The sequence below is a fragment of the Lissotriton vulgaris genome, chromosome 11 (genome assembly GCF_964263255.1).
Source record: "Lissotriton vulgaris chromosome 11, aLisVul1.2, whole genome shotgun sequence".
NCBI lineage: Eukaryota > Metazoa > Chordata > Amphibia > Caudata > Salamandridae > Lissotriton > Lissotriton vulgaris.
The window spans coordinates 649,116,474-649,188,562 of NC_141699.1; the positions used below are offsets into that span (position 1 = coordinate 649,116,474).

The 72,089-nt window shown below is 46.7% G+C and overlaps 1 protein-coding gene across 1 annotated transcript; it reads right to left on the reverse strand.

Moving 5' to 3' along the window:
* Nucleotides 1-40,702: 40,702 nt before the first annotated feature.
* On the reverse strand, nt 40,703-59,647 carry LOC147683283 (uncharacterized). Its single transcript, XM_086942512.1, has 2 exons — nt 59,155-59,647; nt 40,703-41,545 (listed from the first exon to the last, which is right to left on the reverse strand). The coding sequence occupies exons 1-2, from the start codon at nt 59,645-59,647 to the stop codon at nt 40,770-40,772; spliced, it is 1,269 nt and encodes a 422-aa protein (XP_086798638.1). The 3' UTR covers nt 40,703-40,769.
* Between the last annotated feature and the right edge of the window lie 12,442 nt (nt 59,648-72,089).

A 72,089-nucleotide genomic window follows, 5' to 3' on the forward strand; every position in this document is an offset into this window, starting at 1 on the left:
CAAGTACTGCTACACTATTCTCAAAATCTTTTTAGGGAAACCTATTGATATGAAATAATAAGTACCATGGATTTCTTTTTCAATCTAAAATCAATATATTTCTTTTATCTAATTTTTCATATAAAAATGTGTTTTTTCATTTTCATATATTTAACACATAAAAGACATTTGCACCTTAATATACCTAGAAAACAAAATAAGTAAGTTGCATTCACTCTCTCTCTTTCTCACTTTCTGTTACATCCATCCATCCATACAATCAAGAACCTGTCTCAAGAAAAAAACTGATAATTGTACAAAAATACTTTATACATTTGACATCTATTATTTATAACAACAAACAACAAAGCCATGGACAATTTTTTTGCAAGTCGATATAGATTATAACATTGTGAGCGCGTTCCTATGGCTAAAAGAAAAACTGGTCTAGCGTTTCGAACTCCCTCAGTTGAGGGGAGTTCTCTTAGGGACCACGTAGCTGAAAGAAAAATGACAAAGGATGTCAACTAGGGGAGGCCCTGTACCTCTCGTTGCTATATTATGAGGCGGAATTTTAAAGTTTCTTACCTTGCTGTTCTCACTAATGAGACTGTAATAGAAAACAAAGGGCAAACTAAACTTAGCCAAACTAATCCAAAAACCAATGTTTGTCACCACAAAATTTTATCATTCCCGTAGCAAGACCGAGTTTGTACTCACATAGAGGTGTCTTCTAGGTCTGCTATTTCTTTTTCTCTTCTTTTCCTTTTGGATTCGGATGGTAAAACCTAACGTTAAAACGACATGTGTGTAAGTATTTAACATTACTTGTCCAGACTGTGGAACTGATCTCGCTGTGTGCCACTTACTTGATAGTTTTTCAAGGTCCTGTCGTGGTAATTCTATTGTTTATATTTAAATCTTAGGCGCGGCCGCTTTTCAGCTAAAAGAAAAGGAGGCGGAGCCGGTGTTAGGAGCGGGGTTTTTATTTCATTATTCCGGACTGGAGATTTACTAAACAAGACGATTTTTTACCTGCCGGTTCCGTTGTGTCTGTTCCTAACAGTCTATTTCCTCATTTGCAATTCAATTGCGTGTGGTTTCCTGATCAGCTAGATATCGCGAGATTTTGGCGCAACCCTTTCTGGGGATTGTAGTTAGACCAGGTCGGTCCTTATGAGTCGCGTTGATTATAGAGTCCAGACTGATGTATTAATGCGTGATGGTGATTCTGGTTTTATATGATAAATCACCCAATCTTACCAAATTAAGATAAACAAACACATGTGCAGTTCCGTGTATTTCACGAGGTGGAAACTGGTCAGGTCTTGATACATTGGCAATAGAATGGACACCTCGTATAAATTGAAGGATTATTCAAAAGGAATTAAGAATGTAGGCCCTGAATTGGTGTGATACATATCGTGGGAGCATTATATGGACCCTTCTGGTGGTTGTTGACCGTGAATTGGGTTCCTTGATGTTTTTGATCTTGATGGTACCAATACTAAGTGTAATCTAAAAATGGGATTCAGTAGGCTAGAGGCAAAGAGTACGCAGTTCACTGCAGTCTATATATTTCAGATAATTCATTAAGTCCTTCCTCTGTTGTCTTGAATTTTACAATAAGCATTGCTTCTCTTCTTGCAAGTTTATCTTCAATATCGCCTCCTCGTTGATGACATTCGACTTTGGAGATGACTTTCCATCTTACGTGTTTTTCCGTGTGATTATTGCTTTTCCAATGATTGAACAGAGGGGCTGTCTGGATATTTCTTTTTATCCTTGATTTATGCTGGATGATCCTAGATCATATTTCTTGGTTAGTTTTCCCAATGTAAACATATTGCAAGGGCATTTTATACCATAGATGACATACCGGGTTTTGCAATTTGTAAAAGACTCATGTTTCCAAAATATTTGATTGTGTTGGAACACTGTGCCCTTTTCTGTGCTTGCGCAACATATACAAGTGCCGCATTTTCGGTGGCCTAATATTGGAGGCAGTCCAAGCAATGATCTAACCGTGTTTTTTTTTGTGTTTTTTTTTGTTCGGCATCGCTGCCCGCATTAATTTCATTATGCCCCACTTATCTCTATCATGCCCCACTTAGTTCAGTAAAGGATTACTACAATATCTATTCACATAATTAAGTGATAGATAATGTAATATAGAATTAATTTCTCCTTTATCTCTAATATTAGTGTACCTATGTAACTATTAGAATATTAACTAACCAGTACAAGTTGATTATATGTTTTTAGAGTGGTTTCGATGTTTTCCACTCATTACGTGTGACAGTCTGTAGTCTGTTTTCTTGTTCTATCATTCTGACGTAGTTGAGAGACGAGGAGTCCTTCCTTTATTCTTCCCTGATATTTCATGTAATAGTTAACTTTTGATCTTGAAAAATAAGGTTAAGTGTTGCCTCACCTCAGAGGACAATATATTAAGTTTTCTCTATTCATTGCCTTTAAAAATTTGTGGTCTGTCTTCGCTTTTTATCATCCGACGTATTTTAGAAACGAGAAGTCCTTCCTTTGTATTTCCTTAGTATCGGACACAATTGTCCCTCTTTGATCTCCACAAACAGAGTCAAGTATTGTCGCATCGTGAATGATGACTTACCATCCACAGCTGAGGCCGATGTCTTTTGGAAATATCTTTATAAAAGCTTTTCTTGCCCATTACACGAGATATATCGGTTGTTTGGTGTCGTTTCCAGAACCCCGCTTCTCTCCGTCGGACTTTATGAGTTCCTTACAATATCAAAATTAGGTAAGAGCTATGCGACTTTATACGTTCCATCAAGTGATTTAGCTGATATCTAGCTACGTGTTGGCTTTGTCCAACGGTAAGAACTAATCTAATATATTGTACCTTTGTTATAAACTATTAGGAATTCGAAAAAGAAGGAATTTGCCCATATCAGGAGGACTTTCCGATATAGACGGAATCAGCACGGTCTTGTAGGTAATTTGACTTTTCACACCCCTTGAATCACTTTTACTATTATGGTGCTCATTTGAAAAATTAATCGTTTATATCCCATTTATTCTCTGTCTTCAGCCCACGAAACATTAAGTAAACTGCAGTTCGGACGGCGAGAGGGCACAACAAACACCCCCCCCTTTTTGTATATATATATCAGGTACATGTTTTTCAATTTCTTTTGAACTAGAATGACCATATAGATTAAAGAGTACCTTATGCGCTAACATGTTGACATATTTCTTAATTCATAGTCCCGATTTTGTTTCAATCATAAATTCCAGTACTGTTAATACTCATTAACTCGAGATTAGAGTTCGATACCACCCAATGGTGCTATGTATCGACATAAATTTTAAAAAAATTGCCGCATGTTAACTTTTGTCTACATGTCATGAACATGATTATAACAAGTGAAATTGCCGCTCTATGTCTTAATATAGGAACCAGAAAAACAATTGAAAACAAATAATCATACCTTGGTTTCATCATACACCTAGAGAAAGTGTTGTCTCGAGGACGCGCCCAACTGTACTCAATAGGTAAACGACATAATTGATTAAACATGTTTGAAGGGCTCTTGCTTGACATCGGCAATGTATATCCATCATCAGATTGGAAACCCTGATTATGTTATGTTTTCCGCAGTTCCGAGACCCAATACTCTAGAAATCTATTGTGAAGAAAGAAACTGAACCATTCACCTTTTACCTTATTACACCACAACTTCATTTAGCATTATCGGTAAGCATCAAAAGACTCAGAATCAAGTCCCCTTTATAAACGGGCATTAAAGACCCTAATTGAGATGTGTTGTCTATAGTTTAAGGACCCGTTATGCAGAACTCTACCCTGAAGATAGAAATTGAACCATTGAAGTATTGATCTTAAATGCATCATGACTCCCTCTATTTTGACCCTTAAGTATATAAAAAATTCTGGAATTGTGTCCCCATAAATTAGGCATCTAATCTAGTCATAGACATGTTTGAATCAACTGTTTTCGCCCATCTATAGAAAACTAGTACTATGATTTATGTTCTAATTCACTATGACAAGCCTTGAATGTCTCATTCACAAATAGTTTATGACTCACCTATAGATAACAAAGCCACCTCCCCTTCCCCCCCCCCTTTCTTTCTTTCCTTTCCTCTGTCCCATCAGTCTAAGATTTGAACCCTCTTTGGGTGTAAATATACAAGGTATTGAAATGAATGTTGAAAGTAATTGTTCAGAGAACTTGTTTTAATATAAAAGGTTTAAATAGGACTACCTGTCTATATTTTTTATTCCTTGATTGAATTGTGTTTTATTGATTGTAATCTCCTTTGTCTTTATAATTTAAATTTATAGAAAACAGGTGGCTCCTCCAGAAGAAGGCGCTGGTCGCCGAAACGCGCGTCGAGAATTATTGTGCCACTTTTTACTTTTGAAAAAGATAATTTCTCCTTTTTTAGTGTAACTTAATTTTATTTGATGTATTCATTTGCATTCAATGTGTGTGATTAATGGAATTATTTATACATTTTTGTTATGTAATTGATGTTTTTAAATACCAATAATATTAAATATCAGAAACTGGTTTGATTGGTAGTTCTTTCTCCTTTAATATTTCATTTAAACAAGTTCTAACCATTGATTGCCTAGGTTGTTTTATGTCAACTGTTTGCTAATCCCTGACCTAGGAATCATAATACTTATATATTCAGGGGGTCCTTGATAAATATACGTCACAGATCAAGTATACATACCATCTTGTGCAACTGAAAGCAATAAGGTGCAAAACAGGAAAGTCTAGTAGAGTCATGGCAATGGCAACTATAGTGACTAAGTTGTCTAGTTGGACCCTTGTCATAAAAGGAATACTGGTGAAGGTACAAATAATCTAATAGTTTACTTAGTCTATGTACATGTGAATTTTGCCATGAGAATCGATTTTACTTCTTTTTTGAAAGATGCAGTGGAGGAATTAAGTCTGGTTTCTAGGGGTAGTGCATTCCAAATCCTAGGTGCCATCCCTGAGAATGAATGTTTATAAGTATTCTTCTTGTTGAATCTGTGTGGCTTCAGTAGTAGGTTTTCCGCACTTCTTGTGGATCTTATACCACCAGAGATTGTCAGTTTCTGTGTGAGATAGCTGAGTGCATTGTGATGTATGGCCTTATGAGTCATGCACGCAATTTTCAGGTGAATTCTGGCTTCAAATGGTAGCTAATTTAAGGATTTTAAGTCTGGGAAGATGTGGGACCTTCTTTTCGAGCCAATGATGAGTGTCCCTGCAGCATTAACGGAGACTTTTAGTGGTTCTGTTGTCGCTTTGTGGAGGCCACAGAGAGAGACACTTCCATTATCCACCGAGTGATAACTAGCGCTTGAACTGCCATCTTGAAATCATTGATCGTCAAGAAGGGTTTCAGCTTCTTCAGTGTATTTAGCTGGAAGTTTGCTCCCTTTGTTGCATTGCTAATGTGTTTCTGCTTATTGAGGTTGCAGTCAAGGGTTATGTGATTTCACTGAGTCCACAATGGTTGGTTGAACGTTGAATGCCGTAAGATGTTTGAACCAGTCATGCATGATGGGGACTTCGGCTGGTAGAGCTATTAGGAGGAATTCGGTTTTTAGCGCTTTCAGTTTGAGATGGTTCTCTGCTAGCCATGACTGGGTGTTCCTAAGAATTGTGTTAAGCAATTTAATGTTTTCTCTGGTGTGTATCTTAAAGTATGGAGAACCGGGCCTTATGGGCCTGGCGGCGCAGAGTACGCCTTAAATCGCCGAGTTCACCTGCATTGTCGGACAGAGACACGATACACTCTGTTAGGCGTAGAAAACCAGGTTTATTAGCTGCAGCTAAGCACAGTTGTCCCAGAAGTACAGAGTAGGTTCTCAGGAGACTGCCACTTTATTCCGTGGTGCACAATATTTTATAGCACACATATTTACAACGTATACTCCCAATGCATAGCCAATAGGAAAAGTTGGAAAACAAACTATCAGGTGTCCCAAATACGCCCTTCTTTCAGAACCTGTGTGTCACCCCTCCCCACAAGTTAATCAGTGCTAGTGCCTACAATCCAATTTGCAGGTGGCAGGATGTATTTGTGTGCCTCAAAGGATGGTTATGTAACAAGAGAATACAAGGAGAGAATAGCGAAGGCCAGTCGGATAAGATAAAGTAAGGAAAGAATAGGGGAAGCCAAATAGTCAGTCGAGACAGGGATCAATCAACCCAGACATGGATTAGTAGACTCGGCCAGATCCTGACATCGGTTTCGTAAACAAGGGCAGGGGGGTTACTTTTTAACAGAAGAGACACATAGCAGCTGGAAAAAGCAAAAACACTCCATTGGCCGTGCTGCCTAAGTGAGGGCAACACAAAATGGCGTCGGGACACAAAATGGCGGCCGAATACGGGACGAAGTCAGAAATCGAAGAACCTCATACCATCCTGTTGCCATTACTCAGGCAAAACACAAAGGACTCAAGTTAATCTGAGTTGATGTCAATGGCCATGAGGTCGTCGAGGTGTTGCTGCAACATCATTTTAATGTTCTCTGTTTTCTGTGACACAGGCCTTGGAACACACATGGTGGCACAAAAACCGCAGATGGTAGGGCCACACTGTAAACAAAGACAACAAGAAGCAATGATGGCAATAACCATTCCAAGGAAAGTTAATACCTTCCATCCCCATGTGGACAGTAGTCCCCAAACCCATCTTATGACAGACCAATCTCCTATGTCCTGGTGCATAGACTCGGAAATTACGTGTAATTTAGAGATGGCTTGGTATACCGTAGGGGCATTATCAGGAATATAAATGCAGCAACTAGACCCAATCAATTTACAGACTCCTCCACGATCTGCAAGGACAATGTTTAAATCCATCCTGTTCTGCAAAGTCAGAAGGCGATCCGCCTGAAGTTCGGCTGTTAGATTACTCAAGGCTCCAGAAGTTACATTTATGGTAGCCTCAACAACACAAACTAACTGTCTAATGTTTCTGCTATTGGCCATTGGGCCCCAGAAAGGAAGAAACCCTTTGATAAAGTCACCTCCTTCTTGTCCTTCTGTGTCCTTAGAATCAATAACCCCTCTGCCATATCTTTTTCTATGATGACCTGAAGGAGCAGTATATGTCGGAGGGAGGAGAAAAGCCACATAACAAGTTCCTGAAAAGTAGGTGGGAAGCCACGTGTAGGCTCTGTTGTGACAGACAATATATGTGCCTTGAGATGGCACTAACTGTGAAGAAATCTGAGCTGAATAAATGTATGTATGGGAACAAACACTCTTTTCCAGTTGGTTTTTAATATTTTGGCCATTTATCTGCAGACATAAATTACCTCAATGAGGTACGGTCCAAATTGGTGGGGATCTCCTTCATCTAGCCTTATCCGTGAGGCTAGTAACATAACAAGTCACGTTCCAACCATCATACGCTTGTTTCTCATCAACAGGAATCTTACCAATTTCGGCAATTCTAGCCATGACCACTATTCCCTTTATAAAAGAACTATGACTAAAATCTGCTCCACCACCATATGGACCACCAGGAGGATATCGAAGTTGGTTCTGATATACATTGGAAAACATGTCCAAATAGGCCCAAGCGGAACCTTCATGAGAAAACGGAAGGACTAAATATGGCATCCCTCTCTCTGTGTTATGGGGCATGAGTCCACAAACCCAACAGTCAGTAGTATTGACTACCAGTTGATGCTGATGTAACAACTAGATAAATGAATTGTTGAAGTATTCTGTTCTCCTAATCTGCTCGTGCTCTGGGAGTGTATGGAATTGATGCCGGGAGGCAGTAGTAGGAAAAGACAATGAAACAGAAGTTGGAACAGGTGCGTGCTGCATAGTGTTAACAACCCAACTTACACAAGCCAATAAAATACATGAACATATTAAAATACATAAGGTTACGCCACATGGACTAAACAACAATTTCTTATATTTACTTTTGATCTCTTGCTTTTTATCATTCTTTTCCACTTTAATATCCATTCTCTAAAGAGTTGCTCACGGTAATCTTCCTAGATCACTTAGTTGTGATTATTAGCCGTCCTATGACACTAAAAAAGTCCTGCAGACCTACTGTCACTACTCAGGTCACAGCCTAAGACTCCTACCGTGACCCTGCAACTTGATGGATATTGAAAAGAAAATGTCTCTCAAAAATATAACCAGAAAAACAAAAAGAAAAAGTTCAATTGTTCTTAATCGATCTAGGTCTTAGGTTGTGCCAGTCAGGCAAACCCAGTCTCCGGGTTGGATGGAATGACCCAGATCTGCGAGGCCTCCGGCAAAGCGTTTTCAACCTGTTGGTGAAGAACATGCAATTTAGTGGTGAGGTCATGTAAGTAGTCAATCAACATAGGATTCGGAATATCAGAGTACTTTTTAGGTCGAGGGACTCCCCAGACGTTAGCTGGGCACCCAAAAACGACCTTGTATGGGCTGAGTCCTTAACAAGAATGTACATCTGTTCTCGTAGATAAAAGTGCCAAAGCCAAACAAGGCCCGTGCTGGCCTGAATCTTTGCCAGTTTGAGCTTGAGAGTGCCATTATAGCACTCTACCAAACCTGCTGACTGAGGTTGGTTTGCCGCATGGAATTTCTGCCTAATACCAAGACCCGCACACACCTTCTGCATAATTTGGCCTACAAATTCACTTCCATTGTCACTCCAGACAATTCGCAGCAAACCAAACCTCGGGAAGAATTCCTTCAATAGGACTTTGGCAGTGGACAAAGCAGTATTGTCCTTTAGGGGGTAGGCCTCTATCCATCTAGAAAAGGCACACACCACCACCAGAACATACTTAAGGTTATTACAATGTTCCATATGAATGTAATCAATTTGTAATACCTCAAAAGGATACGTAGGGGGAGAAAAATTACCTGCAGGAGTTAGGGTTCCCTTTCCTGGATTATGCATAAAAACAAACTATACAATGTTTCACCACATTTTCGTCACATTTAGGAATTCCTTCATTCTGCCATACAGGAGCCAGAAGTTTGCATATTCCTTTCGCACTGATGTGGGCTGGACCATGCGCCATAGTAACTACAGGCAGTACATAGACGTCTGGTAACAGCCAACGCTGATGTTCTGACAATTCTGTCCAACACCCTGTCGCGTCCAGCATTCCCGTACTTTCCCTCCACTTACTCAATTCCTTTTCAGTAGCCTCTTTGTGAATCATTCTCACACTTTCTATTGTGTACTCACACATTCCTCCTTCTCTGACCCATCTTGCAGGGCCTGCAACACACATGCGACTTGTAGCATCTCTCGCTATTTTTTTTGCTACCTCGTCTGCAAAAGCATTCCCGTGGCCCACATCATCAGTGATCTTTTTATGTGCACTACACTTCACTATTGCTATTTGGGTAGGCAAAGCAAGTGATTCGAGAAGGTCAGTTACCAACTGACCATGCTGTATCTTAGTCCCATGGGAAGTAAAGAATCCTCTTCCTTCCACAAACGACCAAAACTATGAGCCACGCCAAAGGCGTATTGGCTATCACTCTCTTTCCCTTAGCCAACACACATGCTCTTGTCAAGGCAATCAGTTCAGCTGCTTGGGCTGAATTCTGTGCAATTTGTGCTGTCTCCACTACAGTATACAAGGTGGTAACAGCATAGACCGCAGTCGTCTCGCCATTAGGAAGCTTGAAACAAGACCCATCCACCCATGGGATCCCATCCCGGTCCACGAGTGGTGGGTCTTTTAAGTCTATTCTGCCTTTCGTTTCCTCCCCTGTACGGAGAAAACAATCATGCTGTTCTTGAGTGGCTTTCTCTTCTGGAATGGGTAACAGTGTTTCTGGATTCAAAGTATTACCCCGCTTGATGTGTATATGACTAGCCAAGAGCGTCAGCTCGTACCCAGACAAGCGGGCACCCATGAGAAGTTGTGTTTTTGTTCTGTTCAAAAGAGTATCCACTGCATGTGGTACCATAACAACAAGAGTGTTATCCAGTACCAATCCAGCAGATTGACGAATGGAGATCGCTGCTGCTTCTGTAGCTCTGAGACAACTAGGCAATGCCTTGGATACTGGATCCAATGTAGCCGAAAAATAGGCACATGGCCGCTGTTTGTCTCCAAATTGTTGCGTTAAAATTGACAGCACACAACCTTCTCTTTCATGAACGTAGTGTGTGAAAGGCTTACTGTTATCCGGAGTACCTAACACAGGGGCAGAACACAAGGCCGTACGTAAGTCAGAAAAACTCTTCTGACATTCGTCAGTCCATGGAAGAGGTTGGGGTGTGTCTTTCAGAGTAAGTGCCAGCAGAGAAAAGTTTGGAATCCACTGTCCACAATAAGAGGTAATGCCCAGAAAGGCACGCACCTCCCTTTGTGTGGATGGTACAGACATTTGTGCGATTGCTTGAATACGTTCTGGGGTCAATCGCCTTCCCTCTTTCGACAAGAGATGACCTAAGTAGGTAACCTCTTGGCGGCAATATTTCAATTTAGAGGGTGACACCTTGTGATGTAGGTCAGACAAATGACGCAACAGTGAAACAGTCACATTCTTACAAACATCCTCTGAATCAGCAGCAACTAACAAATCGTCCACATACTGAATAAGAGGAGCACCTGGGGGCAAAGTGAAAGCATCGAGCTGAGATTTCAAAGCCTGACTATTATTGGAAGGACTCTTACAATAGCTTGAGGTGCACCTTTGAATCGGAAACTTCGGCCTCCGAGAGAGAAGCCAAAAATATCCCTACTCTCCTCAGCAATAGGAATGCTGAAGAAAGCCTTTTTGAGGCCAATAACCGAGAACCAGGCAGCTGAAGCAGGTATCATTGTGAGCAAGGCAGTGATATCTGGGACGACAGGAAACTGGGGGACAACAGGAAACTGGGGGACAACAATTTTGTTGACCTCCCGAAGATCGATCACAAAACGATATACAGGAGGCTGAGAAGGATCAGTGCGTTTAAGGACGGGTAGAACAGGACTATTGCAAACATTTCCTCTTGTTTCTTCGACCACACCCTTCTGAACCAGATCATAGATGATAGACAACTAAGCTTGTTCACCTTCATTGGAAATTTTATACTGAGGAATGCGTGGTAATTTAACATTAAGCTTGACAGTAACCACGTAAGGCGGAATCTGGAGCAGACCAACATCATTCGGACCCGTAGCCCAAAGCGTAGCAGGAAGAGAATGCAATTCGGGTGGGAGTTGGTCCTTAGACAAATACATAGGAGAAACCAACTTCTCACCTAGAGTAAGATGTACACCAGAGAGGGAACAATACAATGTTGCATGAAGACGTTTCAATAAGTCCAAACCCAACAAATTCTCGCCGCAACCAGTTGTTAAAATGAACGGGGCCTCCAAATCATAAGGACCAATCGAGATAGGCAAAGGGCAAGAGACCGGGTTACTAACTGGGGCGCCAGAGAATCCTACAGAAACGTTTGTTAAGCCAGACAAAGGTGGCCCAGGGAGTTTGGAGTGAATGATAGAACTTCTCATTGCACCAGTATCCAAAAGAAATGGCTCTGAAACACCCAATGCAACAACTTCAACATAAGGACCATTCTGATCTACTGGAACTGATACGACTCCCTTGCTTTGTCCATGGCTGTCCTAACTAGTGTGGAAATCCTGAATCTCACTTTCAACACAATAGTCGTCATTGTAATATTGCGCAGACTGAGTATTCTGCTAGTCAAAATAATTCATAGAATTCTGAGGGGGAAAGGAACGCTGTCCTTGAGGCAACGTACCTCGTCCTCTACCTCTGGTTGCTGATTGAAAACCACCACGGCCTCGCAGCCCTGGGAATCCACCATTACGCTGCAATAAAACCGGACAGCTATTCTTAAAATGACCTTCCTCTTCACAATAGGCACATTGATTAGGACCTAGCAAAGGTCGCGGAACAAAGTGTTCAAGTTTTTGTAACAACCTCTGAAGCTGGGGAGGCAGTTGAAATTGGCGATGACCGGAACGAGGGGGATAAGCCTGTTGCAAAAGAACCTCTGTTTTTAATTCTTTAGTCTTCTTCTCGATCTCATCCTTTTCCTCCTTATCCCTATTCTCGTAATACTGAGCAGTAGCTAATATCTGAGCAGACGAAGAAACAGCCCACAAACCTTCGGAGTCTATCAATTTATGCGATAATTCTGGAAGTAAATTAAATACAAATTTATCCACGAATAATTGCTGTCCACCCTTAGTACTCATATCTTGACCACTGTGGTCGATGAACGTCTCCTTGAAACGGGTAAAGAAATCAGAGACACTCATCTTTCTTCTGTTTACACGCTGCTAACTTATCCCAGTTAACACGTAAGGCAGGCATCATCGTTTTCATTAAAGTGATGATTCTACCGGGCAATTGTGCAATCAAATCATCTGGTTTAGCACCACCTACTTGTGCTGCATCTGCGGCAGTTATAGCAGCCCAATTACCATCTAAAGCTTGGTCGTGGTCCTCCCTACAAATCCGAGCCCAGAACGCTTGTGGGACTACATTTCCCATCAGCAGATCAATATCGACCAGATTCATAATACAAGCATCAACAGTCTGGGACAGCTCTTTATAATACCCTGTGGGATTTTTACGAGGGTCCGGTAAAGACTGTTTGAGCGCCAACACTTCAGAACGTTTCCAGGGGACCTGACCCATATACGCTGGAAATGAGCAGGGATACGCGGAGCAGCGCCTACCTGTGGAACCTCTTCTCTCCATACTGGAGGAACTTCCCTCATAGGATAATGTTTCATTTTCTGTCTAACTGCAGGATCAGGTTCAAGAATAGTCTGAGACGAAAATAAAGCCCTGAAAGTGACAAGTGTCCTAACGGCATCTTCAACTTCAGAATCCACAACAAGTCCTTTATCAAATTTAGCCTGCACGTCTAACAGACCCTGGGGAGCTAAACCTAAATCCATATCCACCCATCCTTTGACAAGATTGTCGCACATAACATTAAAATATATCTCTGCGTGGGTGCATTCCACTGGAGAAAGGTACTCATGATATCGCGCACACTATACTGTGGACCACTCTTGATCTGTTTGTGAGCAAGAGAGTCCAAAGCAATTCACTCGTCGGAACCTGGGAGTTGACTACGGGATTGCCTTCAGGACAGCAGGAGTCATGTTAAAAGATCCAAAGAAGGGGGAGAAAAGGCCAGAAACTGTATTGACCACTCGTTTACGAGCTGTGGGAGAATCTGATAGTAAAACCGGAGACAAGGTATTAAGCAAAGGAGGAGGGGAGCTGACAGTTACAAGAGGAACCAAGGGTAAAGGAGACTGAGGTACAGAAGTCGGTGGCAAAGGAGGCGGGGGTGGCAATACTGCAAGGGGCAATTGTGGAAGAGCCAGATCAACTGGCTGAACAACAGGTTGCTGAACAAGTGGTAACAATGGGGATGTGTTAGCACCTGGTACATAAGGCGGAGGCAACCTCAACAAATGGGACATTAAGGGATCTTCGTCAAGATCCTTACTCTGTGGAGAAGTAGGCAACACAGGGTAACATCTATCGATGGCCATACGATGCTGTCTTTCTGAGACTTCAATCGCCTGAGCAATCTCATTTTCTTTAAACTGCTGGGCAGCCTGTATAATCGTCATACCTTTTGCTTTCTTATCTCTTTTTGCCTGCTTAATTTCTCTATGTTTGGCTTCTTTACGCCAGAGGCGGAAAGAGTCAAACATCGCCGGGCGGGCTTTTCTTTTGAACGAAATTGCTTCTAGATTGTCTAATATGTCAGGCTCAAAGCTACCATTTTGTGGCCACTGCAAAACACCATCTTTCTTTGTGTATCTGATCCATGCCTCGTTAAAGGCAATGGGGCCAACACCATGTTTGGAATAGAGCTCTTAAGTGGGAGTTCCAACCGGAGGAATTGGACAGAGTCCTCTAGCCGGGAATCCCTATTGCAACCAAAACAACAAAACTTCCTAAACTTACTAAAATCAGGCATCTTTAATTCACTGGTCTGTTTACAAACTTCAAGGGGTTAAAGCAAATAACACAGGACAAACATACTCACCCCTTGCCTTTGGCTATTGCAATGGTCGAATAACAAACCCAAAAATAAAACAAAGAAGTGAGCGCTACCCATGAATACTTAATTAAGTGTTCTCTCACAACAACAAAGGTCCGTCTAAAGTCTCGCAATACCAGTCATCATCAAAGGGACCAAGGCAGGGCGGCAGTCAGGGCAGCAGTCATCAGCAGCCATCAGAAAGGAGTAGCCGCGCTGCAAAAGACCTTCGTTCCCCTTCGACATACTGGGGTCGCTTGACGTGGTTCGCGAATCCTCCGGAATTTTCTTGCGAGGCTCCTCACGACCCTCGGGCTGAACCGCTACCACTGAAGCCGCCCCACATTGGGCGCCAGTTGGAGAACCGGGCCTTATGGGCCTGGCGGCGCAGGGTACGCCTTAAATCCCCGAGCTCACCTGCCTTGTCGGACAGAGACATGAGACACTCTGTTAGGCGTAGAAAACCAGGTTTATTAGCTGCAGCTAAGCACAGTTGTCCCCGAAGTACAGAGTAGGTTCTCAGGAGGCTGCCACTTTATTCCGTGGCGCACAATCTTTTATAGCACACATATTTACAACGTATACTCCCAATGCATTCAAAGCTAGCCAATAGGAAAAGCTGGAAAACAAACTATCAGGTGTCCCAAATACGCCCTTCTTTCAGACCCTGTGTGTCACCCCTCCCCACAAGTTAATCAGTGCTAGTGCCTTCAATCCAATTTGCAGGTGGCAGGACGTATTTGTGTGCCTCAAAGGATGGTTATGTAACAAGAGAATACAAGGAGAGAATAGCAAAGGCCAGTCGGATAAGATAAAGTAAGGAAAGAATAGGGGAAGCCAAATAGTCAGTCGAGACAGGGATCAATCAACCCAGACATGGATTAGTGAACTCGGCCAGACCCTGACATCGGTTTCGTATACAAGGGCAGGGGGTTACTTTTTAACAGAAGAGACACGTAGCAGCTGGAAAAGGCAAAAACACTGTTCGCCGTTCGGGACTCAAAATGGCGGCTGAATATGGAACGAAGTCGGAAATCGAAGAACCTCAGGTATAGTTGGGTATCGTCTGTGTACATGTGAAATTGCACGTTAGACGCTTGCAACAGTTCGGTAAGTGGTTCCATGAATAAATTAAACAGTGTCGGAGATAGTGCGGACCATTGCGGGACTCCCAATGTTACTGGATCGGGTTTGGACAAGGAGTTGATAACTTTGAATATTTGAGTCCGGTTTTGAAGAAAAGAGTTAAACCAGTTAAGCATTGACCCTGATTTGCCCATTCTGTGATTCAGCAGATCTATCAGGTTCTCATGTTTGACCGTATCAAAGGCTGAGGAGAGGTCTAGTGGGATGAGTAGGCATGTGCCGTTCTGATCAAGTATTTGTAGCGCATCGTTAATTATGTGTGTCATAACTGATTTCGTGCTGTGACCTGCTCTGAAGCCTGATTGGTGTTTGTTACGAAGGTCAAAGTGATCAATATGTTTTGTCAGTTGGTGGTGTACACATTTTTCCAAACGTTTGGCCAAGGTAGGAATATTGGAAATAGGGCGATAGTTGTTTAGGTCCGTAGGGTCAGCTGTGGGTTTCTTTAGGATGGGTGACACCTGTCTTACTTTGAGGGAGGGTTTCCGGGATGTAACCTTGTTGAAGTCAGCTGGTAATGATTTTGGTCCAGAGAGGCAGAATCAGTGGGGTTAAGTCTTTGACAGCGTTTGCGGGGAGAGGGGGGGATTGGCAGACTTCAGAGTACTGAGAATCTTGCCTATAGATTCTTCAGTGTAGGTATCAAAGGAAGACCAGGCTGCATCATTTTTTAGTTCAAGTTTTGTAGGGGTTTGTTGTGACGACGTTGGGAGAAGAGGGGATGTTTTGGTGTGAGTACTCGAGTGTAAGATTAAGTCATTGAGATCTTTCTTGATGTTATCAGTTTTAAGATTAAAGAAGGTAGTACATTCTTCACAGGTGGGTTGTGGACGGGCTATGTCTTGCAGTCGTTGAGGTTCATCCTTAGATTGGGTTTTGATTAATGCAAAATGTTTTTGGGACAATTTCTAGTTTGGTCTAGTTGGTGGCTGAAAAAGTCAGATTTAGTGTGCTTGATCTTTCTATAGTATGCATTTCTCTTTTTTCTTAGAATTTTGAGGTGCTTAGTGGATGGGACTGATCTCCAATTGCATTCCGAAGTTCTAAGAGAACGTCTATCCTCGTTCAGTAGACCGTTGTACCAGGGTTTAGAGTCTTTCGTGGAAACTCTCTTTAGTTGAAGGGGAGCAACCTCATTAATAATCGAGGTCATAGAGTTGAGGTAGTGGTTGGTGAGGTCATGTACGTTGGAGAAACCAGCCGGGGGATGGAGTGTATTGTAGCTGTAGAAAGGAAATGTGTTGGGGTTGAGTTTTTAAAAGTCTCTTTTCCATACATTAGGTTTCGGGGATTGAGCCAAATTAAGTTTCACTGTTTCCTTGATAAAGAAGGTGATGATATGATGGTCTGACCAATCACAGAGTTGGATTGACTCAAGCTGAATGGAATCACTTATGGAGATTATTAAATCCAGTATTGAACCGTAATTATGTGTAGGGCTGTTGCAAATTTGGGTGAGGTCTAGAGCACTGAGGAAGTTTTTGAGACTGTTGACCATTGAGTCGTTGTGGTCCATCCAATAGAGATTGAAGCCGCCAAGGAATATTTGGGTTTTTTGTCGTCCGGTGTTCGTTGTGACCAGATCCATGAAGTGTTCGGTGAAGATGAAGTTGGCACCAGGTGGATGATAGATGATGTGTAACGAGCATACTGGTTTGCCATTGCTGTTGATGTCAAACCATATGTATTCGCAAGTGGAGAATACAGGGGATATGGCTCTGTTTACGGAGATGTTGCTACCATGTATACATGTGATTCTTCCTCCTGTCTTACCACTCCTGTCCAATCTGGTGATGTCGTAATTTGGGGGTACTAGAATGTCGAGAAGTGGCGAGGAGGATTCCGTTAGCCAGGTTTCGGTTAACATTATCAGGTCCAGATCATGTGAGATAATGAGGTCCGCTATGTCTGCTGTATGTCTAGAGGCCAATCAGCCATTCAGAAGTGTGCATCTAAGACGGGGTGTGATGAGGGAAGAAGTGGGATACTGAGTGAGTGTGACTCTTCTAAGAATATTATCGATGATTCCTCTATTATTGTGTGTAGAGGACCTGTGAGGGTTGGGGGGATAGTAGGGATGGCCATGAGTGTGGGAGAAATGGAGATTGTAGGACTGGGTTCGTAGGAGTGCAGAAGAGAGCGTGGATCGTTCTCCGAAAATGGGTTGATGCTTCGCATTGGGCGGGTAGAGAAATTACGGGAGGGAATTTATTTCCAGACGGGTAGAGTATGTTTGGGGGTGAGTGGTAGGTGAGTCGGGGGCTTGCTTGATACAGAAGTTCTTGAGGATCTGGTGCGCCATGATTGTCTAGCTATCATCTCTTTAACAGCGGAGAGTTCCTCTTTGATTAGGTGCAGTGCAGACATAATCTCATCAAGTCTGGTGTCTGGAGTGGTTATGTGTGGGGTAGGTGGCTGTGATATGAGTGTTGGTGGCTGCGCCGTGGATTGGTTAGGTGTGTGATCTGGTGCAGGAATTAGTAGAGTTGTAGGCGATGTTGCATATGTGGATGGGAGAGTTGTTAATGTATATGGCTGAGTTGTTGGTGTGGTTGGCTGGCGAGTGGGTGTGTGAGGTGTGATTGGGAGTGGTGTGTGATCTGTGATTGGGAGTGGTGTGTTATCTGAGGGTAGAGTGTTTTCGAAATGGTGGTGGGGTGTCCTATTATGTGCCAACAATTGATCTGTATAGTGGTGGTTGGGTGTCCTATTATGTGCCAACAATTGACCTGTGTGGGGTTGGCTGGGATGGGGGATTTCCATGTTAGGAGTGTCGTTGTGAAGCACGAATGAAGTAGGGGGGGGAAAATTATGGAGGGGGAGAGGTTAGCGGGGGTTAGGTGAAGTGAAAGGCGGGGTGCTGTTGGGAGGGGTAATCAGAGTGGAAGAAGCATATGGATCCAATGCCCATACTGGACAGGGATGAAGGGGGGAGCTATGGAGGGGGTTCAGTTCCTGTTGGGGGTGCGTATGTTCTCTCAGTCATGCTAGATGGAAGTAACATGTGAGGGTGGAATGAGGTGTGTTGGTGGGAGGGGTAATCAGGGTGGAAGTGGAGGTGGATCCGATGCCCGTAGTGGACGGGGATGAAAGGGGAGGAGGGTGACAGAGGGGGTTGAGGAGGTGACATCATGAGTATTGGAGGTGGGAGTGGATTGGGTAGTAATATCAGGATTAGACACTTGGGGCCCGATGTAGGTGGCCATTTACCGTCCGGTAACGGTCGAATTCGGCCGTTACCGACCGGTAAATGGGTTTTCAGATGTAGGGGGCCTATATTTTACTGATTCTGTAAATTTACTGAATCAGTAAATTTACAGAATCGGTAAAATACAGAATTGGTATATTTACCGATTCGGTAAATCCATATGTAGGTGGCACTCCTAAGAGTGCCACAGGCCCTTAAGAATCGGTATTTTACCACCCAATCCTATTGGGTGGTAAAATACCAAATTCAGGTGTGCATGCACATCTGTACATGCACACCTGTGCAATGTGACACACAGACATGCCCTTAGGGCATGTATGTGTGCCACATGGCACACAAGTCCGGAATTGGGATGATAGAGGGTGTCAAAGTGACACCCCTGCACCCTTGCTGAAATCAGTATTTACCGAATCGGTAAATACCGATTCGGTAATGCCCATTGATTCCTATAAGCTTCAATGCCCATTGGAATCAATGGGCATTACCGAATCGGTATTTACAGAATCGGTAAATACCGAATCTTAACGATTTGGTATTTTACCGAATCTGTATTATCTACACCCCCCCCCTCTATTTTACCACTTTTTAAATACCGATTCGGTATCATTCGGTATTTAAGAAGTGGTAAAATTGAATTACCTACATCGGGCCCTTGCTCTTCAATAATGGGGAAGATGTTATCCAGGAGAATTAAGCTACGATCCGTGGATTGCATGAGGATTGTTCCGATATTGTAGATGGTGATGGTTGCTGTCGCTTGGAAGAGCTGTGATGGTGCAATAGAAATCACTAGGCCGCGTGCTGATTTCCTAGTGGAAGTAATCGAGAATAAGGCTAGGAATGTTTTCCTCCATTGGGCTCTTCGTTTGATGTGGAAAATGATAACAGTGGTTGGAGTCCCTAATGTGTAATGAGAAATAGGGATCAGCGAAGAGAGTTTCAGGATGTAATTTTGTAAAATTGTGCTTGAAGTGTTTGGCCGATTTGTTTGAGAGGTGGGGTGGATAAATGATAATGTAAGTATATGTGCCTGTGAGTTCCATGATATGCGCAGAAGAGTAGGTGAGGTGACAAGTGCGCAAGAGTGTGTATGGGACTCAGGTGGGATTCCTGGAGTCTGGTGCGAAGAGATGGGGAGGGAGAGATTATAGGGGAGGATGAAATTAACAATGGCTGCTGTGACTAATTTCCATGGCATGCGCGGAAGAGTGTGTATGGGTGTATGGGACTCGGGAGGATCCGTGGAGTCCGGTGCGAAGAGATGGGGAGGGAGGGAGGGTGGGTAGGTGAGGATGAAATGAACAATGACTGCTCTAATTCATTTATTATGGGCAGAGTTAAGTAAGTATGTGTGTATGGGTGTATGTGAGTCGGTCGGGATCCGAGTAGTCGGTGCGAAGACTAAGGGAAGGAGGGTGGGTAGGTGAGGGTGAAATTAATAACTGACGCTGTGACGAATTTATTAAGGGCTGAGGTATGTGTGTGGGCCTGGGAGTTCCATGATATGAGCAGAAAAAATGTGCATTGGGAAGGGCAGTAAAGTAGAGGGGTAGGATCTCAGATGTCCTGATGGTTGTTCCCTAAGTGCCAGGTGCTGGGTAGGTAGTGGGGGTAATAGAAAAGGAAATAAAGACACGGAGCAAAGAGATAGAGTATAGGGAGATACACAGAGGGAAGATCGTAACAAAAGTCTGAAGTGAGATGGGAGAGAGGAGCCGTCGGTAGCTTATTGGGCCTAAGGTAAATAAGGGCTATAACACTGTGGTGATGGCAGTCTAAGATGGCCGAATCCTTAGTCGACCTCTTATTAAACAACTATGTAGTCCTCTGTTTGTTTCCATTAACTATGGGGGACCCAATGTGGTCCTGTTTACTGTCTATCAAACTGTTAGGGGAATGTAAGAGAGTCACAGAAGTCCTGTTTCGCTGTCTATCCACTGTTAAAGTATATGATCCTATTTCAGTGACAATGAAATTATACTCAAACAGAAATACTGTAGGAAGTGGCTAGAGGGTGGGGGAGGTCCCTTGTCCTTGTTTTAAAAACAATCAGCCATTTTGAAATAGGTAAAAAACACCTTCAGCCATATTGCGAAAGTAAAGATTCAGAGCCGATGATCTGCTACAGAATATGTGAATTAGAGTCAAAAGCTAAAAAAAATAAAGTCAGTTGAAAAAAGTTACAATTACCTCACCCTTGCTGTCCTTGCTGTAGATGTTTCTGTTGTAGATTAGATCGCTCGTTTTGCTGCAGCTTGATTCCTCTTTGGTACATGGTGGTATGATTTCCTGTTGTATTGGCCGCTGTTTGAGTATTCGTTTAGCATCTTAAGATTCGGGGTTCCCGTTATAAGAAGTACAGGAAGTACAACGAACGTGCTATCGGCATTGTTGTGAGTGTATTGCACCTGAGGGGGCGGGGCTGCACCGTGACCTCTCTCCAAGTGCCGCCATTAGACGGACTATCGTACCTGGCCCAAGAAATCTCTGATCTTGGAGATCTGCAAGTGTGATGTCCCCGCTGCTGTGGGGGATCCTGCTTCATCAGGAACCTCCACCAAGGGCGTCCGTGTGGTGCGCCAGCCCCGCTGGGTGAAGAAAAGGCAACCGCAATGGGACCGATTGCTGCTGCGGAGCAGGGAGGACCGGGAGGATCCACCACCTCGCCGTGGGGTCATTGGGGGCTCGCTTCTGCCTTGCTCCCGAAGACCTTCAGCTCCTTTCTGTGGTCTCAAAGGGTCCTCTGCTGCTGTAGCCCAGAGTCACACTCTGAGACTTCCGGGGGCATGCTGTGCCCGCTACTGTGGAGACAAAGATAGTAATCCTCTCAACCGTGTTCCACTATCCTCGGGGGCCTGCAGTCGCCACACCGAGGAGAGACCAGAGCAGCTCCTTTTCCGGGTAATCTGAAGCCTGACGACTCGTCCAGGGGTACCGGGGGACCGCCGCTGCCACGGTAGAGGGATCCCACCTTAATGACCTTCAGGGCACCAGGGGCTGCACCAAGTCTCCTCAGATCCGTGGCCTCAATCCTTTTTCTAGCTCTGCTCCTCAGGCCTCCGTCGCTGTGAAAGCTCCCAACCGGCGTCTGCTCTGTGGCTCGTCCCAGAACTGACTGGGTGGACAGCAGTGGGGGTGATGCTCATAGGAGGAACTGGCCATCACCTTAGCTCGACGAAAGACAGTCAGCATCACAGATGGCGGCCAGAACGTCGTCCAGTCTCCAGTCCGGAGTAAGGTAAGAGCTGATATAATGCAGAGGCCTTAAGCGATGAGATATGCAGTTACTTCACAATGATGTTGGTGTTAATCCTTTTACTCTTGAGGTATGAATTTCGATCGATGGCTGCCGCTAACAGGGATATTCACAAGTAGGGGATCCCATGCACTTGGAGCGCCTTCGGGGAGCTCCTACCAGTTGGCCATCTTAGCACTCTGGGATAGCTAGATGCCGCACATTGCAAGAAACATGGAACTAGGAAAGATGGGACCCAGGAGACCATTGGTTAGTGACCCTGTGGACCTCTTGGTTCTCTTTCCTGGAATAAGTTTGGCACCCCTGGCATTCTTACCCTCAGATCACACTAGAATTGAAGATAAAACCAAAGAAGGGCTGCCCTGCTTCCCTTGAAAGCAAACAAGGTGAGAATGAACCGGCAGAAGGACTAGATCTGTTGCACTGTTGGCTAGAGAAGTTTGGCTTGTACCAGTCAATGGTTTGAGACCCTGAAGAGACCTGATTGATTGATTCATTGATTGATTGATAGTGACTCCTAGCTCTGGAAAAAGTTGATTTCCAGTCTTAACTTACACCAGTGACTCCAATGATCAGTAGGTTGATCCTCTAGAACCAGCTCCAGGGAGACAATACCTGAAGAAGCCCAAACTGACAAGTTGGTAGCCATGTCAAACGTTTTGCAATTACCAATCGCTTGGCGTACAAGAGGACAAATCCTAGATAGCCAAAAGCTGTACCTGTGTGTGCTGGACAGGGGAGTGCTATCAAAGACCAGATTTGTCAAACCCAAGAGACACTAGCCCCACCAAAGGATTTTGCCCCAACCACAGTGCAACGAGACCAGTAACCCAGCATTGTCTGGCCCGCTACTGCATTATAGAGGACTTCAAGGGACCCTGGTCTCTGTGGCCAAAGTTGACCCACATCATCTGTGGACTGAGGAACCACCACAAAGACACCCTCATCAACTACCACCTCAACTGGAGAACCCTTTGAGCATCTTTTGCCTGTATCCTCAGCATCAGGACCACTCCATTGATGCCTGTTGCGGTCATCCTGTAACATTTGGAAGTTGCCTTACAAATTCTTTGGTAGCCAGGTAACTGTCCAATGCATCCTCTCTGGCCCCCAGACCTTTTCCCTGCTGGAGCTGGTCACCCAACCCAGGCCGGAGTACCCATATTAACACTTTCAAACTTTTGAAAAGTTTACAAACTTTTTGTTGACTATTGCTTGATTGCGGTTGCATTTAACAGTGATAACAATGTTTACAATCTGTATCTCTGGAACCCTCTTGTGGTTCATAATGATCAAGGTCTCTAAAATACATAAAAAATACCCACTATTTTTGTAAATTGTTGTTCTGCCTCTTTTTTTTTGTGTGACGTTCTTATTTTGTTGTTTGGTGCTATTTAAAGTTTTACACTAGGGGCGTATTTAGACCTTAGCGTCATGCTTGCACCATGCAATGTGGTACATGTGTTACACACACCTAAAAGACAGATTTACTAATTGCCTTACTTTGCACAAGGGAGGATTTCCATGGCATTGCTGTGGATGTAACCCCACAACTCCCATGGTTTTAGATGCATTCCCAGATTTAAAAGGACTTGTAAACCTGGGAATGCACCAAAAGATATGCCTTCCCAGGACTGGCATAATGGTTAGAAATATCTGTATTTCTCCTCGTTTTTTTCCTACATGTGCTGCATTCACCCATCTCACCATTTTGTGATCTACTGAAGCTGAGCTGTGAGAAAGTACAACTCACAGTTTGGAACTTCCCGGCTGCCCTCAAGTGGAGGGGCTGCAGAGGGTAGCTAACGCAACTCTCTGGCATCCGCCATCCCACATCAATTCCTGCAGGAGTGCGTCAAGCCTCAGAAACCATAGCACAGGGATTTATACCAGGAGATTTACGAAAAGGTAAAGAAGCCTCTGGAGCATGACCATTTCAGAGAGCACAATACGTGCCATAGTTGGTAGCTTGAGGGTGTGCCAAAAGAAGACACAAGACTTGAGACCGAAAGGCTGATTCCCCTCTCAGAGCTCATCCACATTGTGGAAGACCTGAATGTCCAAGCATTTAAAGGTTTGTGGAGCCCAAAGCAAATAAGGTGGCCAAGAAATAGGATAACCTGATCCAGCGACCATTGGAAACACACAAGTCTTGGTCTGGTTTACCCGATGACCCGAGTTCCTCTGACATTCCTCAAGGAGCCGTAGGGCAAGGGGAATATCGCTCACCCCATCCTGGAGGTAAATAAGCAGGTCATCTGAAAATAATGAAATAACATGGACCAAAACATCTAGCTTAATGTCCCATTCCTTCCATTTGAAACCTTTCTGCCAGTGGCTCCATGGCCAGGGTGAATAAGAGGGACAATAGGAGCCAACCCTGCCTAGTGCCCCTGAAGATTTCATAAGCGTCTGCCATTGTGCACCTTGTTTTCACCCTAGCAATTGGGCTGACCATCTTACCCAGTTAGCACCAGGTCCCATACGATACATCGTGGCCTCCCAACACACTGTGTCTAAGGACTTCTCAAGGTTGACCGACACAATCACTGCAGCAAGTTCAGGTAACTGGTCATGGGCATAGCGGATAGAATAAAGTCTACAGAGGTTTTGAGAAGTGCTACAGTTTTGGTTTACAACTGTTTTGGTCTCCAAGAAACAGGGCTTGCATAAGGGGCAATAACCGGGACGCCAATATTTTACTGAGTATTTTGAAGTCAAACTTCAACATAGAAAGGGGTATGAATTCCCAGGGTGCCACATCTTGTGAGATAGATTTTGGCACCACCAGAGACGCACTCCTTGTGGCAAGAAGGATACCCGTTTCAGAGGGCTACGTCTGACAGTGTACAACCCAAATATTGTGTGTATAATATACAACTATTAAGGCATTTGGAGCACACAATGCAGTCAATTCTTTAGTGGACCTGATATGGGCTAGAGAAGAAGGAGTATACCTTGTCTGTGGGATGCTGGGTACGCCAGGGATCTTCTATATCCCAGTGAGAAATCCGAGAGGCCAGACCTGCAGCTGCCCTGTGTGTCTAGCGGTCTAAAGACGAAGACACAATCAAAGTCACCTCCAATGAGGCAGAGCACCCCTGTCAGATGAGCTAATCTCTCTAGCAGGGTATGAAGAAATAAGGTCTGATCATGGTTTGGTGCGCAATCTCTGCTCAGCACCAGGAGTTTCCCCCAAAGTCACCCCTCCAGTAAGACATAACGTCCCTCTTTATCAATGTCAATTGCAGTTGTCTCAAAAGGAATACACACCCAGAGCAATGGCCCCTTTGCAAAGGCCAAGTATGTAGTAGCATGAAGCTGACCCCGCCACTGCCGGCGGAGGTGATCAGTGTCAGTCAATGTGAGATGTGGCTGGAGCAGGACAACATGTACACCACGTCTTTTAAGATACATCAGGATTTGATGATGTTTGGTCGCAAAACTCATGCCGCATATGCTCCATGTCATCAGTTTTAGGTGTTGGGTGTGCTAGCCATAGAGTAATCTAACAAAGGACCCCTCCCCAATCACCAGCCCCCCCCCCCCCCCACACACACAAAGACCCCTTCATATAGCACCAAAGCACTAGCATCAGAAATAGCATAGGAAAATAACAAAAACAGTCACCTCAACGCCCCATCCCCAGAGCAGTCCAATAATGGCTGGTTACTCAAATTTTGCAGATCAATAGGCTAGAAACACATTTCTTACTTTATGCATAATGTCATAAAGTTTAAATGCATCCAATCACCACTAATGTCAGGAAGCACTCATAATGCAGTGCAGAGCATGATATGCCAAACAGGCAGTTGCTTTTCATAAACACAGTGGTGCAGGATGCCTGTTATATGGGTGATTCCAAAGAGCTTTCTGCACAATGGATGTAGTAGACAAGAGGCGGCTGACACATGTTTAGGTAACTTGGCAGTCAGTCAGTACATTGTTTACACTTTCTATTTTACCTGAAGCCCTAGAATGGAGTGTGTTTCCACTTCCTATTTCAATATTATTTGAAATTTAATATTTTGATTATTCACATTTTTACTGAAGTTAAATGAGTGTTAAAAGAGTCATTTCTCGTTATTTGTGCTTATTCCCACAATATGTGCCTTCTATTCTCTCAGTTTATGCGCTTTCACCCATTATTTGCCTGTGTGTGTTTTTTGTTTCAGTCCATATGCCCACCTGTCCCAGTCTGTAATCTTTCTGTCACTTTGTGTCCACCAGCACATTGGCCTTTGGTCATGCACAGCGGGGATGGGCTGAAAAGCCTGGCCCAGTGCCCACCCTCCACAGGTGCAGAGCTCCTAGTCTGCAGCCAGGTACTGCACATAACCCTCTGGGCAGCCAATTATCTTTTTCTTTTATCGTTTTTTTGTTCTTAAGGCTCTTTTTTGTGTGTTTGTTTTTCCAACTTGATTCTGCTTTAGAATAAAACCATAACAGTTACACATTTCCATGTTGCATATAAAACATACAATACAGGGGAAACAACGCCTTAAAAAGATATATATATATACACAATACAGCAGTATAAAAGCCCAATTGCTAAAAATCACCTACATCGGGTGGTGACATGGGGTTCCTACATCGTCAAGGGGGAAACTGACTATCCATACAGGTCCTAAGTTTAAATGTGGATTTCAAGAAACCTATTATAAAAGGTATACAATCTGGTTTCAACAGCTGTAAATTAAAAAGAGCTGGGCGAACCTGAATAAAATTAAACTTTTTTAAAAGAGGTGTTAAAAAATGTCTGCGAGGTACATCATAAAACTTACAAGAAAACACAAAGTGTCGAAAAATCCTGTGGAGACATACTGTCGCAGCCACAGGATGCTAGCACCTGACCTATGCAGCTCCCTATTGGTACAGCAAGTAATAAGTGGAAATGATCCAATCGAAACCTGGACAATAAAAAACGCTCATGGGTTGACAATGGCCCCATAAGATATGGTTCTATGGAGGGGGTTGTTTAAAGCATCACAAATTTACGGACACTCAATTTTCCAAATTCTAGCTCATCTCTTTCAAACTTTTTTACGCTGATAAAGGTTTTTTTAACAAACTCCACGTTTTTTCGGGGTGATGGAATCAGGCTTTAATAAGAGATCTGGGGGCATATTACCAAGGGCAATATCGCCGCTTTAGCGGGGAAAATCCCTGCTAAAGCGGCGAAAAGATTATCGCCTTATTACGAAGCTGCCGCTAACTACTGTTAGCGACAGTTCCCATGCGTTAGCAAGGGGAAAAAATATCACAATGCGCGGAAGCGATAAATATCGCTAATGATATGCGAGGTAGGCGTACCCTCGCTAAATTCCACTAAAAAAGTCGCTAACACGCTAGCGCACTATTATCAACTATCGCCTAGACATGCTTAGCGGCAAATAAATTCCCTCTAAGGCCCCTTAGCTGGAGATAAATAAGAACTGCTAAAACCAGTTCTAAAAAAGCAAAACTGGAGATAAAAAGACCATATAAAAGGAGGCCAAGCCCAGCCCCACCACAAAGCTGACGACCTGCAGACGCCATGGAGGCAGTAAACATACAGCTTGGAGTCCCACAAAGGCCACAGACCCCACCGCCTCCACCACCACCACCACCGCCTCCACCACCACCACCGCCTCCACTACCACCGCCTCCAGGACCACCACCAAGGCAGCGCCAAAGACGACGGCGGCCAATGCGCACTCGACTTGTCCTTGGAGATCTACAACCACAGGATATCATAGCCCACTACAGGCTCAAACGGACATCCATTGACTTTATACTGAACCACATAGGCCACAGGCTCACACCACCAACCCAGCGGATAACCAATATCCCCCCGCAAACAAAGCTACTGGCTGTGCTGCATTTCCTGGCCTCCGGGACTTTTCAACCCACAACATCCAGAGTGGGTGGTGTCTCACAGGCAGCCTTTTCTAGATTCCTCCCAATTGTGTTTGATGGCATAATCAGCCTGATACCCCAGGAACTACACTTCCCCAATACTGTGCGTGAACAGCTCCTGGTCAAGCAGGCTTTCTACGCCATAGCTGGAATCCCACAAGTACTGGGTGCACACATATCCGATTTGTGCCACCTGCGGACAGGGCACACATATATAGAAACAGAAAGCACATGCACTCAATGAATGTGCAGGCAATAGTGGACCACCGTGGAATGTTCACAAATGTCATAGCAAAGTTCCCAGGGAGTGTGCATGATTCGTATATTTTCCAGCAGTCAGTCATCAACCAGCACTTCCAGGATGGAACATATGGGAATGCACTCCTAGTTGGTAAGTAGTAATCCAACATACCACTTGCATCTACAGCACATACATGCAAAACTGAAATCTACCAATATCAATGTCACTGTATCACATACAAAGGGGCACATTTACAATAACTGGCGCATTCCTGCTAATCAGCAAGGATGCGCCAGTTATTGTGCGCCACAGCTCCGCCATCATGGATGGGCGCCATTTACAATGCGGTGCACCATGGTGCCAAAACGGCACAGATGCGTGATGCATCTGTGCCGTAAAAGTGACGCATTGCTGGAATTGCGTGACAAGCGCAACGCAGATCCAGCAATGCTCTGGGCGCCCTATCTAGTTAATGCTGCCTCAATCCTCATGCCTGCTTCAGGCAGGCGCAGGGTTTTGACGCAGCATGGGCCTAAAAGTGACTGAGTGAAATCTTGTAGATTTCACTCTGCTACTTTTAGGAGGTGTGCCAGCGGCGGAAGGCCCCCCCTGCACAGGAACGCCTACATGTGGTGCAGGCCATTACAACGTGCCGCATCTCCCAGATGCGTCACGTTGTAAGTACCCCTGCACAAAAGTGACGCTACAGCGTTGTAAATGAGATGCAAGGGGCTCGTAAATCTGCCCCAAGATGTCCAAAAACATCACCCCACACCAGACACATTCACACCATGAACTGTGGGCACTGTAGCCTGATACATAGACCAAAATCACTGCAAGTTGTACATCCCTGTCCCCCTGCCCAAAGTTGCAAGATGTGTGAAACATGTATGTGTGACGGAGAAACATCACTCACAAGCAAACTTGCAACACAACACCCACTGTGCATGTCCTGTGCTGGACAGTCATGATGAATACCACAGGAGAGACTGAAATGTTGCCATTTAGTGTGCTAGTGTAGTACTGCTGCATGTCACTTACCGTCAGTGACCCAGTAGCACACTACAATGTGTGCAAAATTGCTAAGGATGTATGGAGGACGCCGACACATGTGAGGCAGATACAGACTACCTGGTACACCTCTAGGTATATGGAGACTGACCCTCAAATATGGAGCTGATACAGGACTGTTCCCTCATTACATTGTTATTTTACCTGTTCACAACATAACCCAGTAATACTGCAATCTACGGCAGTACATACTTGAAAAACAAGAGACGTCAGTGGATAATACAGCATGGGCATGCACAAAAACAAAAGGTTCATACCTCATAATATTTCTTGCATAATAACATAGGTGTCGCATCAACCACGGTTTACAATTAACTATGGAAAGTATGACGCGTGGAAGAATGTTTGGTGACACTTGTAGGTGAAGGAGGAGAAAGGAAACTCAGCAGTGGACCCCAGTTGTACTTGGGTTGAGACGTCCTCAGCAGTTCTTCAGGATAAGTTGACAGGGCCCTTACAGTAATCCAAGTCATCCAGCCAGCACTCCATACCTGGCTACGCCCTACTATCCCATGTAAATAAGATGTGGCGTATATGCAGTCTGAGAGCAATTCTGATCAACCTGGCCACTGTCCCCTTAATGTGCATAGTATGAGGAAGTAGTCAAACCAGAGGTGTACACGGCAACTGCAAACCCATTGTGGTGTGCAAGTATCTCAACACTACCTCCCAGTATAGATGACCAGGAATACAGCCCCAGGACAAAGTAATAAAGACTGCCCCGGATTGTTCACAGCACTTGCAATGATCATTTCCCCTGAGACCCAATCTATGGAGCTCAACGGGTGGGTGGCATGTTTGGTGCCCAGTTGGTTAATTTATGAGCACAAAGTTGCCATTGGGAGTGAGGCAGCTCGTCAGCTGGCACACTTTGCCGGTGCTAGCGCATCCGGGCTTGTCATTCCCCATGCTGCCACCCGTGTCACATCGTGCCCTGGATCCCATTGGCTGTCCTCGCCGCACGCCTCCCGCCTCCCAGCTGACCCCTCCTCCCCTGATATCGCAGCCGCTGCGAAGTGGAGACAGCGACCCTTGACCCTTGGATAGGCCGGTTACCCACTGCTGCTGCTCCACCTGCCCTGTCCGCTCTTCCAGCTTTTACCCTATCTCAGATCGACGGTGATTCACCTGTGTCATTGCTGCCTGGCCCCCCTTGACTGCCTGTGCCCCTTGCCTTCTGGGTCCCCTTGTGCCTGCCCTCATCCCTTCTGATTTAGTACCCCGTGTGAGTGTTGAGTGGTATTAATTTTCATACAATATTGCAAGTTTGCTGTTGTGCAGCGGAGGCACCGCTGTAGTACCGAAGGCGCAACACAGGTAAGCCCATCTGCGCCCGTCCGCGCATGGATGGCGCACAGCGCCAGGACCCCTGGCCCTCAACGATACCAGGCCACCGGTCTGAACAACGATGCTTCCACCCTCCACGCACTCAACGCCGGCTGGAACACCACCTGCCACCAAGCCAGTCAAAAATGCACACACAGAACCTTCACCTGCCAACCCTGCAAGTTCACCTGCCTCCGGACCAGCACCGCATCCGCTAGGCCAGGCCCCAGCAACAACCACCTCAAGTGCATCCTGCTCAACACCCGCTCTGTACCCAGGCACACTGTTGAACTCTGGAACCTCTTCGACACAACATCACCAGATGTTGCCATGCTCACATAAAACTGGATGAATGCCTCCTCTGCCCCCCACATCGCCATAGCCATTCTGGATGGCTCCAACACCACCCTAAGAGGCACTCTCATCTACAGAGCCCTGTGACCACGCACACATTTCAGCAAACCCATCGCAGACTTTGTCAGCTCGCAGGGCCTAACCCCCTCAGACTACATCCTCCTTGGGGACCTCAACTTCCAACGGGAGAACAATAATGACTAAAACACCACCACCACCCTGCCGGACAACCTCGCCAACCTCGGACTCAAGCAAGTGGTGAACACCCCCACCCACTACGCCGGCCACACGCTTGACCCCGTCTCCTCCTCCAGCAAGCACATCTCCTTCTGCCACTCCACCATACTACACTGGACAGATCACAGCTGCTTCCACTTCTACTTCAGGAGAACCACGACCCACCACCACCTGCTACAGGTTCCCCATAGAAGCTGGAGCAAGATCACTGATGACCAGCTCACCACCTCCCTTAGCTAGAACCCTCCCACCAACACGACAGAGACCAACGAAGCTGCCCGCAACCTCACACAGTGGCTCAAAAACTTTGCAAATGAGCTTGCACTGCTGAAGTATCCTCCCAGCAGACCTGGCAGCAACAAATCCTCGTTGTACAACAACATCAAAATCCAAAGAAAACATGCAGCACCCCCGAGAAAGCCTGGCGCAATGACCAGTAAACAGGAAACATGACAGCCCTCAAGAACGCAGTCTGTGAACAACACAAGCTTATCCCAAACATCAAAAGGACAACAGTCCGAGAACTACTAGACAAAAACACCCACAACAGCAAAGAACTCTTCAGCATCGTCAAAGAGCTCACCAACCATTACGCCTGCAAAAACGACATCACACCCTCGCAAGACCTCTGCGACTCACTTGCCTCGTTCTTCCACCGCAAGATCGCCGACATACACAACAGCTTCAGCACACAGACAACGCAGCAAACCACCAAACATGCGCCACCCACCACCACCCTCTGTACCTGGACATCGGTCAGCTCCGAAGACACCACCCGCAAGATGAACACCATGCACTCCCGCTTGCCAACCAACCCCTGTACACAACACATCTTTAACAAAGCCTACTCCATTATCGCACCCCAACTCCGGGACATCATTAACAACTCCCTCGCATCCGCCACCTTCCTGGAGAGCTGGAAACATGCTGAGCTCAGCGCCCTCCTGGAGAAACCCATTGCGGAGCCCACAGACCTCAAGAACTCCAGCACCATCTTGCACCTCCCTTTTACTGCCAAACTCATCGAGAAGACTGTCAACAAACAACTCTCTGCCTTCCTCGAGACTAACGGATCCCTAGACCCCCCGCAGTCCCGTTTCCAAGCTAACCACAGCACAGAAAACACCCTCATTGCAGCTACCGATGACATCAGGTCCCTGCTCCACAACGGGGAAACAGCTGCCCCTATCCTCCTGGCCCTCTCGGCAGCCTTCGACACCGTATGCCACAGCACACTGATACTGCGCCTCAGCAACACCGGAATTCAAGGGATGGCCTTGGAGTGGATAATCTTGTTCCTCTCCGGAATAACCCAGAGAGTCCGCCTCCCCCCCTTACGATCCGTGGCCAGCGAAGTCATCTGCGGCGTCCATCAAGGATCCTCACTCAACCCCACCCTCTTCAACGTCAACATGAGCCCCCTCGTAGCCATCGCATGCCAACACAACATAAACAGCATCTCCTATGCTGACGGCACCCAGCTGATCCTCTCACTCACCAACGACCACGCCACTGCCAGAGCCAGGTACCAGGAAGGAATGAAAGACGTTGCAGAATGGATGAAGCTTAGCCGTCTCAAACTGAACTCAGACAAGATGGGAGTCCACATCCAGGGACACTCCCCCTCTGCCTGGGATGGCTCCTGGTGGCCTCCTGCACTGGGCACCGCCCCCAAGCCCACGGACCATGCACGCAACCTGTGCGTCAACATGGACTCCTCCCTCACGATGACTAACAAGTCAACGCCGTCATGTCATCCTGTTTCAACACCCTGCACATGCTCAAAAATATCTTCCGGTACATGGTCACCCAGGCCCTTGTCAACAGCCGACTGGACTACGGGAACACCCTCCACGCTGGAACCACAGCCAAACTCCTGACAAAACTCAAGCCCATACCGAACGCTTGTGCACGACTCATCTTGGACATCCCCCGTCACAGCCGCATCTCTGCCCATCTGTGAGACCTTTACTGCCTACCCGTCAGCAAGAGGATCAGGTTCAGACTCCTCACCCACGCACACAAGTCTCTCCACCACATGTTCCCCAAATACCTCAAAAGCCGTCTCACATTCTACACACCCACACACCAGCTCCGATCTGCCAGCCTGGCCTTTGCCACCGTCCTACAAAATTGCAGAGCCACCGCCGGAGGAAGATGCTCCTCCTACCTGGCAGCCAAGACATTGAACTCCCTCCCCACCCACCGACGGCTGACACAGGACCTTCTCTCCTTCAGGAAACAACTCAAGACCTGGCTCTTGGAGCAGTAGTGGCTCCCCCTCCTCCCAGCGCCTTGAGACCCTAATGGGTGAGTAGCGCACTCTACAAATTTTTTTGATTGACGTTCACCCACTCCTCCTCAGATACAGGCTGATACAATACGGTATTCCATTTGTGTAAGCCTTTGTCTGTCCCCCTGCCCGTCTCCTCCTGCACCGCCTACTAAAGGTAGGAAATTAAGTACATCATTGAGGGAAAGACAAGGAGCAACTGCAGGGCCTGTAGTGTTGGTGGTTCTGAGGGTTGATCGTGTATAGGCCGCTGTAGGCAAAAGCAGGAATAGTGAAAAAGGGGAGAGGGCGTATGGATATAGCCTAAGTCATTGTCTGTCATGTAGTGCCCTTCAGGAAATAAGTCCCGCATCTGCGCAATGCTAACCTCATGGAGAGACCCTGTGTAACGGACAGTGCTGCGTCACATGGCAGGGGGAGTGCAGGTGCATATGAAATTACTTTATTCTGCTTAGCAATCACGTGACACACTGCTATAGTGGTGTGTATTGTCTTCATACCTGTTTTTTGTGTATGACTGTTCACATGTGTGAGTACACTCAATAGTGGGGTAGGACATGCATCCCTGTCTACTACGTCTACAGGAGGCGGAAAGGCATGTGGTAATACCCAGTTGTATGCATACTGTGTTTGGCCACAAAGGTAGTAGACATACAAATGTATGGAACTTGAAACCACCCTTCTCACATGGCAATGTCAGTGCTTGCTCCATTGGCAGTACCTACTGTGAGTACATGTTGTTTTTGTGTGTAGACATCATAGCTGCCCTGGCATTGTCAGTGAACCATGGTGCCAACTCATTGTGTGCCAATGTGAAGCAGGTGTATAGTCGTCTGTAGGCAATGTCAATGTCTGGAACCAACATGCTTCCACAACCATGTAAACCGCTACAAAATGTGCTTGTCATCCCACTGCCTGTGGGCCACTGTTTGATTGGTCATGCATGGTGTTACAAGTAGACATGGCATGTGAAAAGTGTCACTATTTGGTAGCACCATGGAAATGGGCACGAGCAAAAACCATTCCATGGTAGTCATGTCAGTGAAGAATGCTACCTGGAAGTGGAGTGCTTGTTGTGTGTGAGCAATGTCCAATTTGCTTCACGTGCTGTACCATGAGCACGTCACACAATAATGGTACCCCTGTATTCCCAAATCCTACTAAGTGTATGTACAGATAATCTGGGATGAGGAACATTTTGCTAAGTCCCCTCAATGTAGATAAATGAATACCTACAGCCAATGACGTCATGTGAGATCCTGGCCCACTGCTGTTGCAACTCAGGAAACATACAGTGTAATTTCCATCAATGATGTTGAGTGTGGATACACATCCTCAACATCTTTGCATGGCACTCTATCACATTTAGCATGTGCTATCAAGTCCCAAATACATTGCTAGACCATCCCTCCTTGTCGCACATGATCCAAACTTGTAAACCCCTAGCCACCAGGTACAGCATTGAGGATTACTTAACAAGCAACGTCTTTGCAATGTGCATCTCACGTCGCCTTGTGTATGGTGTTGCATACAGAATCATGGAAGCTAATGCGTAGAATATTCAGCTTGTGGAAGGACTGGTCTCTAGCCAGTTGTGTGACCGTAATTAAGTGTGTCATGTCATTGTTGCTGTGTCCACCATATGAAGTTTACCTGTCTACATTTCACCAATGCTGACATACATGTACAAACGTGGCAGCCCTGCTCTGCAGTTCATTGGCTGTGTACCCAATGCTCTGATGGTGTGCATGAGTTGTATGTTCCTTAAGAAGTGGCCCGGACTGTGTGTAGACAGGTGCCAAGGTGATGGCCCGAGCTGTGCATAATGCCAACTCCAAGGTGTTGCCTGCATTGTGGATCAGTGTGGTGATGGCGGTGGTCAGCCTAATGTCATAGATGTGATATGGCACCTGGTGCGTGGTATCTGTGCCGATGTGGAATGCTGTCTGAGCGCTGACCTCCGCACCTAATCCCGCATAGTAATCCTAGGATTGATGCCTCCTGACTCCACAACCATAGCCACAGGAGTGGGGGGCGGCCTGTCGCAGAGGGGCACCGAGACTTGCCCAGAGAGGAGCGAGTGGCAGCCGCACGAACTGCGTGATGGAGTGGGGGTACCAGCTGCCACCAACATTCATATGGTGCTGGGGCAAAGTCTTGGTTATGGCTGTGCCCAGCTGTGACGCCGCTAATATAGGAGTACGGACCTTTGGCTTTGCTCCCGGCTGCCTGGGGAGCGCTGGCACCCTCACATGACAGTCATGTGTCAGTGTGATGCGGCCGACAGCAGGAATGGCGCCTTGATAGCGAAAATTGGAGCACACACACCCGAGGCTATGTGTGCAGCCACTCTGGCCTCTGTAAATAGAGGTGGGACCTGATGTGGATCACAGCTCTGCAAATGCTGACTGTGGAGCCTTGATCGCACGGCGTTTGCACAGCCCCAGCAAGGAGGGCAACGAGAGAGGACGGGGCTCCGAGAGACACCCTCCCGCACTGACAGTGACTTGACCCCCGGCACGGCAGAGATACGGGCAGGGCCTGAGGTGACTGGTGCGGCTGGCCACGAGCTGAGGATGCGCTGGTGAAGGGAGTGGCAGGCGGTTGCCCTAAAGAGCGGAGGAAGCCCACTGCGGACTACACCGCTCGGCCCTCCATGTGATATGCCCCGCGAACGTTGCAGAGGCTCCCCCGGTGACTACAGTGGGGCGCATCTGAAGCCTGCTACTGACGGCCCCTGCCCTGAAACTGCAGATCATGATTGTGGAGGCTGAGCAGGTGGGGTTTGGACTTATTGTAGGGCAAAGCGAGCTGGGCTGTAGACTTGCGGCTGGGTGGGATCCCCCCCTGCCCAATGTAACTGAGTAAAAGCTGTGCAGGTTGGAAGTTGACGGACCCTTGAGAAGCTGCAGACCCTACCCCCACCTCTAGCAATATTGGAGCGGTGTGAACGCACGGTGGATTGAGGGAGGGATAGGCTGGTGATGGCACTGGACTGCCCTGTTGAGTGGTGCGTTGACTGAGCGCAAATTGCTAACTGGCGCAAAGGATGCTGCAGAGCCAGCGACGGCCACGGATAGAGGTGCGGGAAGTTCCTTGAGGAAGTTAGACCTCCCAGTGGTGGCGGGCTGCTGCAATCTGCACTGCAGAGAGGTTGTGTGCACACCCGGAACTGGCCACTGAGCGAGGGAGTACCAGTGGTAGAGCTGCGGAGCGGGCCCCACAGCTGTGGATGCAAGCGTAGGGGCCAGTGCAGAGTGACCTTGCTCGTGAGGAGGCCGGGATGGCTCAATAAGATGCACGGGAGGTGCAGCTTAACAGGACTGCGCAGTGGGTGTGAGCAGACGGGGGCGCTGGATCGGAGTACATCTCCAGCTGCATCCATGGCCCAGCTCCGAGGTTGGAAGGAGGGGGACTCACCGCCGTCCGACGCAGAATCCCTACCGGTGGAAGACTGGATTTAACCGGCATTGCTGCTGAATGCCGGTATCCTGCAGCAATTTTTCAAGATCCTGGTGGCCATCACGGACACACGCACTGCTCCTCAGCAGGACATTGCACAAGTTGCGACTGTATTAGACCTACTGCGTGCAGACCAATCAAAAATCGCAGACCCAGTAAAACCGTCGGAAGCTACACTTCAGGAGGTTGGCACAGCGCAGACGGCGCCATCTGCATCAATGGAAGGGCTCTTGGACCGTCTCTCAGTAGTGGAGCTGAGGATGCACTGGTTACCACACACAATAATCAAATGACATGACTAGTAAGTTTGTGGATTTAGGCATCATTCCCGCCAAGAGGGACATACGTCACATTGGAAGGCAGCGGCTGGCCCCAGCTTTGTTAGGTGGAAGGCAGTGATACTCTAATGGGCGGGGAGTGAGAGCTCCATCAGAATGCAGCTGGCGCATAGCTCCCATTGAGAAAAAGTGCCTGAAGCTTCACATGCATGGGAGGCCCTGGTGGCGGGACTCTGGATAATAGACAGGGAGGAGGATAGCAGTTCTGAGTCCTCAGTGGGGGTGGGACATGCATGAGTAGCTCCATTCGGATAGAGAGGGACTAGCACAGTGAGAGGCTCCCGCAACATAGGAGGTTATAGAGAACAAGACTATAGAGCGTACGCTGACTCATTGGTACATGACACACATCAGTTGTGATTTTGCAACACATAGATTTTACACTACTGCACCAGCGGCCGGGGTGGGGGGATGGGAGTTGATGGTCAATGTGCATGCCCAACGATGGGGCGTTGTTTAAGAATCATGAACCAGTATTCATGCTCGATTTTGGTTCATTGATGGGCTGGGCATGATAGCATCCAAACTGAGGGGGGTTAATATGCTTTATTACTTATTGCATACTTGTCCAGTCTTAACTTGGAAAGTGGATTGCCTGAATTCATTAAGGCCCCTTCGTTTTGTTTAGTATGTATTTAAGAATAATAAAAAGTCTTATTATAAAAATATTTTAAACATAAGATATGTGATATTGCTACATTTATCATGTCGGCTGAGCACTCATGTCATTTAGTTTTGAGTCCAGGACAGGTAGGAGCACACAGTACAGGTAGTGGATGGTGTTGCACATGCTGGAGTTGATGTCGTCGTTCAACCTAACAAGGCCCCAATGGTCCATGCATGTAACGGGTAGCTGACTGGTGATTTGTTTCAGACCATGACCATGAGAAGCATGCGTTGTGTTCTGCAGCAGGATTGCTGAATGCTGGCGCACAGTAGGTCAAGTGTGTGTTGTGTGTAGTCATGCCACCTTTATAGCTAAGGTAAATTAGAGTGCAGTAGGTGGATCACTGTCTGTGGCAGATGGGAAAAGAGCCACACATGCAACTCCTCTGCACACTAAAATGATGTTGGATGGAGTCACAGCAGTGAGCCTTAATCACATGCTAACATGCACTACAGCCTTCTGCTTAAACACAGGGGCAACTTGATATACAACATGACATCCATCCCAACACACAAATCCATGCTCATCAACAACACATCCAGCACAACCAATGACTAATTCCGCTTTCCCTTGTATGTCACAGGGGACCAAGGATATGCACTGGGAGCATGGATGATGACACCAGTACGTCACCCCACCACCCCTGGCCAGAGACAGTACAATGCGGCACAGATACGCACAAGGTCCATTGTAGAGCGGACATTTGGTGTCTTGAAGTCCAGGTTCCGGTGCGTGGATATCACAGGTGGCAGCCTGCTGTACAGTCCCGAATTGGTGAACAAAATTATCATGGCATGTTGTGTGTTGCACAACATATGCGTCCGTACCAAAGCACCATGGATCCAAGTGCCAGAACCACCTGATGAAGATGAAGAAGAAGAGGCTGGTGCTGTACACCCCACAACAAATGCTGCTGGACTTGCACGGAGGAACCGCATCATCAACAATTATTTTGCTTGAGTCAGTCACGTGTTGTCTGTGAAATAAAATTGTCAAAAAAATAACATCTTTATGTGTTACTGTCTGCCATGGGCACTGTACCCATCAAACTGTTACGTGTCCCAATGAGTGGTCAGATGAGCCCATTATCAATGGAGGGAGGGAATGTGTACGCAATACAGTTATGCCCTGCACTGTGTTAAATGTATGAAACTCTACTTGTCAAGGTACTATGTAGGCTACACTATGTCAAATGGTTGTGTCACATGGTGCAAATACTAGCAAACTAGGGTGCTGTTTGTGATGAGGATGACATTCCTATTCTGACTCCATTTCCCAAATCCATGTATAATGGATTGGGTATGTTGTGTGAATCACACTAATAAGGAGTGTGTGAAATGGTGTGCATGATGTCAATAGTCATTGCAACATCCCAATACACAATGGTGCCAATCATAAAGACACTTGTCCAAACCATGTCCGTCGTAGCAGCAGTAAACTGACCCTTAAGATGTGTACAATGTTCCTGATTACCAGCCAGTTTTTTTTCCCATGGAAGCACGCACAAGATGTGCCGTATAAATTACCAGGGCCCGTATAAGATACATATCCTGAATATTACCAAGCTCATTGTTGACGTATTATGTCAAGTACATATCTGCACAGATGGCTATACTGTCAATGAGGTTCCTGAACATATGCCTCAAAGATGCATATGTGGAATGGGATTAGAGCAGCAAATAGGGCATGTAATGGCCCGAAATGTTGCTATGGGCAGTGAAAAGTGGCGCCATATGGACAGGTCAAAGGGCCTATAATTTAGATCACTTTAAAAGTAATGGGACAAATTTGAGTAACAAGTTGATGTTGCGTATAATGTGGGTACAACATTAGTACGTCTGTCACAAGACATCAGCCTGGAAACAACTACCACCTACAGATCCACAAGGCCAAACATCACTATGCTGAGCAGATACTTTGCAGAACGGATGGACCATAACCATCACCAAGACATGCATAACAGCAACATCCTAAATATTTTACATGGCTGGGTGAAGACACCTCCTACAGCTGGACAGACAAGTATATGTGGATACACACTGACCGCTGGGTCATTCATAGATACCAGTTAGACACATCTGTCATTGCATTTCAACCACTACGTGACATCGTAACATCTACATCTGACATTGCACATGCAGGTGCACACACCGCGAAGTTTACAGAAAGTGATGGGCCTATGTCACGTGTCCACCATGGGGGAGTAGCACATGTAAGACGAGGCTATCATCACTCATGGACCACTTGTGGACTAATGCCAACATGACGAGGCATGTGTGGTGGCTAAGTGTACAAATAGTACAGACGTGCTTGGGGCTGCCCGGAGCTACCTTCCTACTTGTGCCTACACATGTAGGATGCAGAGCTGCTGCCCATGTTGGTAAGTTGTGGCCCAACTACACACCTGCTACAGCCCTTCCCCAAATCTGATGTTGATGAAAGGCATGCTCATTGCACCTCAGGGCCAGAGACTCATGATTCACATACTACACACATAACAGTGTGAGGGCAGGGAACACTCAGTGTATGCAGTAGTGGAACTAATATTTATTCAGACTGTGTGTACCCTTTCTAATGTATGATGCCAATATGGAGGTCAACCAGTGGTATGTATTAGTGCATGGCCTACTAGACATGAGGACAGTAGTGCTTGCCTTGCTGCATCCAAATATGGACCAGGGGGGCTTCTCCTATCACATTTCGCAAATTAATGCTCACTGGCATGTCCCAATTGATGACCTTACCTGATGGTCCATTTACATTGTGACAATGTCATAGCATTGCATTGGTGCAATGGTGGCACCACATGTTTACACATATCTACATTATTCTACACCATCTCTGGATCAGTATCAACATGTACACTGCTCGTATTGACATTGTCGTACATTCCTAAGGTATCAGTCTCCGGACCCTAAAAAGCAAGTTATTACCTTTGCAACATTTGACCAATACACATATGAAAGGTAAAATAATAATTTATTTACAGTATATACACGTGGTGAGCATATAGGGCTAGTGCAGAGGGTGCCCATTGGATGGCCAGACAGAGACTATAGATGTTATCAGGTCCAAGGGAAGAGGCATAGTTCGCTCCACAGGCTGGTTGAAGTGGCAAGGAATGGGTTCATATGGCAGTCCATAGGGGGTCCAAGGATGTTCCGGGGGACAGTGAAAGTGAGTGTAAGAAGTTCATGGGTGGCACGATTCGGAGTGCAGCAAAACAAAAGAAACTGGGGCATTGGTACAGAGGGATACTACCGCTTCCTCCTCAGCACAATTTCGCAGTCATCCTCATCTCCATCATCATCGGTGTCATGTGCCTCACAGGTGTCAGTGGGTGTTGTGGCAGCAGCCATGTGAGGCACTGACACTCCTGGTGTTGGAGCTGAGGATGTGGAGGCTGCTGCAGCATCCATCTGCACCAAACCCTGTGGCAGCAAGGAGGCGACAAGAAGGTGCAGGGCGGTGTAAATCCCAGTAACCTGGTGCATGTGTTCAGCCCTGGCAGCCAGATGTTGGGCCTGCATCCGCTCCATGCTCTCCAGGATCATCCTGATGTTGTCAAGTTCCTTGACGACATTGCTGGAACCATCCTGAGCAGACAAAGCATGTTGCCTCTGGACCATGACTCCAGCAATGTCAGCCATGGACTGGTGGAGAGCATGGAATGGGCCCTGGGTGTCAGTAAGACACCCACGTAGGCCTGCGAGTTCGGCTGCCATGAGCTGGAAGCCCACCTCCACCCTATCCCCCAACCGTTCCTGGAGCTCTATGATCCGCTGTTGGAATGCACGTGCCGTTGGATCTGGCCCCAGGGAAGTGGCTGGGGTGGTGGTGGATGCCTGCTGCTCGTTGGTGTGAGCAGGGGGTGGGCTCTGCCGAGGGCTACTGGGTTGCCCTGCACCGGAGGCTGGGGAGGCAATGTCATTGAGTAGGAGTTGCAGGTCATCGATGTCGATTGTAGCGTAGACATCCGGGTCATCAGTGAGTGCCTGTCCAGGTTGCTCTTCAGGAGGTGCTGTCTCGCCCTCTGCAATGTGACATGGGAGATGAATTACATCACTGTTTGTCACAAACAATCATGCATTTGAACATTACACCTTGATACAGCCTGACATTGTCTGATCATACTTGTTTAGAGGAAAGGACCTGTGTTTGACAAATGGGGAATTATTTGAGGAGATTTCACGTGAGAAGTAGTAGTGGTACATGGTCATCTCACAGTGCCCTATCTTCTATGGGACATACCAAAATGGCTCTGCCTTAGCACTAGGAAATAGCCTAATGAGTATGTAGTGTATCTTGACACAATGCTTGATTATTTGGACTGTGATGCAACACAATACTGTGACTGACATCACCTCCCCCTTAGTGGGTGGCTCATCTTAGTTCTGCTTTTGGTTCATGCTGTATGGCATTTGGATGAAAGATACCTATCTGGACGCACCAGCCACATCCTTAGTGTGGACTGAGTAATGGAAGGCTGATACATGTCCTGGTGTAATAATGACTTACTGCAAAACTACCACCCATTCTAAAATCTGTATTCCAATAGGGGAGTAGCTATGTGTCCAGCTAGCCACAATGACCATGCCATGGTTGCCTGCATTACGTTATGGCATACTACATGTCTCCTATGGCCCACAGTGTCCGACAATAAGGTGCAGTATTCCAATACCTGTTGGCTCCCTGCATGTCTGCAGGGATGCCACAGTAATTGTGCAGAACGCCACAGCCAGCATGGATGTGATGCGTATTACGTGTTGTGCAGCCTGGGCCCTAAAATGACAGTATGTGTGAGAGCCATCTATGCCGTAAATGTGTGGCATTGCTGGAGTGTTTTTGCAAGTGCAAGTCAGCCATGTGCAGGTGCAAGTGGTAGTATGTGCAGGGTTAGACATATGCAGGTGGGGGAGTAGTATTGTCGGGTGACTCTATGCAAATGAACATCACTCGGAGTCATAGCCCTCCACGTACCAGTCCTTACTATTGTGCAGATTGCTAAACAAGAGTTGGATTCACACAGTAGCAAAACAGACTGAAGCAGCACAAGCAGCAAGTTAACCAAGCATTAAACAACACTGCGTACCCAAAGCCAGGAAACACAGTCCCACACATCACCCTATGTCCACATGACAGAGTGTGCTGAGAACACCCCACGGCATCCATGCAGAACATGGCCAGGGATTTCCTCCAGAGGCAAGCACAATGATCTGCCACACCCAACGCAAGCAACCTCCAAACGGCCCATGTCACACACCACAAGCCCAAACACAGGCCCCACAGCCAACACAGACACTGATGGAGAGTAGGCACAGAAGACCACAGATAATGACCAGCCAGGCCAAAGGGATAACCACCCTACAACAAATTTGCATATAGCCAGGTCCTGAGCTGGGATGGTGCAGAGAGATAAATAACGGTGATGGATCAAGCCCTGATCCTTGGACTGGGTAAGAGTGGTCTGCTTAATTCAGACACTCTGTTCATCACTACCCCCTTTTCTGAATCGTTTTTGGCCACTATAGGTGTGGCAGGGTATACTCAGACATGAGTCCCTTTCTCACTGCACCATCAAGATTCAAGCAAGCCGGGCCGAAGACGGCTGAAATGCCAGAAACCGGTCCCTGGTAGCTTGTCTCCTTTCTGGTGAAGAATTGGCTTGGTAGTTTAGTCTGCCCTGTTCCCATGATGCACTGGGCCAGGGACAGACTGATTTGCATATAGCCAGGTTCTGAGCTGGGATGGTGCAGTGAGATAAATAACAGTGATGGATCAAGCCCTGATCCTTAGACTGGGTAAGAGTGGTCTGCTTAATTCAGACACTCTGTTCATCACTACCCCCTTTTCTGAATCGTTTTTGGCCACTATAGGTGTGGCAGGGTATACTCAGACATGAGTCCCTTTCTCACTGCACCATCAGGATTCAAGCTAGCCTGGCCGAAGACGGCTGAAATGCCAGAAACCGGTCCCTGGTAGCTTGTCTCCTTTCTGGTGAAGAATTGGCTTGGTAGTTTAGTCTGCCCTGTTCCCATGATGCACTGGGCCAGGGACAGACTGATTTGCATATAGCCAGGTTCTGAGCTGGGATGGTGCAGTGAGATAAATAACGGTGATGGATCAAGCCCTGATCCTTGGACTGGGTAAGAGTGGTCTGCTTAATTCAGACACTCTGTTCATCACTACCCCCTTTTCTGAATCGTTTTTGGCCACTATAGGTGTGGCAGGGTATACTCAGACATGAGTCCCTTTCTCACTGCACCATCAGGATTCAAGCAAGCCGGGCCGAAGACGGCTGAAATGCCAGAAACCAGTCCCTGGTAGCTTGTCTCCTTTCTGGTGAAGAATTGGCTTGGTAGTTTAGTCTGCCCTGTTCCCATGATGCACTGGGCCAGGGACAGACTGATTTGCATATAGCCAGGTTCTGAGCTGGGATGGTGCAGTGAGATAAATAACGGTGATGGATCAAGCCCTGATCCTTGGACTGGGTAAGAGTGGTCTGCTTAATTCAGACACTCTGTTCATCACTACCCCCTTTTCTGAATCACCCTACAACAAAGGCACAGCATGAAGGAGGCACACCTCCAGAGTGTGCACAAACGCAAAACTGAGCACCTGCACATATACATCAGTAAGAGGTACACAACAGAACAATATTAGAACCATATACTGTGACAATGTGCAAAGGAATAACAATACCTGCCCCAGGAGGATTTAACTCAAGGTCCATCTGGACAACTGGGGGCTCACATGCTCAACCCACAAACCGCCAAAGGGCCATCCGGCCACACACAGAGCTTGCAGGGAGGACAGAGCCCGACCATAGTTGAAGCCAAACACCACGTAATCCTAAACACACCCCGGATTCTAATTTGGACACACCCCGTGTTGGACAGCACTCCTGGTAAAATGACCACATGACTGGCATGGAACCAGAGGGGCCAAGGGCTACCAAACCCAGGTCCAAACTCACCCATAGTAGGATGACAGGCCAACGCAAGGAGGTCCAGACACACCACAGCCACCCCACAAGCAGAGCAGACACCCCGAGACAGATGTGAAACAACAAGGGATCTCCGCCAAGCCGCAGCAAGCAGGGCCGGACTGGGAACCAAAACCCGCCCCGGCAAAGTGCTCGGCTGTCCCCCCTGGGGAGGTTGGGTGTGCAACAGAGCTCCTTGCCGGGTCCGGTTTTCGTCCGACTTCGTTACAGGGACGAGCTTGCAGCTATGCTGCATAAACGGCCCTGGGGATAAAAGGGACCCCAGGGGCCCAAAACCGGCCCCTACCCTTGCGGCGCACCGGGGGATTGCCCAGTGCCCACAACGGTCAGTCCAGGCCTGGCAGCAAGGCCCCACTGCCAAACACAATGTAGGGAGTCAGACCCACCCCGACCAAACTCGATGCCTCCCCACATAGGAGGCTCAAGCCAGTCCAACCTGCAGCAGGATCCACAAATCATGTGCAATTGGTGGGAACGCACACATGTGGCATTACACACCACCATGACACAGTGTGACCGGAACATCAACATCCTCAGGAGGTACAAAGGCAGTAAGAGCCCAGAGCAAACGAAGCAACCATGGGATATACATAAGGCATAGGCTGCAATCACACACTAGACCTGTGCCAGCCTGCGCCACCAGAGGCCCAAGCCATGTACATTCGCACACGGATATCAATGAAAGCACCATGTGACCCCACAACCGCCCTGCATGAAGCATCACGCATGCTGAAAGCAAGTGCAGGGATAGGACGCAGCATTGGTCCAAGAATGAGTGGCTGGTATCATTCTAAATTACATCAGCCAATGGAATGACGCGTAGCAACGCCAGTACACTACCTCCTGTGCATTTGTGCCACCCCCGGTGGCAGCCCTTAGTGACGGTACACCTCTCTTCATGAGGCAAGACCTTGGGGATATTCCTCAGCATTGGGCATCCTTTGCACCACATATGCTGCACATGGATTGCGCTACAGCAGCCGCACAAAATGTAAAGCTGATGCTGACTTTCAGGGGTGCAAGGAACTTGTAAATCGCCACCATGATGTATGGTTTGTGGTGTTCGGATCTCTCCTATTGTGTGTTGCCTTTCTACGTCTGCATGATGTTATGTCATCTTTCTACGCTATGCATGACATGTGGAGGCAAAACAAAGACTTTGACCAGTAACGTCTATTTAAATGCATTTGGAAGTGAATCATTGAACGTCCTTCCATACTTTTCTACAGAACCATGATGAAACAGCATTGTAGCCTTAATTGTAAATATTTTTCCTGTAGGAAATCTGTGCATGATCACGTTCCCTGACCCCTATCTCTTGTGTAGATTTTATTTTATGTTAAGATTAATCTTGTAATTTGTATTTACACCTATTAATCAAAAAAAGAAAAAAAGATTTGGTGGGATTAAAAATATAGTCAAAACTTTTCCTATATTTTCTGGTATTTATTTATATTTTTACCTTGAAATCCATGATGTTATTCATTTAGGAATCATAAATAATTATTATTTCGCTTAGCGACATTTAGCGAGTATATTTTCGTCGCAAATACAAAAAACGGGTCGCATTTAGATCGGTTTTGTATATGACTACCATAGCGACGTTTAATGACACGATTTTCGTCGCTAACGCCTATAATTTTGTTGCTAAGTCGGAATTTTTAGCAGCAAACACAGGAAGCGGTGTATTACTGCTTCCTGTCACATGGGTGTGGTTTTTACTTTTACTTTCTCTTTTCTGCAATTGCTGGTGCATAGGCTGAGTGGAGGAGGTGTATGGTGGTTGCTGTGTTGGAAGTTGGTTTTAAAGAGTGGTGCTGCGTGCTCTGTCCTGTCTGAAGTGTCTGTTTGTACTTTTTGTTGTATATTATACAGTTTGTGTGTCTACTGTCCTCTGGTTTGTCTGCAGTGTCTGTTAGTTGTGTTTGTTGTATTGTACACAGTTTGTGTGTCTAGTGTCCTCTGTTTTGTAGAGTTTATTTAGGGGTTAGTTAGTATATTTTTATAGAGAGTTTGTTAAGTGGGTTATTATTTATTAGTTTTAAGTGGGTTACGGGGGTCAGGGAGATGCCTGCTGTTGGGAGGTCGGGGAGGATGAGTGAGGAGGCATTGGGGGGGTTTTTATGGCTGATAACATTTTATCTGCCAAATATGTTGGAGGCGGGGGGCGTATCCTGCAGGGGTATTCTGTGGGGGCACGGAATGTGCGCTGGGAGCGTGTGAGGCTCCAAATGGAGCACTATTTTAAGATAGCACGCTCTGTGCACCAGTGGAAGCACCGCTGGCAGGACATGACTGCGCGGGAGGCCGACCTCCTGGATTACACTGGAGTGATGCCAGGCATACAGGGTGGTAAGTCCAAAAGCCATTGTTTCACTGTAATGTTCAAATGTAATGTAAGTGAGTTACGTGTGTGACATGTGTGTAAGGCATGTACATGCTGACTCGTTACTGTGATACTGTGACAAGGTGTTGATGAATGTCATTTCCCTATGGGCCATATGTATCAAGGCAAAAATAGTTTGCTAACGCAGACATTAGCTGATCTGCGGCGTCAGCGAACCCTTTTTCGGTAAATGGAATTTATGTGAAATTATTTGTGCAAAGTTAGGAATTGCAAAATTTTCCTTTCCTTATTTAGCGATAGCATTTGAGGAATAGCTAATTTAGCAATTCCTTACATGCAATGTATCAGGGCAAATAACATTCCAAATTGCCATTTAGGATTCACAAATTACCACCTACTTCTAGTTGGTGGTAAGTAGCGCTATTTTTGAAATGTGCTCTTTTTTTTTACATCAAAGGCAGCCATGTGACGCTCATACATGCCCTTAGGGCATGTATGTGCGCCATATGTGCCAATGTCATTTTCACGGGTGCTGCAGGGTGTTCTTGTGACACCCCTGCACCATTGGAAACATTCTCAATTTGCAATTAGCAAATTGGTAATTGCAAACTTTCCCATTAATTCCTATGGGCCTCCTGGCACATAGAAATGAATGGGAAGTTTGAGATTAGCAATTTGCTAATCGCAATGTAGGAATGTTGCTGGATCGCTAACAATAAGCGATTGCCTACATACTTACCATCTTGCGATTTCAAATTAGCGAATCCTTAAAAATCGCTATTTAGTAATCGCAAAAGGGAATGTTGATACATCTGTCCCTATGTGATTTGCACATGATTTGCTTCAGTTAAGATTAATTTGGACTCCCACTTCCCGGCACATTTTAGCAGATTTACATGCCTCTTGGGGTTATTTGGCGGCGCAGTTGCATTACTTATGTGACTAAGCGGCAACGCAAAAGTAGCGCCATGGTGCAGGGTATGTACAATATCACAATTCTGGGAGAATCGTCACTTTCTAAAGTTATGCACCTTTAGGGTGCGTTCTGCCGCAGGGGAGGGCATTCATACACAGGAACACCTCTGTAAAGTGACAGAGTGAAATATTTCAGGTTTCAGTCATTCACTTTCATGGCAATGCTGCGTCTTAACTCTGGGCCTGCCTGAAGCAGGCATGAGGATTGACGCAGCATTGACAAGATTGGGCCAACAAGAGCATTGCTGGAGCTGCGCCCCACATGCTTCACAACTCCTGCAATGCACTGCATTTACAGCACAGATGCCTGATGTATAAGTGCAATTTTAGCAGCATGGTGCGCAGCATGGGACATGCAGCTCACCATGTGAGTTGGGCCATGGTGCACATTTACTCTTGCCTCCATGCTGATTTGGTGGGATGCACCATTACCTGTAATACTGTCCCTTGGTGTGCTACAGTACAGTAGGTGTGTGAGTAGTCAATGCTAATGTCCCTATTTGTATGGCTCCATGATTTGACAGTTGGAGTGAGTAGTCACGTTCTCATTGAGGTATGAACACATATTTGCAGTATGCAGACCAGATGTGGGACAGAGTTTTTCTGTGTGTCACTTGCAGTCACATTACTATGTGATGGTGAATGACCACATGCCAGTAATGGTGCCAAGGCACAGAGGATGTTAGCATTTATGAGCCCATCACGGCTGTAGTCAGTCAAAGAGATGTGAGCAGCGACTGTGTGCCGGATGATGTGTGTGTGTCCAGTATGTGTAACTGTACATATCTGAGCAGTGTCAGTGTGTGTGTGACCTATGTGCAGTACAGTACACAGTGTGACAGATGCTCAAATCCATGAGCAACAGGACTGTATCTACACGGCCCCTGTACATGGGTCATGTGTAGATATATCCTTGCCAGGTGATTATGCAATGTGTGAGTTTGACAGCTCCAGACTGTTTTACATCCCAAAGGACTGTGTATCAGCCTCTTACTAAATGCATAGTTACCATCATATGCAGTACAACGTACACATGATGCCTGTGTGGACATGGTGCTTATAAATGGCATAACCCAACTGTTATGTGCATGTATGAATGTGGTTATGTTATGTTTGGCCACCACTGCATTAGCAAGCCCATGTGTGCATGCCAATCAAAGTGCACAGAGTCATTAGTACAATGTGTGAATCCCCTACAAAGTGATGTAGCATTTTCTATGACTGAAAAGTTGTTCCTCATGTTTATGTAACGTCTCTGGATGCCATGCAATGACACATATTTTATTTGGTTCACTAACAGATGGTCGGCGACCCATCACGCAGGGTGACGTGGATCGTTACAAGGACCCAAAAGCCACTGGTGAGTAATTGTAATGTAAATTGCCATGTGTGATGTAATGGATGTCATTGAGTAATGCAACACACGGTAGTTTTGCAATGCTGGTGTGTTCCGCATGTCACTGGGCCACAAGGTGCTGAGTATTGTTATGTTATTATTCAGACAATATGTATAAGAGTGTGGTTAGACGCATATCTATCTAAGTTGTGACTTTGTCCATGAAGGGACAATGCAACTGCTCTGATTACCTGTGCATGACATCCAGCACAGATTATAGCTAAATAGACAATGATCCAGGGATCATGCAGGCATTACACTACAGGATTTTCACACATGGCTACATATTATCAAGACCAGCCAGAAGATGTATCCACGCTTCATCTGCAGTACACTGCCACTGAAGCGGACATTGAGGTTTACTTATATGCCCTGGGACATACCCATATCATGCCCGGTTAAGGTCATGTCATGTGTAAGGTATGATTAGATCACATATCATCCACACAAGGTTTGAAGGTCCTTTTGAATATCTCCTGAGGCGGAAGCCGGGAGTAGGCGAATTACTGCTCATTTATTTTAAAATTGTAAAACTTGGTGTGTTTTTAGCCTTTACCTTTAACTGTGCATACCTCCCTGCCAGCGCGCAGCGGACCCTCGCTAAGGGAACAAGCACCACGCGACATTACCGGCGAGTTTGCTGGCCACGCCCCCTTCTCAGGCCACGCCCCCTGCCCGCCCTATTTAAGGAACGCTGATCACTAGCGTCCTTAGACAGAATATCTCCTGAGGCGGAAGCCGGGAGTAGGCGAATTACTGCTCATTTATTTTAAAATTGTAAAACTTGGTGTGTTTTTAGCCTTTACCTTTAACTGTGCATACCTCCCTGCCAGCGCGCAGTGGACCCTCGCTAAGGGAACAAGCACCACGCCGACATTACCGGCGAGTTTGCTGGCCACGCCCCCTTCTCAGGCCACGCCCCTAGCGTTGTTCCCTGACCATACAAAAATGTGTAACCCTAGGAAGCGCAGCGGGCGCGCCGTTTGCGCGCCGAAGGCGCACCTAAGGCAAGCCCGTCTGCGCCCGTCCGCGACGGGCCGGGACCAGGGGCCACAACCCCTACATCTCCCGTTACGCAAACCTGGCACTATACCTCCGATGAACTTCGAACAATCAATTCTCAGGTAAACTTGTCTTGTGCTCATAAATACGGCCCACTCGAGCTACCTTCCCAATGCAATGACTGCAAGACTCACCTCAAGCCTAAACCCCCCACATCAAACCAACAACTCTTTAGACTGTTCCTATTGAATTGCAGGTCTCTTCCTAGACACTGCACAGAGCTCTCTCTGTTAATTGAAGAGGAAAAACCGGACGCTCTCTTTCTAACGGAGACATGGCTTACTCCTCACTCTGACCCCGAATTGGTTCAAATCCTGGGGAAGGAATATCAAATTGTAAGACTGGACCGGGAACAGGATAGAGGGGGTGGACTAGCCATCATTTTTAAAGACTGTTTCACCTGTCGCTGCACCCCTAACCCCTTTCCGGAATGTGAAAGCATGTCCTTTACCTTGGAATTCTCCCCCAATTTAAGTTTCTCCGGAACACTTATATACCGCCCACCAGGCACTCCCAAACAGTTCTACGAAACGTTGCCACCGCTAGTCGCCGATTTGGCCCTATCACCTTCCAACTTCACGCTATTGGGTGATCTCAATATACACTTTGACGACCCCAATAACTCCATCGCTAACAAATTAAGCAGGGACCTATCTGCTCTGCAGTTGCTCCAGCTGGTCTCATCTCCTACACATACGAAAGGCCACTTGCTGGATCCAGTTTTCAGCAACTGTCCACATTTGAAGGCCTGCCCTTCTATAGCACTTCCTTGGACAGACCATGCCTTAGTCCCGTTGCTCTGGACAACAGAGAAACCTACACTCCCAACACCTACTGTCCAAGAAACCCGAAATTGGTCTAAAATACCGCTGGCCCAGTGGACCCAGGAACTACAAAAATCTATTCCCTCAATCGGCCAGACCCCCTCACAGGCCAATGAAATATTCAATGAATGGATCCAGAGTTCCCTAAACGCCACGCTCCCCTTGAAGAAAATAGTTTTCAAAAGATCTAGAATCTCAGCTCCCTGGTATTCCATCGAACTAAGGGAGAAAAAGCGTTTCTGTAAGAGACTGGAACGCAAATGGCGACTAGGATACGCGGAAACAGATAAAACTATTTACAGAGACGCCATCAGGCTATACAAAAAAGACATAAAAAGTGCGCAATCGTCATACTACTCTAACCAGATCGCAGAGGCCAGCTCCAGCTCGAAAGAGATATACAAAATAGTCAAAAGCCTTACCACCCTCCCTACCCCTCCGTCTATAACGGAGAATCCACAGCTCCGCTGTGAAGACCTGGCTAATTTCTTCTCTCAGAAAATCAACCTTATCTACTCATCCTTCCCATCTACAGGACAGACTGTTCTGACTAAAGCACTCCCTGGTCCCCCTCATAACCACTCACCCTATCACCCTCCGGTGTTGGAGGAATTCCCCCAGTTGCAGGCAGATCACCTCACCTCCCTCATGCACCAAGTGAAGTCGGGCTCCCCCAGAGACCCAGCACCCCCATATGTTCTAGTCTCGGCTATTCAAACCATCCTTCCCACACTGCTTGGAGTACTCAATACCTCGATCGCTACCAGCATAGTACCAACAGCGTGGAAGCAGGCTATGGTGAGGGCCCTGGTTAAAAAACCTAACCTTGACACCAAAAACTTCAACAATTTCCGCCCGATCTCCCTGCTGCCTCGGGCAGCCAAAATCCTGGAGAAACACATAAACAGTATAGTAACAACTTTTCTCGAACAATACCAACTGCTCGATCCATCCCAGACTGGCTTTCGCCCCAAGCATGGGACCGAGACGGCACTGCTGGCAGTCACGGAGGAGTCCAGGAGAATCGTAGATCGGGGAGGATCGGTGGCAATCATCCTCCTCGATCTGAGCGCCGCATTCGATACCGTTAACCACGGTATCCTCTTGCAGCGTCTCCTGGACATCGGAATATCTGACAGAGCTCTGGAGTGGCTCAAATCCTACCTGAGTGATAGATCCTTCCAGGTGTACGAGGGCAATGTCACCTCCTCCAGCAAGCCTCTGGGGTGCGGAGTCCCGCAGGGATCATCCCTAAGCCCGACGTTATTTAACGTCTACATGAGGCCACTGGCTGAGATCGTCCGCCCGTTTGGTATTAAGATCGTTACCTACGCGGACGACACCCAGCTGGTGGTCTCCTTGGCACAGGCAGGCGGTCTCTCGGCGAATGTAGATCTCGCAGGTTGCCTGGAGACGGTCAAAAGCTGGATGACCAAGTCTTGTCTCAAACTTAATGGAGACAAGACAGAGCTCATGCTCCTGGGTCACACTTTACCATCTACCATAGACACTCTCTGTCCCCCCAGCTTAGGTCCGGCTCCAGCTCCCAAAGACGCTATTAAGAGCCTTGGTGTCTGGCTCGACAGGTCCCTGTCCTTTGACCAACAGGCAACAAAACTTTCTGCCACTTGCTTCGGCATCCTGAGAGTCATCAGGAAGATCTTGCCTCTACTCCCCTTTGAAGCAAAAAAAACCATAGTCCTGGGCCTGATCCAATCGCGGCTGGACTATGGAAACGCATTGTATCTCGGAGCTCCTGACTTCACTTTACGCAAACTACAATTAATACAGAATTGCGCAGCCAGAACACTTTTACAAATCCCCCGCAGATCCTCAGTAAAACCAGGACTAAGGATACTGCACTGGCTCCCCGTAAAGGAAAGAGTAGATTTCAAATCACTCTGCATCGCACACCAGACTTTCTGGTCTCGAGGCCCGGCTATCAATCTCCCTCTCATCACACCCTACCTACCCACTAGACAGCTGCGTTCCACCTCTGCTAATCTAGCCATTGTGCCGCAAATAAAGAAATGAAGGTCCGGAGGCCGTTCCTTCTCCTACAATGTGGCAAAAAAGTGGAAAGCCTTGCCTCAGCATCTCAGATCAAACTCTGACATTCTCTCCTTCCGCAAACAGCTGAAAACGCTACTGTTTACTACATAATCAATGGAGCTGAATCTGCCTTCCTTCCAACTTAAACCTCAGCAATATTCTTAGCGCTTGGACGCCTCAGGGCAGCTACCCGCGCTTTAGAAATCCGAATTCATTCATTCATTCATTTTGCAGTGTAAATCAGATGAAACTGTGCCATCGAAGTTCAAGGCAATGTTGCACCACATATTGGGAACAGGCAAGTTTACCAACTTTCACAGGAGAGTTTGTGTTAATAGATGGATAATGGGTGAGGGGGCAGTTCATTAAACCGCCAAGGGGCAAGAGAAGTTACCTAGCGTAGCCATGTTGAGAGGGACTGACACAAGACTGGGTCATGAATGTTTTATACCAGGATCTAAGTGGTCTATTTTGCCCATTCCAGTTCTTCTCCTTTATGAGGTCTTTAGGTCCTGGGTTAGACAGGGTGTCATGCATGCAACTCTGATTCTTAAACTTCCTTTTCTGCCACATGATGAGCCGGTGGTGTATTTTCTATGTAGGTGTGGAAGGGGTTATAGGCGACAGGTCGTAAGTCAGTGTGGCTGGCAGATTCTGCAGGGTCTGCTGTTTGACACAAATTTTTAAATGTAGTCATAAAATCAGAGGATTGCTTTTATCGGTGTGGCTGATGGGCAGGCCCTGTAGCAAAGGGCTCCTTGCTTCAATAGGATGGCATTTGGAGTTATTCCATATTTTACACATGAACCCGTGGCAGGTGAAAATTACCTGGCTGACGGGCTTTGTCTAGGACAGGGCATGTTGTTTTGTTAGTCGTAGGTGTAAGATCACATGTTTGCAAGGGGGACAGGAGCACAGTTCCTGCTGCCACCTTTCATGTGACCAAGATACCTCAGGGCTGCCAAATGAAATGAGGTATGCTTTACTGCTGTTTCGTTTGAGTTTGTTGATGCTCTTCTAGTTACTCATGTTAAACATGCTGTTTGTACAACAGAGACGTGTGTCAGTGTAGTTTGTCCCACATGTACTCAGTTACTGGGTATTGTCAGCATACAATACGCTTAGATGAGCCGTACAATTTCCCGACGTTGCCCAGCAGGCTCAAGTATAGATTGTACAGCATTGGACTTAGGATAGATCCTTTCCCCATGACCAGGACAGCTATGTGATTTCTCAGGTGCATATTGTCAAGGCCTTTATGGCGTGTTTTGCAGCTGTTTCCTGCCTATGTACGCAGCAATATTTTGGAGATCTTTCTTCATATTCTTGACACCTGTTGTTGGTAGGGGTGTCCCGGTCTTCTTCCCATGCATGTAGGCTGAGCTTACATTGAGTTTCCATTGACATATTCATACAGCCACACTGGCAAACAAGTAAAAGAGTGGCTGTCTTGTCAGTGACTACATGACCTGTACACATTTTCAGATAGACACACATGTCTGCACATGTGCATCGTACAGCAGTAGCAGCAGTGTGTCACAGGGTCAGATGAGGGAGGTGCTGCCCATGGAGGGGTGGTGCCACACTACTAATGTTAATTGGACTACTTGCACACTCTCAGGATGCACAAAGGTGACATGTTATCACTGTCTCATTTGGCGTCTAATTTGTCAGTACATCACACCTGCCATGTACTGTCATGTCACGTTCCAGGGCCTGTATTGTGGAAAGTAGGGCTTCTCAATTATGTGGTCAGGTCACTTTGAGACGTTACAGGATGTGACATGTGTGTTGCCTCCCATGTGGTATGTGATTTGTGCCAAATAATATGATGATAGGCAAATTAACCAGTGTCATTGGTTTGGGATTGACATTTCCTATTTTTTTCACACAACATGAATGCAGAGGAGACACATGCCTTCAATGTGGCTAAGGAACGGTGGGTTCACATCCGCAGGGTTAAGAAGGGGTACAGGTCCTTGGCAGGGAAATACGCGGCTGCTCGGAAGGATGGGACTTGGCACGCGATGCCAGAGGCTGTGGGACACAGAGACAAGTCAAAGAAATCCAAGGCTGGTGGCAAGGCTGGCGGAGTTAAGAAATCTAAGACAGTGGTCTCACCTGTTATTCCCATCTCAACCACTGCAGCAATTCCGAGTACCAGCAGCCAGGGGCCAGCTCAAGCTGCACCCAGCCAGGGAGCAACCCAGTACACAACAGCCCAGGATCTGGGGGCACCCACCACAACGCCGCCAATGGCTGAGACCCATAAAGAGATACTAATTGAGCTGGCCAGGAACAACAACTTGCTCCTCGATGTGCGGAATGAACTGATAACCCTGAACCGGCGGGTGAATGACATTGCTGTTAAACTTGGAATACCGTAAATCTGGACTTCTTCTGCCCCACACCCCTCTTCTGCCTTCCCTCTTTGTTCTTAGTTATTTGGTTGTATATAGTTGTATAATAGGATTTAGATGTAGAATAGTTTTAGATTAGGTATAGTTAGTTTAGTGTAGTGAGATATTGTTAGGTTAAGATAGTGTTGGGGCTAAGTTTATTTTCTCTTTGGGTGGGGGGTTTATGTCCTTTTGTAGTTTGTGTAGTAGGGTTTAGTTAGTATTACATGTGTAGTTTAGTTTATTATGTGTGTAGGGATTTTAGATATAGTGTTAGTTTTAGTGTTTAGTGTAGTTTAGTTTCTGTATGTGTGACTTTGGATGCAACCTGTTACTGGGATGCATGTATAGTGTTCAGTACACCTTAGGTGTGGTATCTGTTGACTTGCATGGTTCACAGATTACATTGGATTTATTGTGTATGGGCAAAATCTGGGGGTATATTACCAAGGGCATTCTCGCCGCATTAGGTGGACTTTTTCCCGCTCATGCGGCAATAATTTTGTCGCCCTATTACCAAGCTGTCGCTAACACCAGTTAGCAACAGCTTGTAGGCAATAGCAGGCATTTAGGGGCCCACTTTGCATGTCTGCGATAATTATCGCTAATGACATGCAAAGTGGGCGTGCCAAGATGTTAGCGACTGAAAACAGTTGCTAGCATCTTTGACTCCTATTAATTACTTTTGGAAATATTTGCGCTAAGCGCAAATATCTCCAAAAGCTAACGCCTGCTAAAATCAGTTCTTAGCGATGTTATCCAATGGAAGGTGGATAACATGGCTAAGAGCATTGTCACAAAAATGCATGTATTTCGCTGATTTTTCTGCCATATTCATGCATTTCACAGGATTTTTACCGCTTTTGAGATGAACCTTAATAATATCATGGTATCTCAGCGGTAAACACTCCTCGGTGCTCAGCGATAATTATCGCTATTGCTTGGTAATATACCCCCAGCTACTTAGCGTTCTGCTATATTGCACTGAATGGCAAGACAGTCCACAGTTTTGCTAAGTTGCTGGCGTACTTGTGCATTTGGTTGCAATATGAACAAATATGTGCCCACATGTGCCTGTCACTTTGCCAGCACACCATAATGCAACAAGGTCCCTTGAGTGTGCTGCCCGTTATAGTGTGTACGGCCGAGAAGATGTTTCATACTGCTAGTGTGTGGTGGAGGTTGCCAAACAGGTAGATGTTCTATGTAAGTTCACATGCATCTTGTTTAGAAGGGGTCAGAGACCAAGCAGAGCAGCAGGTGAGGAGAATGCAGGCACCTTGTCACAGGAGCTTCATAGGGATGGGGCTTGGGAAAGTAATGGATGCTAATATATGTTTGGCTCTGGACCCCAGAATCCTACAGATGTCCAAGATTGCTCTGCTGCGCGTGTTGGTACATAGCCATTCAGATCCAGCTCAGTGTGTTCATGCACATGCAGCTGCTGCTGCTGGACAATGTCCCATCTCATACTTAAATGCCCCATACAGGACTATGCTGGAGCTGGCGAGTAGGGTGCAGGGGCATGCAGGTGCTGCACGCATGGTACATGCACATACCTGTGCCAAGGGGGACAGATGTTTGTTGGTGCTGTGTAGGTAGTTATGACTTTACATTTTGACTGCACCGACGGTGTTACCACCCACACAGATATGGAGCATCCAGGCACAAGACTTCATGGTGCAAGGGCATGATCGTGCTGTGCGTTACGGGTATATATGTACTGGGGGCAGGGGGTAACTTGGCACAATATGTGCTCACACCCTGAGGGACCACAGGCAATTGTGCTAAATAATATTTTCACACTGGGAGGGCTCAGGGGCAGTTATGCAGCACGGGGCTCAGACACACAGGTCTCCCAGGCAGTTTAGCTACGCCACCCTCTGGTTCCTCACAGCACCCTCTGGTTCACACCTGCCACTATTTTGTTCTTCACACTACCCTCTGGTTCACCACTGCCACCCTCAAGCTCACCACCCACACAGATGTATTCCTCAACACTGCCAGACATCTCCACTTCCAGATCCACAACAACCCCAACGCCACCCTCAGAGGTACACTCATCTCCAGCCCCCCCCCCAGCCACATTGTCAATTGAGCAAATCCCTCGCCTACCTCGCCTGCAACCATGCACTCACCTCCACAGACTACATCCTCCTCGTGGAGCGGACATTCCAGCTCAGGAAGAAGAACAACACCAACTCCAGAAGCCTGTCGGCCACACTAGCCAACCTCAGCCTCAGCCAACTCGTCACACCACCCACCCACCCACACTTCCACCCACGCCGCTGGTCACACATTGGACACCACCTTCTACACAGGCACCCACGTTACTTTAGTAAACAACACCTGTTTCCACAGGACTGTACCGTGCTGCATCCATTCCCCCTTCAATGTACAGTCCACAGACCACCGCACACAACGGGTAACTCACCACTGCTGGAGGAGAGTGACTGTAGACCAGCTAATCACCACCCTTACCCACAGGCCACACAACAACTCCACCAACTCCAACGCTGCAGGCCGCCACCTCAGGCAGTGTATGTAGAACTGTGACAACACACTTGTGCCACTCAAGGAACCCTGTTAAACCCACACCAGCAGGCCAGCTGCCACGTTCACCAATGTGCTGGTGTGTATCCTGAGTTGGATGCCGGAAACAAGAATGGTTATTGGTCACCATATACACTCCAGACAACCACGCAGACCACAAGGATGCCATACACATACATCTCCACCTCTTGTGATTGGCCAAGGGTTGCTCCTTCTAAACCTAACTGGATGACAACACACACGGGAGCAAGGGTCTCTTCTGCATCATAAGGGAACTCTCCGGCTCAAGCTCCAACACCAACAACATGACTCCCTGAGTAGAACTGTGCAACTCACTAGCCATCTTCTTCTACTGCTAGCTCGCTGATATCCATGACAGCTTCAACACGACACCCACCCAAACTATGCCAGGGCCCACCTCCCCTGTGTACACCAGCAGCGCATGCCACCTGACCTCCCGGTCCAATGTCAATGGCTACAAGATACACAAGGTTATGTCCTCCATCCACTCACGCTCCCTGTCACACCTATTCCCACACCACATTTGTAACATGGCAGATGCTGCTATCTGAGCTGACTACATTACAGCAATATTTCCATGGAGCTTGGAACACAACTTATTCTACACCCTCCTCAACTAGCCGAAGCCAGGCCACATGGACCTGAGGTGCTTCCAGCATTTCTCTCTGCTCCTGTTTCCAGGGCCGATCACTGGGAATTGTTCTACATGCAACTGGCCCACCACCTGGTAGACAACAACATCCAGTACCCATCCCAGGCCTGCATCATTCAAGTCCACAGCACCCTGCCAGTACTCATGTCTGCCACTGACGACATTATGTGCCAACTGTGCAACAGCAAAACATCTGCCCTCATCCTCCTGGTGATGTGTCCCTATGCCAGCATGACCCGGGCTCTCCAGGACTTGCTCTACAGTACATGAGGGTATGCACTGTCAAGACTTGCATGGTACATGAATGCGACTGTGCCCATCCACCCACTTCCACCTGTTCCTGTTTGACACTCACCCTGGTGTTGTTGTGTGACTTCCAGTACAGCAGAATCCTGGCCTGTGGCTCCGATGACAGTCTCCTCACTGATGACGTTCGCTACCAGCTCCTCCAACTCATCCAGCTCCTCCTGTGGAGCTGGTCCACCGCCTCCCGTCGCACTTGCTGCCCTTAGGTTTGCTCCCAGTTTCTTTTTTGTTTTGCTTTTTGTATCGTGCCACCGCTTCTTACACTCGTCCACTGTCCTCTTGTGCTCCCCCACGGCATTGACCTTGGTCATTATGTCCTGCCATCTGTCCCTTTTCCTCGCCATGGTGACGGTGGAACTCACGAAGAGTTCCTGCTGGTGTCTCGTCACCTCCTCAACCAGTACCTGGTTCTCATCTGGAGTGAACTTTGGGTTCCTCTTCCTCTTGCCCCTTCCCTGGGTCTCAGCCTGGCCTTCCTGGGTGTTGTTTGTGCCCTCTGCACTAGTCCCTGGCTGCTTACCATCATTTTGAATATTCTCCATGTTTAGCAACGATTTTCGGTTTTGCAGGCATTTTTTCATCCCGCTAACGCGTTATATGGTAGCCTTGGGCCTATTGGTTTAGCGATAATCATCGCTGATAGGCCCAACGTGATTTTTTTCACGTTAGCGTGCGACGGCTTAGCGTGGTCAATCTAGTTTTACCGCACGCTTTTATCGCATTTCTGGGGAAATATCGCCGCCTTACGGAGTATTGGTAATACCTCGCTACGGCGGCGATATTTCCAGGCGATGCTTGGCGATAAAATTTGTCGCAATAAATATTGTTAGCAACATTTTTCGCCTGTTATTGGTAATATGCCTCTGGCTGCCCCAGCTCTTCAAAACACTCCTTGATGTATTTCAGCCATGATACACGTATCATGTGATCAAGACTTATGCTCTCCCTTAGAATCTGGTGGTTAAGAGCTAGGTATTTATTTAACCAACATTTAAGCCAAAACACCAATAGACGCAAGGCCAGTACGTCGCATAAATACAGCATCCCCAATACTTCATGAACCACCAAGTTTGGTGTGCCACTAGGCACCCCTAGGAGATGTTTTTAAAAAGTGTTCTTCATCACCTGCAGGCTATCTGTTGCTTTATACCCCAAATTTCACTCCTGTAGCTGGCGGTAGCAACACTTTTAGCTTGATAAATTTCCAACATCGCCGCAATTGGGCCAAAGTTAAAAATAGCAGCTTTCACCCTTGAAAGCTCCCCCTTTTTTCTGTATGAGGGGCCCCCAGTTCAGACGATCATCTACTAAAACCCCAGATAAGAGAAGATCACTGTCATTGGCACTTTCTCTTTGCCCACTTTGAAAGGGTACTGGATCTTTGACCGAGTCCCGAACTGTATGATTTGGAGTTGTTAATTTCCAAATCACGTGCATCCATAAAAGTCAGAAAGGTGTCGAGCTGGGACTGAAGTCCCCTTGCAGTACTGGCAATGAAGACAGCATTGTCCGCGTATAGCAGGACGGGTAGACCTCGTCGCCCCACATACGGGAAATCGACCCCTGTGTTTTACAGAGTTTTATCCAAATCATTGATATATAGGTTGAATAAAAAAGGGGCCAAAATACATCCCTGCTGAACACCCCTCTCGATTCTAAAATCCCTTGATACACGAAGATTCTGTGCATATCTAATATTAGTCTTGGTATCTCTGTGCAGATCCTCAAAGAAGTTAACCAGATTGTCCTCCACCCCCCATCGCCCTCATGGATCACCACAGCTTCTCCCAGTGAACACGATCAAAAGCAGAGGAGAGATCCATGAAGGCCATGTAGATCGTGCCTGGACGGGCAATTGTGTAGTTCCCCAAGATCATATGCAAGTTGAGGCATTGGGCCAGAGTCGAACGTCCTGGGCGAAACCCATATTGTTTGTGTATCTGAAATTATCTTAAACTTCTCTGCCCAGGAAGATAATCTTTCCAATAACACCCCCCCCCCCCCACACACAACCTTCACCATGGAATCAAGAAGGGAGATTGGTCTATAGCACAAAGTGCTATTCCGATCGCTCTTCTTAAAAACCGGCACAATGGTAGAGGTGGCCCAAGAAACCGGTCATCCATCCCTGACTGCCACGTTAAAAACAGCCACCAGTACAGGGGCCCAAAAATGTGGGTATGATTTGAAGAGGTCTGGTGGGATGCCGTCCGGACCGGGAGCTTTATTGCATGTCAGGCCGAAAATCCCTGCCTCAACCTCCTTCTGCTCAAAGGACACAGGGGCAGAAATAATAGCCCTACCATGGTTTGTAAATGATCTATGGGACACCTAAAGATAGATTTAAAATGGGCCACCTATTCGTCCTCAGTTATATGGGCTCCTAATTCTCCATCCCTGTACTTATTGAACAGTGTGCGATTATGCACCAGAATCCCGAGCTGTTCCTTAGGTCAATTGACTCCAACAGGGCTCTCCAAGTTTCATCCTTCAGGTTCCCCTTACGCTTTGCCACAGCCTGTCTATACTAATTTCTTGCAGCCCTAGAACAAGAAAAATCAAACCATCTAGGGTTTGTTGACACTGTCCTATGTGAGGGAGCACTTAAAAGTTCCCCAACCTTGAAGATAATGGTATCAAAGTCACTGAGAACGCCCCCCGGAGAGGAGCCAGGTGAAACACAAAGTGCCAATTCAGTTGCACAGGAAACTTTTACATCAACATAAAAAGTGTCCGGGGAAATCTGCGACTATTTTAGGCATCGCTTTCCATCTGTTGGTCTTAGCATGCCCGGTGCTAACACCCTATCTTGTGTTAGCAGCAACCTACCTCCCATGTACACAAAGAGGGGGTTTTGGTCAATAAGAGCACTATCCACAATTTTAAACCCACAGAATACAGACTGAATGCCAGAAGAAATTAAAAGATGATCAATAAAGGATCCCATACCTCTCCCATTAAAAGAAGCGACAGAATATACACTATGGGAGGCGGATAGAAACATTCATGAAATAAAATCAAATTCATTGAGCAGGTTGTTCAATGCATCCCCCTGGGTGGAATGCTCAAAATGGAATCCCCGCATCCTTGCATATCCCAGCTCAGCCATAGGCACATGTTAGGGATCTCCACAAGGGTGGATATTGAAATCACCCGCCACCATACGTTTGTGCGCAATGAAGCTGCAGATCTGCCTAATATAGCAACCCAGCTGGGCAATATTACAATCTCCATGTGTGCTAACTGCATTGTAAAAGTTAATAATGCCCATACTGTCATTTCCCCCATCTCAGTACAATAACTTGGAAATCCTTACTAACAGTTGGTAGTGGCTCGATGCTACAAGACACAGCCAAATTTCCGAAAATTACCAAGCCACCCCTAGCTCTACCGCAGACTCACGGGGAAGCGGGAACAAAAAAGGCTTAATAGCCCTTTAAAAATAGATCACAGTTCATTAGCCAAGTCTTCTGAAGACAGATCACAGAGAATTGTCTGATAAACTTAATCCATAGTGGATCCTGAAACGTGGCTGCCAATCCTGCATTATTCCATGACTGGACATTCTTTATGTCTACCTTAGGAATCGCCTCATGATTTACTGCCATCAAAGTGGCCCTCTGCTGTGGGTTGATCTCCACGGCAGTCTCTATCCTGCTAACCACCTCACTTAAAGTGGAATGGCAAGGAGACCCCTGTTGATGGGATATCTGTGCACCAAATTCTAAGTTCCTGTGTAGTCAATCACACTCATCCAGCCTTGATAAAATTGAAAATTTGTTGGAACCTCTAATGGGGCAACTGGGTGATAATACCCAGTTTCTTGAGACAAAACCCTTTGAGTTTGGCGATACCTTCAATCTGTTGCTTCACAAGGTCTTTGGGTCCACCATTTGCGTGAGACGCATGTATTAGGGAGCCTTATGGGATTAGCCTAACAGAAGAAACACAAAGGAAGGATCTGAATATCCGAACCCCGATGTATGTGTTCAGTATAAGCATCCCATAAGATTCTATCCACAACAAAAGATCATTCGAAATTCACAATAATACAACCACCCCTCCGGGCTTCCTTGAACTCCCTAGCCAGCCAACATGACGCACCATAATAATGTTACTTTCCACTCTTAAACCCACAGAGGTGTTAATCGATGACCAATGAAGAACCTTATTCTTAAGTTAGTTAAAATCCACTTGAGACCCTGGTGGTAGTGGTGGCACATTCCCCAGGATCACTACCAAGGGTGTGGGTTTCAGGGGGAGATTGATAACCAATTAGTTCTATGTGGCATTTGATGAATGCGCCAACCTCTCTTCCATTGAGCTGCATAATCTATGAGGGGCCAGGCCCTGATGGTGAATGGCTGGAGCTTCCTTAGAGGCCTGTCTTTCTTGTGTATCGTCTACAGACCTGCAACTTATTGAAAAGAGAAGTTTTTAAGCTTGGACTGAGCTCCACTAGGGAGCCGTGAGTCGAAAGGGTCTATAGATTGGCTGGGGTCGGGTACAGGGACTTGTATACTACTAGAAGCTATGATATCTCTAATCCCGTCTGAAATCACCGATTGCATGGGTTGAAGCCTGTTACGCTCTATTAAATTTCTCCCGATTAGGTTTAACCTGTCCATAATAGGGCTCAATTTGGCTTCCAACAAACTACTCATGGTTGATTTAAAGGCTTCCATCATAGCTGCGTGAACTGGATTTTCAGCTGTCGATACAGATGCCATATTTTTATTGGCTGCCTTAGCAGGTGCATTGGGTTTTACTTTTTTAGCTTTGCTCCTTAATGGCTGAGATTTTCTTTTTGTACACCCACATGGCCTTTGTTTCACCCTAGGATGTTGGAGGGGGTTAACACTACTAGGCATGATTTATAGATATCAGTGCCGCCATTCCCAATAAGGAGCACCACTCTCTGTTCCCAATAACAATGATTGGAGAAAGTGCCCAGTGAGGCATCTCACACGGGGTTGTTTGCAAGGGTGATGGGGCATTATCCTGTAGGCCAGCACCCAGCCCAGGGGTAGAGGACGATCTTAAAGATTCAGTAATAGCTTCCCTCAAAGGGTCTGAAGGGCCTGCCAGAGTAGAAAATAGGCCATTAGAAGGAGATCTAGAGAGACGCCTATTCACTAGTTCAATCTCCTTATCAATAACCCATGCAGCTCTCTGTAGAAAAGCATCCATAGTAGTAACGTTGGCCCTGGTTACAGCCTTTAGCCCTTCTTGGTTAGCTCGGGTCTTCCACCTCCCCATGGTTTAGTAACAGAGTACGCCCCCCAAATTTGATTGATAGGTAACCCCTGACAGGTTACTTGCAGTTGCCACCACAATACAACACAAGCACCCTGAATGTGGAGAGATATGAAGAGCTAAAATTATTTTACCACAACAGTCCCCTACTGGATGACTACAGGAACTCAAATAAGACCTGTTAAAATGGTACTCCACAGTCCTGCAGTGTAACAAACTGGTGCCACAAGTATTTACTTATATAGTATAGCTGGCCTAAAATTAACAGTGTCCCAGTCTGAGATACCCAAAGGTACCCAAAACAGGGTAAATATAACTCTTGCTTAGTAGAGGTCACTTTACACAGAACCAAATGGGATGGCCCAGTCCAGCCACTTCCGGCCCCTGTCAGGCACAGACGGGCCCGCCCTTAGTCCGTGCTTCGTCCCGCGCGTGTCCCGCGCTGCGGGTGGGGAGGAAGCGCTTTAAGCGCAATGGCCTCGCCTCCCCCTCACTCGCAGCAGCTGTAGGTTGACTGGTGAACCCTGGGGGCTGAAGTCCCCACCCCGGGTGTTGTGGCGTTAAGCACTGGTATGGCAGCAGGTTGACAGGGCAGGGCAGCGCAGCGCAGCGTCCTTAAGCAGCCCACCTCCTTTGGTAAAAAAGCAAGGGTAACTCGGTCCGCAATGGCAACAGAAATTAACTCCCCTTAAGGATCTTATTTTTGGGACCTTTTTAAATGGTTTATGTTAAACTTTATTTTAAATATGTTATAAGTTTATGGGTTGACTATTTAAAACTATTTTCTTAAACGTTTGTTGGGGACTCTTTTTGATGTTTTTTAAACTTTGCTAGAAGTCATTCTGTAGGTTCATTGCCGGTGATACCACATTGATGTTTTTTCAATCAAACAAGTTTTCTTCTTGGACTGATTGCAGTATGTGGACAGAACCTGTAATTAGCAGCTTCCTCTTCTGTTGCTTGGAGGGCTTCTAGTGGCAAGGTTTATGTCCACTAGTTCATCACATTGCTGCCTTTGCATCTTTGCTCTGGAGTACACATTTGGGTACATGGTTCTGAGGTCTTCATCAAGCTAGTGATGCTGAAAGAATACATCCCTGAATGGCTGCTGTCCAGGACCTGGTCACATGAGGATGATCTTGGGGAAAGGATGTGGCCTAACAGATAGGGCGGGCAACCTCGTAGCTGGGGAACCGGATTCGAGTATAGGGCAGGGACGCTCAACAGCCTTTGATTCTGCAAAAATTACTTAATATACCCGTGCAAACAAAAATGAATGTGTGTACATCTATGACAAAACTGGTGCTCATGCAAAGCGCCTTCATATCTTCGAGTCTAGTTTGCGCTTTAAGTGACCCCAAAAGTACATGTGACCTTTTGGGCGTTCACTTTCTTCTGTCCTGTGTAAAAAATATTCATACCACAGATCCTTGTTCTGATAGCACAATTATCCCGCTGTCTTTCAGAATAGGGCTGCCCTTGAATGCTTCTGGCAGGTTCCTGTTTCTGTGCATTCTGTTGGGATGCCATACAGTTCACTGCAGAAGCTTCCTTCTCACACAATCAGGGTAGAAACTGCAAATGGTGTCCCCAAAGTGTGAACACAGGTTAGGGATTTGTTTTCTAGATACTGTGAAGAGGTTAACCTATATGCAGGCACATGCATCAAAGGAAAAAACCGGTCGCAAACGGGCAGATTCTCAGAATCTGCCCCTTTGCGACCGGTATTTTTGCATTTGGGATGCATCATCCTAAATGTAAAAATCGCAGTTTAAGGAATCTCAAAATTGCGATTCCTTAAATTGAGATTGTATTTAAGGAATCCCAAATTGAGATTCCTTAAATGCAATGCATGAAAGTTAAAAAACTTTGCGATTTCACCAATAGGAGTAGCAAATTACCATGAAGTTGAACTTCATGGTAATTTGCAATAACTTTGGAAAATGCACTTTCGTGCATTTTTCAAAGTTTCATGTTGCGCACACACATACCCTTAGGGCATGTGTGTGTGCAACATATGTGCACAGATCAATTTCAGGGGTGCAACAGGGTGTCATTTTGACACCCTTGTACCCTTGAAATCGCATGAACTATTTGCGAGTACCTACTGGTACTCGCAAATTGCTCATGCAATCTCCAATTCATTCCTATGGGCCTAGAGGCCCATAGGAATGAATGGCACAGCATTCCATAATTGCGACTAGCAATTTACGAGTAGCAATTAAGGAATGTGTAGGAATTTCTAATTTTATAGCGATTCCTACATGCATAGGCTTTTGCGATTCCTAAATAGCGATTCCTTAAAAATCGCTATTTAGGAATCGCTATTCCTTCTGTTGATGCATGTGGCAGCAAATGTCTCAATGTAATTTTCTGGGTGTTTTTAGTTTCACGAAGCCCCCCCAACTCCCATAGAAACAACGCTAGGGTGCTGCATACCTTTTGTGCTGTTGGAGAGGCTGGAATTGCTTTCTTGGTAAATGAACCCAAAAATGGGAACTACAAATTCTGTAACTTTTTACAAAGTTCATGTTAGCAATAAAATATTTGTTGTTTGAGGGTAGAGGTTTCCTAAGTGCAGCTTGAAACTCGGAGCTGTAGTGAGAAGATTTCAAATTTTCCACCTTTAAGTGCTCTTCTATTTGTGGATCCATACTCACCCTCCCTATTTCCTAGGAGCCGTGGAGGACTCCTTGTAGAACAATGAAAAGTTTTGATTGCTTCCTCTGAATATATAGTTCCACATTAATGTAGTTTTCGTCCTTTTTGTACATATCATTACACAATTTGCCTTTGGCTACTGGCCAGGCCTCTAATGAGGCCCTGCTCCTCACCCGCTGTCATCCAGCAAGGCAAAAATAATCTTATGAAAATTAAAATGGAAATTGTCATTTTTAGGACCTCCTCTTTTTCTTGGTCCCACTGACTAAATCTTCTCCAAAATTGCCCTAAAGAACCCAAAGTGGCTGTACTCTTTTTTTGTTGAAAGTTTCATGCAGATTCGTTGAGGCGGCAACGTTATTAAGGAAACAAAAAATGCCTTTTCTATGGAAACGCTAACTTAAGCATACAACACCAGCGCATAGCCACCAGTGTAATATTTTACTCTAAAATACATTTGCTCTTAAAACAATATATCACAACGCATTTTAATTAGGGCTGGGCGTAGTTCGCAAAGTGTACTTCGCACTACCCGAGCTACGCGTAGCACTACGCGAACTCCATAGTAGCCTGTTCGCACTGTGCAAGATGCCGTTTTCAATGATTGCACAGTGCGGACAAGCATCGGCACTGTGTAATCATTGAAAACGACATCTTGCACAGTGCGAGCTGTAGTTTTCTGCCGCTCGAGTAGATTTTTACTCGAGCGGCAACTTTCTCAACCCAGACTGGCAGTTTCTCATCAACAGCGGTCACGAGCACACGCGGCCACTCGCAATGAGAAACCTGACCTCCCCGCGTTGAGAATCTCGCCGGGAGGTTTATTTTCCACGCTCGTGATCGGCAACTTGATGTTGCTGATCGTGAATGAGAAAAAAGTCTCGCCGGGATAAAATTTTACTTGCTAGCAGTCGCCAACTTGATGTTGAGGACCGCGCGCAAGCAAAAAATGACCGCGGCACTACGTTTCTCTACACTACACGTGTTAGCACTGTGCTACGTGCAATTCGCGTAGTGCGAAGTAGCGGAAACTTCGCAAACTACGCGAGCAGCGTAGTGCTTTGCCCAGGGTTAAAGTTTAATGCCATTGCAATAACCGAGACATACATTCATGAGTGGGAAGTAAAGGTTTCTGCCTTGGTTCTCAATACTACAACTTCAATGTTTCCATGCGTGTACACGGGGACATTTTAAGGATTTTGGGGTCCCTGGGCCAAACATATTTTGGGAGCCCCTGTTAGGAACAGTTTAGAATTCATGATTTAATTTCGGCTCTTTCATGCAGTCTTTAGCCAGATCACTAACAGGCACACTTGTGCAAATTCTGAATGCGTGTACATCAAAAATTCAGGGATAGTAAGATGTGATTTCAATTTTGTAACACAGCAGTAGCTCACTAATATTGCTGCAAATAATCTCTGTGACACCCTCCCGTTTCTTATATGTGAGGCCCTGTTTTGATCTAAAAGAAAGTTTTCTGTATGGATGTTGCATGAAAAATAAACACGTTTCTCTGCAAAATGTCTGTAATAAACTCTCACATATTATCCACAATAAAAATTAATTAAAGGAAAAATTGTATTTAAAATAATCTGTTCAAGAATTAGTAAAGGTGATCAGGGCAAGACTTTCTGCAGAACAGAGCTGGCTCTATCAGGGGGGCCCATGAAAGACTGGTGCCCTGGGCCAGAGACCACTTTGCCCTTGTCTTAAAACTCTGCATGTACATTCATGTGCCCTCGCATCCTAATGTATTGCTTCCCATTTTCTTGCGAGTTAGCCCTCCTGGGACCGCGTGATAATGAATTCACCCATTGTTCCAAAGCAGTGTAATAGAGTGTGCACACATACAGCGAAGACCCATTTTCAGCGGTCCTTTGAATGCCGCAATCCTTACATCTGGAATTTTAAAAGACAGTAATTACTACATAAAGTTTCCACTGCCTTCAGGTTGGGGCCTCTTGAGACTAAATCAGAAGGAATTAATGCATCGCGCTCTTTAATACCAGCGTCTTCGTATTGTAGGCTTCTTCAAATCTGTATGGAATTGCCATCTTTTAGCTAATGTGCATTTTAAAATAAAAGAAAACATATGAATCATTGTGGAATAGGGCGAGCTGTTATGTTTCCGATGAAACGGCGAAGGAGGAGGATTATCCAGCAAGCGGTTGTAAATGTCAGCCTGCCTCTGTCTCAGGGCACAGTTTAGCCTCCAGATGTCGTGAGGCCTAGACAGAGATAGCAATGATTACATTTGGCATGTATTAAAGATGGCTTCCGCTTTCACGTCTACGTGAACTTGCTCCAAGGCAACAACAGCTAATCACGGAAGAGTGTACGACCTTCAAATACGGCGGCGGGCCAGAAATAAATACACAGGAGCAGCAGAGCTAGTCATGCTGCAACACCTTTATTAGGTCTCGCCTGTCGATGCGCATGCGCATCGAGCAAGGCGAGAGTATTGGCACTTATCCGCTCTTTATCCACACTGCAAGGAATCGTGGCGATTCCTTGCAGTGCACGAGAAATTTAAGCTCAATGCGCATGCGCATTGAGCTTAAATGCGCGTGCCACATGCCCCCAGCCGCCTGCCTTGCCTACTCTCTCTCACAGCCTCCCCCAGCTCCGCCCCCTCACTACTTGATTGCACGGCCGCTAGGCCGTGCCTCCCCTACTCTCCTCCCCCCTCCTTCTCTCCTCCCCTGCCATGCCCCTGATCTAGATTGTCCCCGTGTCCCTCTCCGCCCCCTCACTACTTGATTGCACGGCCGCTAGGCCGTGCCTCCCCTACTCTCCTCCCCCCTCCTCCTCTCCTCCCCTGCCATGCCCCTGATCTAGATTGTCCCCGTGTCCCTCTCCGCCCCCTCACTACTTGATTGCACGGCCGCTAGGCCGTGCCTCCCCTACTCTCCTCCCCCCTCCTCCTCTCCTCCCCTGCCATGCCCCTGATCTAGATTGTCCCCGTGTCCCTCTAGCCCTCCTCTGTCGCACCGTGTGCCCCTCGGCAGCGGCCTGGTGTCTCCGCCGCCAGCTCTCCCGCCACAATCGGAGCCCAGAGCTTCGCAGGAAGCTGCGGCGGCACCGACTGCTCGGTTAAAATATCCGCTTGCCCTGTTCGAGGATTATAATTAAAAATAACCATTGCCTACGCGCGCAGGGCCGCCTTTGTTCTGAGCCGTCGCTTTGTGTGGCGCATTCCTCTGAGAGGAGAGGACGAGGTCCCACCCCGGGCTCAGGCAGGAATGACAGAAAACAAGTTTGCTCATCCTCTCAGAGAACATGTCTGAGGCGCTGCTCGTGTGAACCAGGAACAGGATTACCAGGCGACTGCGTCACCGCCTGCGCAGCCAGCACAGATTTGCATTTCTAGCACCCCACACTTGCAATGCAGAACGTTCATTTTCGAAGCACTAACTACAACTCCCAGAATGCAATAGATGTTCATATGCGTTCAGGAGTCAGAACAACGTATCCTCAGCTGAATCAGTCGTTCAGACGCAGCGTTAGAGAAGGTGCACAGCAGCCATGCAGTGACAGTGGTATTGCCAATTTAAAGGTACAGAAGCCTCGCCGAGAAGTGCTAGTACCATAACATTAGATGAACAGTCATGCAAAGTGATATCATTTTCAGGTAAAACGTATATGAGCGTTGCTACGTACTGCCAGTACAGACCCAAAGCCTCAGTATGCTAGCCCCAAGAAGTGCATGTCATGCCTAAGTTAAAGTGTAGCATCCAAGATGAGTAGTGGTGATACTGTGCCTTTATAAGTACAAGCCTTTCAGAGCAGTTCCGGCACTGCCCCGTCAGAAATAGAGCAGCCTTGGTGAAGTGCTTGTATTACATCGAGAAATGCAAACTCTCCCATTAAAAGCAAGCAGCCACGCTGAGAAAATCTAGCACCTGTCCCACTGATGAGTGTGATATACCGGGTGAGAAATGCAAGAACTGTCCAATTTAAAATACTTCCTCGTCGCAGAGAAGCGCCTCCTGTGCCAACAACACAACTAATAAGTGCCGACACTCGTCCCTGAAACCGAAGTGCAGTGTCCGAGCCTGCCAGCGGCTGTCATCTTCAAGGGATCACAACTGAAGAATCTACTTCCTTTTTTTCCTTTTTTTTAATAGAAAAACCAAAGTACGCTGTTTTCAGCCTTGGTCTTACCACCAGGAGGATATATAACCCGCTGTCCCCTCACCCTCACTCTCACTCATCCTCACTCACCCTCAACACCACACACTCACTCACCCTCACTCACCCTCAACACCTCACCCTCACTCACTCACCCTCAACACCTCACCCTCAACTCCTCACTCACCCTCACTCTCACTCATCCTCACTCAACCACCCTCAACTTCACTTACCCTCAACGCCTCACCCAACACCTCACCTTCACTCACCATCAACATCTCACCCTCACTCACCCACAAAACATCAGCCTCAACCCCTCACCCTCAATCACTCACCCTCAACCATTCACCCTCACTCACCCTCCCTCACCCTCAATTCCTCACCCACACCCTCAACACTTCACCCTAAACACCTCACTCATCCTCAACGCCTCCCCCTCCCCCTCACTCACCCTCACCCTCACTCACCCTCAACACCTCACCATCACTAACACTCAACACCTCACCCTCACTAACTCTCAATCCCTCAATCACCCTTCCCCTCACTCACCCTCAATACCTCACCCTCACTAACACTGAAACCCTCAATCACCCTCACTCTTACTCTCACTCACACTCTACACCTCAGCCTCACCCTCACTCACTCACCCTCAACACCTCACCCTCACCCCCTCAACCCCTCACCCCCTCACCCTCACTCGCCCTCACCCTCAACCCCTCACCCTCAACACCTCACCCCCTCACCCTCAACTCCTCACCCCCTCACCCTCAACTCCTCACCCTCAACACCTCACCCTCACTCACTCTCAACACCTCACCCTCACTCACTCACCCTCAACACCTCACCCTCACTCACTCACAATCAATCACCCTCAACCCCTCACCCTCAACAACTCACCCTCAACACCTCACCCTCAACACCTCACCCTCAACACCT

What these genes read in the sequence shown, in the direction of transcription:
- LOC147683283 (XM_086942512.1), bottom strand. Translation starts at nt 59,647, where the DNA reads ATGGAGAATATTCAAAATGATGGTAAGCAGCCAGGGACTAGTGCAGAG. An exon ending in AGTCACACAACAACACCAGG is followed by an intron (nt 41,546 to 59,154) that starts GTGAGTGTCAAA and finishes GTCACATTGCAG; the next exon opens with AGGGCGAGACAGCACCTCCT.